We start from the raw sequence: 72,089 nt of genomic DNA, 5'->3' as shown, positions 1-72,089 counted from the left end.
ACAGAAGTGCCCTTCCAATGGATCAGGCCAACAGTGTTACAGTCTTCAAGATTGTCCCCTATCTTGATTGTATTAATCTTTCTCTCTCACTCTTTTTCTTTCTGCTTAGTGGCTCATTGCAATTCAAAGAGAATTTGAAAGAAAAAGAAACTAAGCTTCCAATCAGACTTGGAAACTAAAAAGAATAGACATATTAGAAAATCGATCATTAAGAGGTAGGTTTCACTTGACCAATTTAATTCTTTGGGGAATTTCTAAGATGTGAGTAGCCGGATGTTATTATATGGAGGTCAAGCCCTCTACCAGGAAATCAGAGATCTTTACATTTGAATTCACGATACACAATGCAGTCGCTTTAGGAGACACCTGACTCTTAGCATTTAGCAGATATAGGAAAAGAGAAAGGGGTGTATGTGTTGAATTCTTGAACGCCAGAACCAGATGGTTTAAAATTGGCTTTTGGATTAGCACTAGGCTGATCTTTCCATATCAAGTGTTCTTACTCAGATAGCAATTAGTGGCCCAGATTCTTTTAGTGGATGAATGAGGCCAAAATTATTTTTCCTTTTGCTTCTGCAATCTTAAAGCAATAGGCAGTTGGAAAAACAGGATAAATATTTTCCTGATATACAATAGCAGATTGCACATCTCCTCTTTTGTACCTATGCCTAATAATGTGCTTTTTCTATGTCTTTTCCCTGGGCTTTGATCTGCTGCATGATGGCTGAAGACAGTGTACATTTATTTTCATGGATCTATTGCCTATTTTTCCTTCCTTCCTCCCATCCATTCAAATTCCCCCCCAAATATTAACTTTTGAATTGGGCTAGGTTAAGAAAATACACCTGAATATATTTTCTGAAGCTTTGGGAGTAGATCTCACAAGTCCACATCAAAGTCTTGCTGGATGCTTGGAGATTACGGGATCTGAATAGGAAGAAACAGAATCAGGTTCAATCCCAGTGAGAGAGTTTGGCTTCTAAAATTGAAATGTGAGAGGTGCTCCCCTGCCCCACACCCAGATTGAATTCATGCTTGAGGACCAAGATGTGACCAAGAAGAGATCTGTACCAATTTCATCTATTTTTGGACTAGGAAGTCCTCCAGGAAAGAAGCTCGGCTTTGATCACCTTATGGACTTCGTTCGTCATGTGGCAGATCTTGAAGATCCCTCAGAGGCTTTAATCAGTAAATAAATTACAAATCTTCATGTGTACCTGATATGGTGATATAATATGTTGTTAACCCATAGTAGATTTTACAGGAACCAGGTTTCATGGTCAGTTCTGAGTCTGCTGGAGGTATTACGTGTGACTTGGAGTCCATTAATTATAAATACGTTCATTCCTCACTTTCAGTTTTCACCATTCACTTTTCAGTTACAGCCTTCAACACAACTGATATTCCTCATCAACGAAGGTGATTATATAGAAAATAAACCTTATAAAAATTATCTTACAAAGTTACATGTTATCTTTTGTTCAGAGCTATCATTCCGATAAATGTAAGACTAAGATTAGAAAAAAATGGAGCCTGTCTAACATCTCTTTTGTTCACAAATATTAACAAGCGCCTTTCCCATCACTTTCACTTTTGTTACAATATAATGCTGACTCTGTTTATTTAGAATCAATTTTAGTGGCACTTATTTTCAACTAAACATACAATTTCTGCCTTAGCTCTACTCAGTTTCCCCCCCTGCCATTTACAGAAGAGATAAGAATTATAGGGTGAGACTCAAAGGGGGAATTCTCCCAGTTTGCTCATGCCTATCGGTTGTCAGAGAGCTGGTCACGAAGGAAGCATAAAGCTCTGCCCACCCTCCCAAACTCTGACATTTGGGTTCTTTTACCCTCTGTGCATGCATAAAGCATTTTGTGCATGCGCAGAGAGTGAATTACTGTATTTATATTTTCTTTTATTCTTTTATTCTTTTATTCTTTTATTCTTTTATTCTTTTATTCTTTTATTCTTTTATTCTTTTATTCTTTTATTCTTTTATTCTTTTATTCTTTTATTCTTTTATTCTTTTATTCTTCTATTCTTCTATTCTTCTATTCTTCTATTCTTCTATTCTTCTATTCTTCTATTCTTCTATTCTTCTATTCTTCTATTCTTCTATTCTTCTATTCTTCTATTCTTCTATTCTTCTATTCTTCTATTCTTCTATTTTATTTATTTTATTTTATTTTATTTTATTTTATTTTATTTTATTTTATTTTATTTTATTTTATTTTATTTTATTTTATTTTATTTTATTTTATTTTATTTTATTTTATTTTATTTTATTTTATTTTATTTTATTTTATTTTATTTTATTTTATTTTATTTTATTTTATTTTATTTTATTTTATTTTATTTTATTTTATTTTATTTTATTTTATTTTATTTTATTTTATTTTATTTTATTTTATTTTATTATTTATATTTTATTTTATTTATTTATTTATTTATTTATTTTATTATTTTGCCAAAAAAGTATAGGATTGTAGTTTTTATAAGCATAACATAAGTAGTAAATAATGATAAAAGAAGACAATAGGACAGTAGGACGTGGACGGGAGGCACAATGGTGCACTCTTAGAAAAAGGGAGAGGTCAACTGTAGACAATATGAGGTAAAAGATTTTGGGGTTTGGGGAACAAAGTGTTCCAGGTGTTGATCACTCTTGCTGAAGTTGTATGTTCTGCAATCTAGTTTGGAGCGGTTTATATTAAGTTTGAATCAATTACGTGCTCGTTGAAAGTGAAGTAGTCACTAACAGGAAGGACATTTTAGTATATGATTTTATGAACTACTGTTAGATCAGATCAGAGGTGACATAGTTGTAAATTGTCTAATCACAGTATTTCAAATCTGATGGACTAAGGTGTTTTGTTGTGAAAGGAGGAGCGATAAACTCTTGTGAAGTATTTCTGGACTCTCTCGATTGTATTTATGTCTGATATGCAATGCGGGTTTCATACAAGTGAACTGTATTCTACAATTGGTCCGGCAAAGGTTTTGTAAGCTCTGGTTAGCAGTTCAAGGTGTTTGGCGAAGTAGCTACCTAAGATTTAATTACTATTAAAATAACCCAAATGGCAGTGTTTGGACGTAGCCTAGTACTCCATTCATGACTGGCTCTATGACATCCAATAGGCACGAGCGAACTGGGAGCATTTCACCTCTGATATGACTGTTTATACTACATAAATTGACAGGTCAAAAACAAATATATATATATTTAATATTATAATACTTCCCAAGGTATTAGAATTTGCATAAATATGTTATTATTCTTATAAATATCTCTTGTATGATACCGTGGGTAACTTTAATTGTGTAGCTAATACTTTCCTTAACTTCAATCTCATTAAAAATCCTTTGCATAATCTTTATATGTCAAAATGAAGATTATTTTTTTAAAAATCAGGTTTTCTACAGGAGAATTGTTGCAGCTGTGGATTTGGCAGAATTTTATAACTGATTTTTTAAAAATATAATTATTTAAAAAATAAATTTCACTGTCAATATTTTTGTAAAAAATTTAAAGGCTTCCTTTTTCTGACTCTAGCTCTGACCATTAAAAGAAGAACTGAGCAAGGAAAATGTAGTATTTATTTATTTATTTATTTATTTATTTATTTATTCATTCATTCATTCATTCATTCATTTATTTATTTATCAATCATACAAATATAGTATTGTATTGTAGTATGCTTAACATAATATAAGTATAAACCGCCTTCTACCACACAAATCCCAGCGGCCGATAAGGTCCCACAGAATTGGCCTTCTCCGGGTCCCGTCGACCAAACAATGTCGTTTGGCGGGCCCCAGGGGAAGAGCCTTCTCTGTGGCAGCCCCGGCCCTCTGGAATCAACTCCTCACGGAGATTAGAACGGCCCCCACCCTCCTTGTCTTTCGCAAGTTACTCAAGACCCACATATATCGCCAGGCATGGGGAATTAAGACATCTCCCCCAGGCTTTCTTATATTTTATATTTGGTGTGTATGTGCTGTATGGTTTTTAAATTGTTGGGGGTTTTTAATATAATGTTATTATTAGATTTGTTCCATTGTTATACTGTTTTTATTATTGTTGTGAGCCGCCCCGAGTCTTCGGAGAGGGGCGGCATACAAATCTAATAAATTGAATTGAATTTAAATTGAATAAAGTAGAGATAGAAAAGATAAAAAGGCACTAGGAATGGTAGGCACGAAGGTGCACTTATGCATGCCATTTACATACCTCTTAGAAAAGGGGAGAGGTTTATTGTGGATAATGTTAGGTTGAAGATTTTGGGATTGGGAGAGGAAACAACAGAGTCCAGTAGTGAATTCCAGGCGTTGATTCACGTTCCAGTGTATCATTAATACAATAGTTGATTGTATCTAAAGTAGGTCTTTCAAAGCTATGGAAGATGCTTATAGTTCACTGCAATAAGAACTGCCTAACCTTTCTGTCTTGCACCCCTCCCCCAACCTCTCCCCTGGTTTCCTTAACATTGCCAACACCTCCCGTCATCTCCATTAAATGAGGATTATGACAGCTATACTTCAACACTTACAAAAGGTGCCAGGCAGAGGAAGATTATCCTAAATCATCATTCATCTCAAGCCATATGAAATATTGTAGAGCAGATAATGCATCTTTGGGGATGAACAACTAAGGTTGGCTATTTCTTTGCTCAAACTTGCAGCAACCCGAAATCCATCTGGAACAGAGGGGAAAAAAATAGTGAGGACTATAATTACTTAACCCTTTGTTGCCTGCAATTTTTCCACTTAAAATTCCTCAAGTAATTGTTAGGGAGCAAAGGCTTTAAGAAACTTTAAGCCCAAGCATGGAAAAGTAATATGTTTATGGTTTTTTGGGAAGGCTTTTGTCTTTAACATTTTGAAATAAAATGATGAAATCAAGATGTCCTTTTTCCCACTTACAGAGAGAAGTTTCCAATGTTTGTCTTTCTTTCTTTCTTTCTTTCTTTCTTTATTTATTTATTTATTTCTTCCTTCCTTTCCCTCTCTTTCTCTCTCCCTCTCCCTCTTCCTCCTCCCTTCCACTCTCCCTCCCTTTCTTTTTTCCTTCCTCTTCTTCCTCCCTCCCTCCCCTCTCTCTCACACACAAATTAGATGATTCCACGCCTGTAATGCCTAGCAAATTATTTACGTTTTGCCATTCCTAACAAAACTTCGTGATTAGTTAATTGTGCACCTTAACCCAAATAATTGGCATGCTTATAAAATGGCAAAATTACAGATTGAAGTATAAACTGAGCCTGTAAAAAAAACCCACAAAAAAACAAAAAAGCAAACAGCTGAAGTCTGTCCATGTTGTTTCAGATTGCATTTTGAACAAAATATGGTCCTATTAATTGGCCAAAATGCAACCATTATCATATTTGAATAATTAATTCCAAAAAATGGTATTAATCAGTCTCATGATATATCCAGGAGTAATTTATGCTCACTTTTTAAAGTGTATCTGTTTTTGTTTTTAATGAATAAGCAAGATTCAAGTAGAGTTCAGATGTGCACTGTCCCTATACTCATACATTGAGTCTATAAGATATATCTGTGTGTTCAACAACTCTACTTATTCAAACATCCACTACAGGATGGATAAGATTACAGATTCCTTATTTACAGGAATTTTCAGACATATACTGTATTCAAGGGGGAAGAAGCAACAGTAAGTCTAAATTTTTCTTCCCTCCGCCATAAATATTATCAGTTAAACAGGTAAAAACAAGGTAGGATGAACATTGCCTGTGCCTTTGAGGGCTGTATATGTACATGCATGCAGACACTCGTGCATAGTCTTATACCTGTCAAACTCATTTGCCATGCTCCAAGCAATATTCTTATTTTGCAGCAGCCTTGCTTGAGAATACTTGTTTTTCCCAAGGCAGAGAGAGCTCACCTCCTCAGCAGTGTCCTTGGAAGACACATAACCACCCTGTTAATGGAAATGAGGCAGTCTATGAACATGATCCTTAGGATGAAGTAGGATAGGAAGAGTGATAGAAAAGCCTTATGATTTTCTACATTACGATTGGTCTAAAGGACATTGGAGAAATCTGATCAAGGTTATGTAATTCACTAGGAATGAAAGAACTGGTGGTGTTTAAGCTTGAGAAGATGAGATTGAATTGGGACAGTAAGACAGCTATCTTCAGGTACCTGGAAAGCTGTTCCATGAGAGAAGATGGACATCTGTTCTTCTTTGTGTAGGATAGGGGGGGAAATGGAAATTTGAATATCAGGAAAACAATTAAAACAAAAAGAAATGTTTGAAAAGTTTAATTGATTACTCAGAAAGGCAGAGGTGTTCAACCTCAATCTTTCTTTATTTCCATTTGGAATACAATGACATATTATTTTCAGTCAATTTTAATAAATTGTAAATAAATGCCTGAAAGATTGGGGGGAAAGGTCTTAGTGGCCAACTAATTCCAATTTCCCTGCCTTCAGTAGTCTATGTAAACAGATTTGAGCCATAAGGAAATTGTGCACACAAAAAGATTTACATATATGGAGAAATCTATATTAATTGTGTGGAATACATTTATAATCTATGTCAAGATTTCAATATATATATATTTAAATATATTGAATATCTTGAAACATATATATTTCAGAGAATTAATCTAGATTTCTCCATTTATGTATGTCTTTTTGTGTGCACATTTACTTGTGGCTATAATGTATCAACAATAAAGACCTTCAAATTTCTAGGTCCTGTCATATCTATTTTTGTAAGCTGCCTTGAATCTATGGAGAAGGGCAGCAAATAAATAAATAAATAAATAAATAAATAAATAAATGAATGAATGAATGAATGAATGAATGAATGAATGAATAAATAAATAAATAAATATCTCAAAACATCAAACATCAAAAATGTCATCAAAAAAGCACAACAAAGAATGTTCTTTCTGTGTCAACTCAATTTGCCCAAGGAGTTGCTGATACAGTTCTACTTACTGAATCTGTCATCTGCACCTCTGTAAGTGTCTGGTTCAGTCCTGCAACCCAACAAGACAGACACAGACTTCAGCAGATAATCAGAACTGCATAAAAAAGAATTACTGCCAACTTGCCTTCTATTGAGGACCTGTATTCTGCACGAGCTAAAAACAGAGCCCTGAAAATATTTACTGACCCCTTGCATTCTGGACATAAATTGTTTCAACTCCTATCCTCAATACGATGCTATAGACTACTAGACCCAAGAACAGTTTTTTCCCCAAACACCATCATTCTGCTAAAGAAATAATTCCCTCACCACTGTCAACCTATTTAACTAAGTCAGCACTACTATTAATCTTCTCATCATTTCCATCACCCATTTCCTCCACTTATGACTGTATGACTGTAACTTGTTGCCTGTATCCTTACGATTTATCTTAATATTGTTTCCTGATTGCTTATTTGTACCCTATGACAATCATTAAGTGTTGTAATTCATGATTCTTGACAAATGTTTCTTTTCTTTTATGTACACTGAGGGCATATGCACCAACGACAAATTCCTTGTGTGTCCAATCACACTTGGACAATAAAAAATTCTATTCTATTCTGTTCTGTCCTATCCTAAATTATCTGAATATGCACACACACATATAGATATACATCTCCTGAAATATGTATATTTCAGATGATTAATCTAGATTTCTAAATATATGTGTGCATGGACACATATGGAGAAATTTAGATTATCTGAATACACACACACATTCAGATAATTAATCTATCATCTATCGGTCGGTCTGTCTGTCTGTCTGTCTGTCTGTCTGTCTGTCTATCTATCTATCTATCTATCCACACACACACACACACACTCAAAGAAAGACATGGAGACATATATGTCTCTCACAATTTCTTTATGCCTCATATATACATTTCTCAAAAGAATACAGGGAACACTTAAACAATACAATATAACTCCAAGTAAATCACACTTCGGTGAAATCAAACTGTCCACTTAGGAAGCAACACTGATTGACAATCAATTCCACATGCTGTTGTGCACATTCAACTTTGTACAGAACAAAGTATCCAATGTGAATATTTCATTCATTCATATCTAGAATGTGTTATTTGAGCGTTCCTTTTATTTTTTGAGCAGTATTTGTGTATAGTGTATTATAGAAATTATGGTTACTGTAGGTAAATGAATTCAGAATATCTTTTGATTATTTAGATTTAAGTAGCGGTTCAATATATATCCTCTTTAAGGGGTCAAACATATTCCCCAGAATTCTGCATTGCCCATAATTCTAGCAAATTTCTAACCAAGTCAATATTTTAAAGAGCTTCCCTTCATTATCTTGAAGTCCCCCCCCCCTTTCACTTTTATTGAGAGAATTTTTTCCCTCTTCAGTGGATACAGTTCTGCAAGGCTTGCTAGCATCTAAACAAATTAGCACATAGGCCTCTGATGGAAATACACATTTTAGATCTAGGAAACAAGTGCGTGGAAAAAGCCTGCTGGCTTGAAGGCAATGCTCTTTCAGATGCTCGGGGGACACTCAAGTTCCAGAAACATGTTCAGAACATCTGCTCCATTGAACTACGAGCTGTGGATGAAGGTGTTTGAGATGAAGTTGTAAGGGTCTGGAACAGGAAATGTTGGAAGTGAAAGTGTCTACGCAACACAGTTTAGGAAAAATTCCAAATGGAAACCTAAAGACCAATTGCAAAATTGTGATTTTGTGTCTGATTCCAGCACTTTGGCATGTACAGTACATATCTAAATCATGTACACAACAGAAAAATTCCTATTGATTTCTAAGAACTGTCTTCTTTTCATGATTTATTTTTCTAAGCAATTGCTTCATCTTTTTTATTTCTGCTATGACACTACTAGTGGGTTATTTGTATATCCTGCCATTATTCAACTATTCCCTTCTCTTAAAACGTGCACAAGATCTCATTAACAAATAATAATAAGTAACTGATTTACTCAATCAACTATATTATTTTATTTGGAAGTCTCTTCTGCTTTCTTTTCTTTCCCCCTTTCCCCCCAGCAAATCTATTTTTACACCCAGAGCTTTGGCTGGTTTGGTTTAATAAGAGATGTTTCTATTAAAACCTTCCTCTTGATTATGATTGCATGGTTACGCAGCTATGACCTACAATTCAGGACTGGCGAAAGATGAAGTTTATTATTTCTTCAGGCTGCTGGGAAGTAAAAAATACCTTTCTTTCCATGGTAAAAGAACTCAGCTAGATAGCCTAGAGCTGTGATGGCACACCTATAGGTTGCCATGCCACAGGTAGCACATTGAGGCATATCTGAGGGCACATGAGGCGTTGCCGTATGTCAGTTTCAGCGCACATGTATGCACTAGTCAGCTGACTTTTGGCCTTTCACGGGGCAGTGAAGTCTGTTTTTGCCCTCCCCAGGCTTCAGGAAAGCCTTCTGACTCTATGGAACTCATTACCGGACTCCATAGTGTCATCCCCAAACCCCCAACACTTTACCCTTAGATTATCTATGGTTGACCTATCCAGATTCCTAAGAGGTCAGCAAGGGGCGAGTACTAGAGTGCCTTCCGTCCCCTGTCCTATTGCTCTCCTATATCTCCTATTCCTTTCTTCTATTCCTATATATCTTCTTCTATTCTTTCATTGATATGTTCTATTACTATAACATCTTTCCTATTATCTCTTAAATATGTTTTACTATGAGTATCTCCTCTATAACCTTAATCATGTATTTTACTATGTGTATACCCACTAAAACCTTCATTGTGTATTGGACAAAATAAATAAATAAATAAATAAATAAATAAAAGTAAATAAATAAATAAATAAATAAATAAATAATAAATAAATAAATAAATAAATAAATGGACGGACGGACGGACGAACGAACAAACAAACAAATAAAAACAGGCCCATGTTCAGTGAGGCCTTCAGTAAGCCAGCTTGCATGTTGTTCTGTCCTAATGCCGTCCTCAATAACCAGATGCACACAAATTGTCTAATTAATAAAAGGATTTAATATGTACAAAAGTCCCAGTATTGTAAAAGTATTTTAAGAGTCTTTTCAAAGAGAGAAGCAAATCAAGCAAGTGTTATCAGTTGGCTAAAGTCCCAGAGCGAAGATAACCCAGTAATAATTATTAGCTGTAGCCAGAGTTCTCAGACAAAGTTCTTAGAAATGAACTGGAAGACCAAAACTCATTAGCAAAGCCAAGAATATGTCTTTTTAAAATCCAAATTGAATGCAAGAGTTAAGACAAGATGATTCCTCAATGAACAATGTTGTTTTTCTGCAACAAGGTAAAGCATGCCTCAAATAGTGTGAGGGCATGACCCAATTACCCAGCAACACTACTTATGAGTGACTCTTTTCCTAGCAAACCATTCATGTCTTTTCCATGACCTCTGAACCCTGGCATCCAGAAGTGGCTCCTCCTCTTCCCCTGAGTCACTCAGCCCTGGAAATGCTAATTCATTCCTGACAGGACGTGTTGAAGGCCCTGGCTGTCATTCCACCCTGACCCTCATCACTTTCACTGTCACTGTCAGATGGCAGAAATACAGGCTGCCTGTATTTCTCTCTTATTTTAAATTATTGTATGTCTAATTTTTGTATTTCTAATTAATTTTTGTATGTCTCTTTTTTCATGCATTTTTTTCTTCTCCCTTTTTCTCTTCTTTGTTTTGTTGCAATGTTGTTATTTTTTATTTATATGCACATTTGTAAATATACGGCTTGTTTATTTTGCTTTTAATCAATAAAAATATTAATTTTTTTTTAAAAAAAGTTTTGCCATCACTGTCCTAGAGTGGGTCAAGATGTTTTCCTAGTGATGGCCTGTTATAACGATCTTTTATAATGGAAAATAGGAAAGAAAGGGACAAAATGAATCTTCCTGTTTGCCTGTAATAAATAAAATGAGAGATTACTTTTGACATGCAAAATTCTTACATCAGAAATAATATTTCCTATTATCAGATATCCAATTGCAAACATATTAACTAGGGCAATAAACACAGTTTGTTTGGAGCTCTGTGGATACAATTTTTTTTCATGCCAGCTTTATTTCTGATTATTTCCTGGGCATCTTTCAGTATCCCATTGCCCTTTTCTAGAACATTTTAAAATTATCAGGCTAGCATTCAGACTTCATGCTGCCTAGATGAGAACTCTCTCATTTCAGTACTTAGGTCTTGTTCAGTTTCTGGGATCTGATAAGATGCTTTTACCAACTGAAACAAAAGCAAAATGAATTTTTAAAAAATTATATGATACTTCATACCTACTTGTCTTTGGGTCCTAATTTCAAAACTGACTTGAACTTATTTGAAGGCCATCCAATTCTGTTGGTGTAAATTTAAAAGAAGAGTTTGCTAAATCTAAAATTCCATTGTTTAGTAGACACATTTTACAGCTCCAATTAATTAGCAGGAAAAAAATTGTATACAGTATATGCATTTATTGATATTTACAATATAATGTAATTTCAAAGTTGATGATAATGGCAAAAAGGAGGCAGGGCAGTGATGGGCTACCAAAATATTTACTACCACACTGTGGGTGTGGCTTATGCATTTTGTTTCAACGTCTTTCAGTGCAAATTGGGTGTTCTGGGGTAGAGCTCCAAATTTTGCTACCGGAACTGCGTCCCTGACCATTCCCGTAGGAGCCCATCACTGAGGCAGGGCCAGAAAAAATTATTAACATTTCAAAGCACTGGTTTTAACCTATATTCCTTGGCTCTATATTATGTAGGAGTCATTTGTACAGATAGAATATGCCTGGACAATAGGTACATGCAAGACCCCAACCATAGGATAATTCAGTCAGAATCAAATCTCAAAGCAATCTTTCTCAGTTGTGGTCTTCATGCATTGGAAATGGACCTGGCATTTTTCAATCTGTCTTCAGCAAGGGAGTTAAGATAATTTTGTCTGAACAACATTGAGAGTTTGACTTCTATCAGTTGTTTTTATTACTTTGTTTTTAAACTCTATTGTAAACTGCTTAGAGTCAGGACACTATAATTGTAATGTATAAATAAACAGGATTTTTTTTAAAAAAAAGATTATATTGCAAGAAAACTTCATTTCCTTTTGTAGAAAAATAATAATTTAAAGGTTGGATTGAATTGTATCAACAATCCATTACTTCAAATGAGGTGTATATTTTTCCTTCCATACTAATTTGGTTAGTCTATTACTCCTCTGCCAAAAATACCTTTATTCTTGATGTCTTAGTAGTTTTTCACCCCACTCCTCAACCCACCTCCAAAACATTAAATGTTCCTTGAAATTAAACCTGTTCAATTTGGAAGTATATGTATGATAAGCTTAACTGAAATAGACTTTGGAGACAGCAAGAAAAGAAGTATAAGAGTTCACCCACCCCTTTAATACCATGTGGTTGCATGAGCAATCACACAAATTGATTGCTGTGAAAAAGACCAGGTAATTTATCTTGAACTGAAAAATACATTATAGAGGATGAAAGCTGGGCATGTCACTTAATAAAAAAAACAGTTTGTATTTATTTATTTATTTAGCATATGGCAAATATATGGACTTACACAGTGAAGGGCTACCAACATTTTTACTACCACTCTGAGGGCATGGCTTGTGCTGAATGCCCTGCATTTTCTTTCAACATCTTTCAGTGCAAATTGGGTGCTCTGGAGGGGAGCTCCATTTTTGTTACCCCACTGCGTTCTCCCCCATCCGGGCAGTAGCCCACCCTTGGACTTACAGTAACTCAAAGGCCAGCCATTCAAAGACAGGGTGGTCTATGCTGAAAAAAATCAGACACTGGGCCACTGTAAGCTCTTGATGGACATTCGGACACAATGTGGTGGATATTTTGTCAAGGAGGTGGGGCTGCACTTGGTGTATAAGATGCACCTAAGTTTTCATCATCTTTTTTGTGGGGGTAAAAAGGTGCATCTTATAACTCTGAAAAATACAGTAAGTCCAGTGGCAAGGTTTACATAACGTTATCATAAGAGTAGTAACTCAATAATGTGCTGTTAAAACAATGGTGACAGAGATATTCTTTTGTTCCTTCTTCTGAAAAGGCAGTTGATCCTGATGGTCTCTAGAACAGGAGTGTCAAACTTGAAGTCGTTGTGTGCTGCATCAGAGTTGTGCTTGACATTGGGGATGGTGGTGAGGGTGGCGTGGTCAGGGTATGCATGGCCAGCTTGATGTCACTTGTGTCAGGGGCACCTGTGATGGCCAGAGTGCTCTGCCAATGAACATGGGCTTCCAAGCTCAGTTTTCAACTGTGATTTATTTATTTATTTATTTATTTATTACTTGGATTTGTATGCCGCCCCTCTCCGAAGACTCGGGGCGGCTCACAACACGTGGAACAAATCATAAATAATCTGACAAATTTAAAATATTTAAAGATTTAAAAAAAACCATATGCTAACAGACACACACATAAGCATACCATGTATAAATTAAACAAGCCCAGGGAGAGATGTTTCAGTTCCCCCATGCCTGACGGCAAAGGTGGGTTTTAAGGAGTTTACGGAAGGCAGGAAGGGTAGGGGCAGTTCTAATCTCCGGGGGGAGTTGGTTCCAGAGGATCGGTGCCGCCACAGAGAAGGCTCTTCCCCTGGGGCCCACCAACCGACATTGTTTAGTTGATGGGACCCGGAGAAGGCCCACTCTGTGGGACCTAATCGGTCGCTGGGATTCGTGCGGCAGGAGGCGGTCTCGGAGATATTCTGGTCCAATGCCATGAAGGGCTTTAAAAGTCATAACCAACACTTTGAATTGTGACCGGAAACTGATCGGCAGCCAATGCAGACTGCGGAGTGATGGTGAAACATGGGCATACCTAGGTAAGCCCATGACTGCTCTCGCAGCTGCATTCTGCACGATCTGAAGTTTCCGAACACTTTTCAAAGGTAGCCCCATGTAGAGAGCATTACAGTAGTCGAACCTCAAGGTGATGAGGGCATGAGTGACTGTGAGCAATGAGTCCCGGTCCAGATAGGGCACCAGGCGAACCTGGGCAAACGCCCCCCTCGCCACAGCTGAGAGATGTTTTTCTAATGTGAGCTGTGGATCGAGGAGGACGCCCAAGTTGCGGACCCTCTCTGAGGGGGTCAATAATTCCCCCCCCCCCCCCAGGGTAATGGACGGACAGATGGGATTGTCCTTGGGAGGCAAAACCCACAGCCACTCCGTCTTATCCGGGTTGAGCTTGAGTCTTTGACACCCATCCAGGCCCCAACAGCCTCCAGGCACCGGCACATCACTTCCACCGCTTCGTTGACTGGGCATGGGGTGGAGATGTAAAGCTGGGTATCATCCGCATATTGATGATACCTCACCCCATGTCCTTGGATGATCTCGCCCAGCGGTTTCATGTAGATGTTAAATAGCAGGGGGGAGAGGACCGACCCCTGAGGCACCCCACAAGGGAGAGACCTAGGAGTCGACCTCTGACCCCTACTAACACCGACTGCGACCGGCCAGAGAGGTAGGAGGAGAACCACTGGAGAACAGTGCCTCCCACCCCCAACCCCTCCAGCCGGTGCAGAAGGATACCATGGTCGATGGTATCGAAAGCCGCTGAGAGGTCAAGGAGCACCAGGACAGAGGATAAACCCCTGTCCCGGGCCCGCCAGAGGTCATCCATCAATGCGACCAAAGCGGTTTCCGTGCTGTAACCGGGCCTGAAACCCGACTGCTGGGGACCTAGATAATCGGCTTCTTCCAAGGACCGCTGGAGCTGGAGTGCCACCACCTTCTCAACAACCTTCCCCATAAAGGGAAGGTTGGAAACTGGATGATAGTTATTAAGCACGGCTGGGTCCAGGGAGGGCTTCTTGAGGAGGGGGCGCACGAGCGCTTCTTTATAGAGTGATGGGAAAACTCCCCTCCCCAAGGAAGCGTTGGTAATCTCCTGGGCCCAGCTCCGTGTCACCTCCCTGCTGGCCGAAACCAACCAGGAGGGACACGGATCCAGTGAACAGGTGGCGGAACTCACAGCTCCAATGGCCCTGTCCACTTCATCAGGTGTCACCAGATCAAACTCTTCCCAGACAGGTGGACAAGTACGTGCCCCAGTCACCTCGACTGACTCGTTGTCAGTCGACTCTGTTTTACAATTGGAGTCGAGGTCGGCTCGGATCTGAGCGACTTTATCAGCGAAAAACGTGTTAAAATCCTTGGCACTACTCTGCAAGGGCTCCCCAACTCCCCCCTGGTTAAGAAGGGAGCAGGTCACCCTAAACAGAGCGGCCGGGCGGGATTCCGCTGATGCAATCAAGGCGGCATGGTACGCGCATCTTGCCACCTTGAGCGCCACTTTGTAAGTCTTAATAAAAGCTCTTACAAGTGTTCGATCGGTTTCAGACCTACTCTTCCTCCATCACTTCTCTAGACGTCTCTTTTGGCATTTCAACTCCTGGAGCTCCTCGTTGAACCATGGGGCTCTACGGGGTCTAACGCCATGGAGAGGTCGCAAAGGCGCAATCCGGTCAAGAGCCCCTGCCGCAGCCCTGTTCCAGGCCTCCGTGAGAGACTCCGCCGAACTGTGGACGAGTGCCTCTGGAATAACCCCAAGCTCCGTCTGAAAGCCCTCTGGGTCCATCAGGCGTCTGGGGCGGAACATCTTCATTGGTTCCGCCTCCCTGCGGGGGAGGATTGGAGCCAGGAAGTCAAGCTGTAGTAGAAAATGGTCTGACCATGACAAAGGCAATGCTTCTAAGCCCCTTAGTCTCAGACCATTACTCAGTTGCTCGGAAAGGAATACCATGTCAGGTGCGTGCCCTCCCTCGTGAGTCGGACCCTGTACTACTTGAGTCAGGTCCACGGCTGTCATGGTGGCCATGAACTCCTGTGCCACCCCAGAGGTTTCGCCGAGTGACGGCAGGTTGAAGTCCCCCAGGACAATAAGTCCGGAGAACTCCACCGCCAACCCGGCTACCTCGAGTAGCACAGGCAGGGCTTTTGATACGCAGCTGGGAGGCAGGTACGTGAGAAATAAGCCCACCTGAACCCCTAAGTCCAACTTCATCAAGAGAGACTCGCAACCCGCAATTTCCGGAGCAATGAGTCCACGCAGGCAAAGGCTCTCCCTGGCAACAATAGCCACTCCTCCCCCCCTTCCCTGGGGTCGAGGTTGATGCCATATCTGAAACCCGGCTGGGCAAATTTCAGAGAGAGGAACACCTCCCTCTGGGCCCAGCCAGGTTTCAGTAATACATGCCAGGTCGGCCTCCTCATCCAGGATCAAATCCCGGATGAGGAGAGCTTTATTTACCACCGACCTGGCATTCAGCAGCAGCAACCTGAGCCCAGGGTCAGAGTTACACTCATCACCAGTACCCAAGATTGGGCTCACAGAGCCGGAACAAGGGACCGTTATTAAGCAACGATCCCTCGTTCCCCTGGAACGGCTAACTCTGTGGCCCCCGCCATATCTGCCTCTCCCCAGCAACACAGGGATGGCCTCCTGCAGCCCTCTGACAGCAAAAACAGAGCTCAGGAGGGGGATGCAGCATTCCTAGGTCCCCTTATCAGCTACAATGGCTTCGTGCAGCTCTCTGCCAGTGGCCTCCTTGAGTTCTGTTTTCACTGGCAGAGGCACCAGTGAGTCTTTCACTGTTTCCAGGGTGGCCCCTTGGGCGGGGGTCTAAGCACCCTGTGAACCAGATCTGACCCCCGGGCCCTGAGTTAATCTGGGAAGGATTAAGTCAGTTGGTTCGCTCTTGGTTTTTATTACCCTGCTAGCGTTTTGAGTATATTCAGAGAGAACTATTGTCTCTCCCATCTCTTATATATCGTATCTACTATTCTTCTATTATATTCTTCTTATACTACTCTCATAATATCCTTCTATTCTCTAATTGATATATTCTGTTCCTAAATGTTCATTTCTATTCTTTCTCTAATATATTTTACTCGAGTATAACCTCTATAACCTTCATTGTGTATTATTGTGCATTGGACAAAATAACTAACTAACTAACTAACTAACTAACTAACTAACTAACTAACTAACTAACTAACTAACTAACTAACTGAGAGAAGAAAACCCTACTTCCAGTCTGTTGGAGCAACATACATTGGAAAAAACAATGGTTGCAGTCAGGGGTGGGCTATCGCCCAGACCAGGGGGGACGGGACAGGGGGGACAGATGCAGTGGGATAGTGAAAATGGAGCTCTACCCCAGAGCACCCAACTTGCACAGAAAGATGTTGAAAGAAAATGCAGGGTGTCCTGCATGAGCCACGGCCGCAGTGTGGTAGTAAAAATTTTGGTAGCCCTTCACTGGTTGTAGTTAACCTTCTGTTTTCTTCTCTGACCATCTTGTCTAATCAAAACTACATCTCTATTACACAATGGCTGCTTTTGTTAATTTCAACAGCTTGCTAGCCCTTGGGTTCAGCGTTTGCTTTAGAAATTTTCCAAGATGCTATCAGTTATGATTTCAACATTTGTTTGAACGACTGGAAAAATAACTTCAAGGTAACTTGTCCATGTCTTAGAGAGTAAAAATTGATGATATATGGCAGCCCTTTCTGGTGCATAGAACATATAGCACTATCGTATAATCTGCAATAAACATTGCTTTGCTTGAGTTCATCTTTTCAATTTTCCAGTAGCCAAATATAGTGTCTGAACTCTCATTATTCTTAAACTTTAACATTATGGTTAAAGAACAGAGGTGAAATTTGACTACCTTGGCCTGGCTTGGGAGAGGTGGTAGGGACCATTTGAATCAGTTCACTGTGCTGATAAAAAAATGCCCGTTTGGTCCTGCCCATGCCCACCCGCTTGCCGCTCACCTCTTTCAGCTGACTTGACCGTACTAACTTCAATGCCCAGATGTCTAGAAATGGATAATAGGACTGCAGAGCAATGGTTTCCAGGATGCTCTCAAGCAGTCATATCGATTTTCCTGTGTATAATATGTATGTATGTATGTATGTATGTATGTATGTATGTATGTATATACATCAGGGGTGAAATACTCCTGGTTCGGTTGTGCCACTCTATCCAGCTATCTGCTCTCATCTAGACACACAAAAACTCCGTTGACCCTGAGGTTACGAGAATGATGGGACATGTAGTTTAATAACAAACAGGAAAGCACCAGGTTGGGGAAAGCAATTAGATCAGGGATGAAATTCAAAATTTCAATTATTAATAATACCAATTATTATAAACTATAAGCTATAAATATAAACAATTATACAAAACTATAAGAGGTACACAAATAAGAGTCTTATTGCTCTTATGTAAGATAGTCCAGATTGTGAGATAGTCCAGGTTGGAAATAAATCCAGGTGAACTAATTCTACTTTATTCATAGAATTAGTTCATCTGGGTTTATTTGGCATATATTCTTTTTGTAGGTCATTAGGGCAAAGAAATGACATCAGCTTGACCATGTTCACCCAACCAGTCACATGCCCACCAAGCCATGCCCACCAAGCCATTCCCAAGGTGACAGAACTAGTAGGGATTCTTTTTTTATTTCACTCATTACAGAGTAAGTTAAAACCAAGAGTATGGTTACATTAACAATCCTTTTAAATTCTTTTAAAATGTGTTTGCATTAAGATTCTCATTTATACACTTTGCATAGAAAAAAATGGCGATAAACCACTTTTAGAATCCATTTCACTAAGTAATTAAAGCTAGAAATGAGAATCTAATTAGCAGTTGAGTATGCCTAATCAGTATTTTTCACAGGATTTTTACTTAAATCTTTTGGGGTGCAGCTTTCATTCTGTTGTGACCTGTCTTTAGCTCTTTATACAATAGCATAAAATGTCAAAATAAGAAATGTTTCCACCCTGTGTAATTGCATGATATGCTGTGACTTGTCCAGACTGCAGTTTACCTCAATGCTAGAACAGTGGTAAACAGTCTGGATGGTAGCCCAGCCAGTAAAAATGGTAGTGGTCATGGTTTGATTCAGGTTTTTTGGTTTTTATTATTTTTTCTGTTAAAGTCTCTCTTCTGAATCACACTAATTATGCCCTAACCTGCTCATCAGCTTGTTGGATTTCCACAGAAGGAATTTGGCAAATCTTTGCACCCAGCATCTGAAGAAAGTTTCTCCTTGCAGCAAAAAACATAGGGCAGTTTCACAGTGATGTTACGTTGCCCCCTTCCATCACAGGCCTTTGCTCTGTTTCTGCTGAGCTATTTGAACCTCTCTGTCAACCTGGTGAGATAGTCCAGGTTGGAAATAAACCCAGATGAACTAATTCTACTTTATTCATAGAATCTTGCAAGTCTGAAAGTGTATTTCTTTCCTTGTCACCCTTACAGCCCAAGAAACCAGGGAGGGGCTCTTGAGAAACAGTTGCCATGCCCACAAGCTATGGCTCTTCCCCTTGCCTTTGACAGTTATTCAAACATGCCATTATATTTGTAGCTCTGGGACTTGTATATTTTCTGACAGTGAGAACAATCAACCAATAGAACAGCTTGCCTTCAGAAGTTGTGAGAGTTTCATCACTGGAAGCTTTCAAGAAGAGACTGGACTGTCAGAAATAATATAGGTCTCCTGCTTGGGTGGGGAGAGGTTGGACTAGATGATCTTCAAGGTATCTTCCAACTCTCTTGTGGTGTGTAATCTGTTATAATTCAATATGCAGACTGATGTTGTCTTCAAGAGTTAGTGAGTCTCCTTTTTGGAAATCTTGGAAAAATGAGAAAACTCCATTGGAGAAAGAAATAACAGAGAAAATATTGATGTGTTCAGAAATGGATAGACTATCATTGGAACTGAAGGACAAGGGGGAGATGGAATACTATGCAAGATAGGATGAATTTTATCAGTGGTTAGAAAGAAAAATGGTAAAAAAAAAAGTAGAGAGTAAGAATTGGAAAAGGGGAAATTAAAAGAAAGCTTGGATATAAATAAACAACGATGAGAGATACATATGTAAGATTTTTTTTAAAAAAATCAATGTATATCAAGAAATAACGGTATTTATTATTATGTAAATATTATACAAAGAAATGAACAAACAGGATGGTCACAAAGGGTCCAATATTTTTAATGGTTTGCATGTGTAAATAAAATAAACTTTTATTTATATAAAAATGAGTTAATGAGTCTCCTGAATCTTTCACCTCACTCTTTGGGGGAGGGGAATCTTCAGTTATCTTTGCACCACCCTCTGCTTAATTTCACCTTTTTACAGGATTGTTCAACAAAGCGAAGTGGAAGGCAGCCCCTGTCCCTTGAGTTGGCAGCAAATTGCTTTTAATTTTTTTTAAAAAAATATTATTATTATTATTTGCTTGCCAGGCAACAGGAAAGGAGCTTGTAGGATTTTTCTGCCTCAGGTGCCAAAATAACCTGGCCGCCTTATTCGGGCATCAGGAGAAAAATGATAAAGATGCCCTTTTGCACTGGGCTTTAAGGAGCAAAATAAAGCCTCTCTCAACCCTCCCTCAGCGACTGGGAAAGAGTTTCCAGCGTCAGAACCGGGAGAAAAGGGGAAAGTTTTATTTATTTTAATTTTTATTTTATTTATTTATTTTGTCCAATACACAATGAAGCTTATAGAGATATACTGTAGTAGAGAAGATATATGAGAGAGAGAGAAAAGCCGCTGAACTCTCTCCAGAATCGATGGCGGTCAGCCAGCCTTTTATGCGGTTCCATTTTCAGCTTCTGGACACTTTTTCCCCCTCACAGAAGGTGGCTTCGGCTCCCGTCCGCCTCACGTCTAGGTTTCCACCACCAGCCGCGCCGCCCGCTCCTTCGCTCAGCCCTCGAGGCCAGGCGAGACCCCCCCCCCCCCCCCCCCGCCAATGAGGAGGCTCAGCGGCTGAGGGAGGCGTGAAGAGGCGGCGACGCCAAGAGCGGCAGCTTCAAGCCGGCTACCTCAGTCAAGGGGCGCGCTGGCGCCAAGTCCGACTCCTGCGTCCTGGAGCGCGCGCGCCGTGGGTAAGATGCGCTGCTGGCGGCTGCTGCTCTTCTTCATCTGGGCTTCTCTGCCGGCCGTGCCCGGTGGGCGCCACTACCCTCACAGCGCCATGTTGGACGGCTCGTCCCGCTACCGGCTCTCGTGGGCTCATCAGGGCGACACCATCGCCTTCCGCCTGGAGGTGCGCACGCGGGGCTACGTGGGCTTCGGCTTCTCCTCCACAGGAGCTATGACTCCGGCGGATATGGTGGTGGGCGGCCTCGACCGGGGCAAGCCTTATTTGCAGGTGAGCATGGGGAGGAGTGGGGGAAACGGGACCCTGGGTGGCAGGGACAACCTGCTCTACTCCGGGCGAGATTAATCCGGGAAGGATTAAGTCAGTTAGTTCGCTCAGGGTTTCGCTCTGAGTATATTCAGAGAGAACTATTGTCTCTCCTATATCTTATATATCCTATCTACTATTCTTCTATTATATTCTTCTTATACTACTCTCATAATATCCTTCTATTCTGTAATTGATATATTCTGTTCCTAAATGTTCGCTTCTATTCTTTCTCTAATATATTTTACTCGAGTATAACCTCTATAACCTTCATTGTGTATTATTGTGCATTGGACAAAATAACTAACTAACTAACTAAAATTCATTCATAATGGTTATAATACTTGAATTGGACTCAGAGCAACTAACAACAGAGACATCCTCCCTAGTGTCAAGCAGATTTCCAGTGGACACATTTTAAACGTGCACACGCATACAAATCCAATGACTTTCTTGCATGGTCAATAAAAAGAGAATCCAACTGCTACATTAGTCCAATGTAGAATTAGAAGAGAGAGTCAACTTATTCTCCAAAGCACCTGAGAGTAGAACAAGAAGCAATGGGTGGGAACTAAACCAGGAGAGAAGCAACTTAGAAGTAAGGAGAAAATTCCTGACAGTTAGAACAATTAATCAGTGGAACAGCTTGCCTCCAGAAGTTGTGAATGCTCTAACACTGGAAGTTTTAGAGAAGATGTTGGATAACCATTTGTCTGAAGTAGTGTAGGGTTTCCTGCCTAAGCAGGGGGTTGGACTGGAAGACCTCCAAGGTTGCTTCCAACTCTGTTGTGATGATGATGATGTCTGTCTGTCTGTGTCTCCCACTCCCTCCCACCGTCCTTCCCTCCCATAGAAAGAGTGAAATCCATTTCTAACAATAATAACCGGGTTCTTTTCTCACTTCCTTTTATCAGTGGTTCCTTTCAGATTTCACTAAGTCTAATTGCAAAGTGACCAGCATGCCGCCTACCAAAGCTCACAAGGACAAGGGAATAGCTCCTGTCCATTTCACATATCAACAGGCAACAATTGTGTCCCTTTTATGTTTCCAAGTCAGTAAAGAAAGATGCATTTCAACCTTAGTATCTTGAATTACACACACCGGTTCATATATATTTTATCTTCATGTGCAAGAAGTAACAGATGAATTTAAAGTAGTGTTATTATTGTTATTATTATTTGCCTTTGTGCTTTGTGTTTCCACAACAATTTGGAAAACTCTTCTTTGCCAAGTCTCTTATAGTAGCCCCGGGGTGTGGGCAAATTAATTGAAGAATGTCTGCCTTTTTCATTTAATAGTTAATTAGCATTCAAACTTATAAATGATATAGTAAATACATATGTGGACTGAATGAATACATAATTTAATCTCTTAGAATCATGTAGCTGTGGAGTTGGAATCAACTACAAACGTCGTCTAGTCCAACCTCTGTTTTTAGGTCATAATATAAAGTGCCATGTAATCTCTCAAGTATTTATTTAAATGGCAGAAAAGTAGTAAATATAGGTGCAAATTCAGATCAATTCCATACTCATCAGCTTGTTGCAATGATCTTTGGTAATAGTTCAGTAAGCAGCTAAACTCTACCAAAATGAGAGAACTATACTAACACTAGCTTAATCCTACCTTAAAGACAGGTGCATGATTATGTATTTTGACTGATACTTTTCTCCATGCAGTAATTAAATACATATTTTTGTTCATAGTTTTAAGTGGGAGAACTGATTAGTTGGATATATTTCTAAACAGTGAGATTCTCACAAGAAATCCTAACATAAATTGAGCAAGTAGAACCACCTGGATAAACATTATACTTTGCTCTATAATGACAATTCTAACTTAGACTGACAGCATTAGGATGTGTATTAGTTGGCATTAATGAATCAATTTTTCTATTTTGCATCTGCAAATTTATCTACACTTTGAGTGACATTATTCATTCCTAAAAATATTGAGCAAGTAACAAACCAGTAGGCACTAGCTTCTTTAAATGCTAAAGCATTTAAAAAGATGGCATAGAAACTAAATTCTAGACTTGTGAAAATTAACTTTTAAAGGAAAATATATGCTCTTTCCTTAGAAGTGACATCTGAAAGTCAGATACTGGTACAATGCAGCAGTGAATTTTTGTTCTTCAGTCCATCTATTTCAGTGATTCATTTCTGCAATGAGTGCTTACAATAAGCTTCCAGATGTTTTACAGAATGGGCATTGATTATAACGTCTCTTTATTTAAATATTGAATCACATTTTCTCATTAGTTATATATTTATTTCTAACCTTAAGACATAAGTCAAGCAACTACTTGCAATTGCTATTTTTAATGTCATCAATATGTGTGGTGCTTTCCTTGTTTCAATAGAATAAAAAAGGCAGATCTCTGGCTCAAGATAATTGCTGGTCCTATCAATTCTAAAATAAAATATATCACTGAGATGGCCAATTTATATTTCTGAGATGCAAATTACCTTTTTGAATTAAAAAAAGGTCTTCCATTTACTAATAGACGGAAATGTTTTCCTTCCTGCGTTCATGTTGGTTCTGGAGGAAGAGGCTTTTTATTGCAGCCAGTTAGTATAGAAATATGACGAGAAATAGAATTTGAGAGTGTTTCACCGAGGCAGCCTTCGTCAGTGCCATCTTGGATCATCAGGAGAGCATGAATTCTGGTCCCCTCTTAGACATGAAATCCAGCTGGGTGACTTTGAACCAGTCATTCTCTCTCAGACCAATTCATCTCACAGGGTTTTATAGGGAAAATATAAGGAGAAAGGATTATTAGGTATGTTCCCATCCTGAGTTGTTGATAAAAATAATAAAGATGGGAAATTAATAAAGAAATATATACATAGATATATACATAGATACATTCATACAGATTACTTACAGGAACCGCCTATTGCTTCATGTTTCGCAGCGGCCGGTTAGAGCCCGCAAAGTCGGCATTCTCTGGGCGCCGCCAGCCAAGCAATGTTGCCTGATGGAATCCAGGGGAAGAGCCTTCTCTGTGGTAGCTCCAGCCCTTTGGAATCAACCACCCCCCCTCAGAGATTCACGCCGCCCTACCTTCCTGGTCTTTCATAAGGCTCTAAAAACACATCTTTGCCAGCAGGCCTGGGGCCATGGAGCACTGTCTTCTTGCTCCCGCTGATGGTATGAGTGAAGGATTATGATTGGATTTTAGTTAAATGGTTTAATTGTGTGGGGTTTTAGATTAGGTTTTATATTGGGTTTCTTTGATTTTGTACTTTGTATTGATTTTATTGTATAAGCCACCCTGAGTCTGCTGGAGAAGGGCGGCCTAGAAAACAAGTAAGTAAGTAAGTAAGTAAGTAAGTAAGTAAGTAAGTAAGTAAGTAAGTAAGTAAGTAAGTAAGTAAGTAAGTAAGTAAGTAAGTAAGTAAGTAAGTATATGTATCAGTAATTTTTGGTCATTTGTGACCAGATAATGAGTTGCTACACAAGCAGAATGTAGTTGATGCACACATAGAAACACTAATAGATACATACCAATTACATAAACAAGCCGGAATGTTATTTTAAAAGGAATCTATTTTCTAGGTATCAGCAAAGGTTCTGATTAAAAACAGAAATAATACTTTTTGCGGGGCCTTTTCGTGTTGTCAATATATTCTACCTGACGTTGCTGCTTTAAAATTTGCTAGGATAGAGTAGAACTTAAAGGATTCTTCTGTTGCCTCCTGCAAATAGATCACTCAGGTTGACTGATCTATTTGCAGCAATTACATTGTAAAGACTGAAATACGAAAGGGATCTTTCCTAAAAGGCTGACACATTCTTCAAAGGTATGGCTGAGTGAGAGTGAGCAGAGGATGATATATTAATGATTCTGGACTACAGAGTGGGAACCTAGCATTGCTTGGGAAGTGTAAGATCCATAACAGGAGTCTGTTAAACATGTGATTCATTGATTTGGGAATTGTGTAACAAGGAAAAAAACACACAGCTGAGCAAACAGGAAAATGCTGTGAAAGTTTATAGGACGATGTACTGTATAAGGCCAATCAAGAGCACGTTTTAAGGTCATTATGTGATGCAGACTGGTGAGGTTATTGTGAACATGTTGAAGTATGGAGAATCTAACCCCCGAACAGTGCAGTGATGGAAAGATGCTGGCTGGATAAATACGGGTGCTGCCTCAGAGAAATTGCTCAATCTGTTCAGGCTTGTAGTTATATTATGCATGCAATATTGCCAAAGTAATTTTTTAACAGACTACTTGCCACAAGAATGCTCAAGGCAGCTCTAACCTTTTTTTTTTTTTTTACTATTAAAAAGCCTTTAGGGCTTACTTGCATATTCCTTGAGTTTCCATTCTGCAGCTCAATTCTTAACCTTCTCTTTCGTTGTCAAATCCTCTTTCTTCTGGTCTGGAATTGTGCATCCCTAACTGTAGCTCCCATTTTGCAGAGAGTAATCCTTCTTTATGAATGCGGGTTTTGTGTGATTTATTTAAGAAGGTGGCATTGTAAGGGCCTTCTGTTGAGCTCTAACATAAAAATACATTTGGGGATTATTTTGTGAATAGCTCTTCATTGGTATATGAAAAATGCTATACTCATCACACTCACTAGTTTGCTGCTACCCCAAATAAAGAACATCTGTTTATCAAATACAATGCATGGGAATCATTTTGATGTGTTATTAAGGAGTAATTGAATTTTGAATGGAACTCTTTGCTGTTTTTCAAACATACTCTTGATAAAGAAGTTTTTAGCAAAGAAACAGAAAGATAGAACAAGGAGAAATGTCACAGTGGCACACATTTTAAATGTCACCTGGTGCTTGGTTGCAGATACTGCACGCCTTTGGGAAACTCACTGTATCTTTGGGAATCTTTTCTGGCATGTTAGCGTGAGGTTAAAAAAAAAAGATTCTTAAAAATTCAATGTGTTCCCCAAAGGCATGCAATATCGAAAACCAAGCACCACCTAAGGCATGTTAACACTACTTAGCTATTGGATTTTTTTTTCCTAGTGCAAGGGTCTTTCTAGGAGAAGTCATCATTTGTTATGCTCCCCTGCACATGCTGTTTGAAAAATAGATGAAATATCATGCATACACAGGTCATCCTTAACCTGTGAGAGATCTTGGGCATTTTGGCCCCAAAGGCAGACCCTGTCTTCTGTTTAATTTAAATGTATCCAGCTGGTATCTTTCTAAACGTGATAACATTACTTAATCACTCAATTCTTTCTCTTGTCAATTCAATTCAATAATCTGCATCAGTTCCTTACCTGCTATGTACTGTATATTAGAATTAAAGTGGTACCTCTACTTAAGAATGCCTATACTTAAGAGCTTTTCTAGGTAAGAACCAGGTGTTCAAGATTTTTTTTACCTCTTCTCAAGAACCATTTTCTACTTAAGAACCTGAGCCCTGAAAATGTTCCCAGGAAATTTGAGAGCGGCACAAGGGCCTGATCAGTTTCCTGCCATTCCCCCTTTAATCCCGGGCATCTGAGGCTTTTCTGGGCTGCCAGAGGAGCCTTTCGGTGGTGCTTAAGGAGGCTTTGGCAATCCAAAGCAAACAAAGAGTTTTCCTTTCTCTGGGAGCTTGGAGAGGGTATAAACCTCTGCCAGCACCCAGAGAAAAGAAATGCTCCCTTCGCTCTGGGCAGCGACTGTCCTCCTCCTCTTCTTCTTCCTCCTCCTCCCACCCAAATTCCAAGCTTTTATTTCTTTCCTAACGGGTTTGCACACATTATTTGCTTTTACATTGATTCCTATGGGAAATATTGCTTCTACTAACAAACTTTTCTACTTAATAACCTGGTCACGGAAGGAATTAAGTTCTTAAATAGAGATACCACTGTACATAGAATTTCATATGTGCAATATTGTAATAGTAAAATTGTGGTTCTCCAGTCATTCATGTAGTAGATTTTGGATACAGTGGCAATATTTCTATTCAGATCTCACTCCAGAAATAGCCAAGATATACAGCAGAATTGAAAATGTAAAAGAGTGCAGAGAAGAGAAACCAAGATGATTAGGGGATTGCGGGCTAAAACATATAATGAACAGTTGCAGGAACAGGGCATAGTCTACTGAAGAGAAGGACCAGGGGAGACATGGTAGCAGTATTCCAATATTTGAGGGGCTGCCACAGAGAAGAGGAGGTGAAACTATAGGGTGCATTCCAAAAGTAATGCCATATTTTAAAAAGTAATTTATTAAACAGATTTGCACAAACACTTAAAATTCTTCAAAGTACTGTCCTTGAGCCTCTACACATTTTTTCCAGTGACTCTGCCATGACCGGTATTGCGCCCTGGAAGGCGTCTTCGGGGACCTCTTGCAAGGTCTTCATCACGGCTGATTGGATCTCTTCTGTGGACAAAAAACGGGTTCCTTTTATGGCTGCATTAATCCAAAGGAACAAAAAGAAGTCTGCTGGGGTGATGTCTGGACTATGGGGGGGGGGGCAACGTTGGCACCTGGTGTTTGGCCAGGAACTCGCAGACTCATAGCGTGTTGTGGCAAGGCGCATTGTCAAGATGGAGTTGCCAGATAGCGGATATGTCTTTTCTCATCCTGATGACCCTTTTTCGGAGTCTTTCCAGCACATCCATGTAGGTAGTGTTAACTGTCTGTCCTTGAAGAACAAACTCCTTATTGACCACTCCTTTACTGTCAAAAAAGACAATGAGCATTGTTTGCACTTTTGATTTGCTCATTCTTGCCTTTTTGGGCTTGGGGGACTGGTCGGTGTGCCACTCAGAGCTTTGGCATTTTGTTTCTGGATTGTATTCAAAAACCCAGGTTTCATCACCAGTGATGACGTTGTCCAAATAATCAGGTTCAATTTCTATACGTTGCAAAAGTTCACTTGAAATTTCCAATTCCATTTTTTTCGTGACATGGTCGGCATGCAGAGGTTTACAATAACTGACGCCCTGCCACTTCCACAGCTTGGAGAGCACTGAGACTGGTTTTGCGGCAAAGCTTAGCATCCCCCACACCTACTCCAAGTACTTCAGTCCCACTCCGACCAATAGGAGCGGCGCGGGAAATTCAATTGCATTACTTTTGGAACGCACTCTGTATTTCCCAAAGCACCTGAAGGCCAGACAAGGAATAATGGATGGAAACTGAACAAGGAGAAAGAACTTTGATACTGCTGAAAAAAGCTACTGTATATTCCATTGTGATGCAAAATCACAAAAGAAGAGAATGACACCATGAAGAATCCATATAATCTGTGCAGATTTCCATAGGGAGAAGAAGATCCAATTCTATCTACTTAGTGGAGATATCTGGAGTGAAAAGAAGACACAATTCTGTCTATCTGGTGCAGATATCCGGGGGGAGAAGTGGGTCTGAATTTCGCAGTTATGGTAACCATGAAAGACTGCCAGCAAAGTTTAGTTAAAGCCCTTGAATAACTTTTTGGGGAATTTAGTTGGGGCTACATTGTAAGTTTGGCGGTCATATTAACAGAAGCAATAATGTTGCAGAGGTGGAGAAAGTTAAGTTGGATAGTAGTAGAGTAATTAGGCCACAAGGCAATTCACTACATTCCTTTGAACACAGAAGGAAGCAGAGAGTAAGATTCTATTTTCATACCTTAGCCGAATTCTATTATTATATAATAGCATAATTAACTGGCTGACAATGTCTTTTGTTATCCCTAAAAATAGGAAAAGACTTTTCACTATTTATTTTGTCTGATCATGTCTAAGAGGTTATGGCCCAACTGATTTCCAAACTCTGCCCAGGCAATTGATTTAATTTATATTATTTGCATTAATTTGCATCATTTAGGTAAAATGATGAAAAATGAAACTCTTAAAAAAAATGGCAACAGTGATGTAAACTCAGATTTAATGGCCACATTTTCCTTCTTTAGGTCCATTAAATTATTTTTTGTTGTGTAAGAAAATGTCAGTATTATATAAATTGTTTCGAGTATACACATAGATAATCTTAAAAATTATCTGCTAATCTGTTATTAGAGGCCAGGCTTCTTTTCTATCAAAGTATTTTAATAAAATAATCAAATAAATAATTAACTATTCGTGAATAGTGAATCAATAACAAATAATCTTGGCTCATTAAAACAAAATTCACATAACATTGAAATAAAATAATTAATGGTATTTTAAAAATTAACAATAAAAACGTCCAAAGAATCTTTCAAAATGAAGACATCCAAAGTCAGAAAATGATGCCTACTTTGGAAAATACTTGCTAGAAGTCTAGTTTGTTAATAACTAATGAAACTAATTGGGATTGCTCAGTGAAAAATCAATCTAAGGTAAAATTAAATGGCAAATTCTGAATTGGGGAATTACTAGAAAAAATGTAAAATGAAACTCTGAATATCATCATTTATGCTCCACAGTTTTCTAGCAGTTTTATTGCAAATAACAGAAGCAGAACAAAAATATTTGAAAAACAAATAAATATAAAAAGAGTCTTAATTAGAGAGATTATAGACTGAATGTATGCCAGAAAGGAAACTCTTTACTAACTTCCAGAAAGTTGTTAAGGAAGACATGAGAACTCTTTTTCACTAAACAGATTTCACATTTAAGGGCTGGTACCAAAAGGCCTGTTCCATAGCTTTAAACAAGTTGATTCAGAAGTTGAATAAACAAAGGCCAATTCATAAATAAGAACCAGCCTTTCAAAGATACTGGTCTTAGATGTTTCAGTGCTTTAAATGTCATCACCACAAACGCAAGTAATGTAAAATTGCTTTTCGGTTGAGTTTCACTTCTGGTGATTTACATAGAGACATATAGAGAAAGTTTTCTTGGTTGATTATGAAAAACTAAGCTGATCAGATTGGTATGGAGGGCTATCCAGAAAGATCAGGGCTGTAGGGTTAGTCTAAGACTGTGATGGAGAACCTGTGGCATGCATACCACAAGTGGCATGCAGAGCTCTCTCTGCAGGCAGTCAGCCGGCGCTCCAACTCAGTTCCACCGAGCATGTGCATGCACCTCCTGCCAGCCAGCTGATTTTTGGGTCTCTGCTGCACATGCACAGGGCCTGGGGCACATGTAGGAGGTGTACGTGCAGGGGCGGGGGATAGCGTGGAGGGTCGCACATGCATGTACATGTATAGATGGGCAGGAAGCACAGGGGGTCATGTGTGCATTGCATATAAGTGCAGGGAGACTTATTAGGTCTAAAATGGGGCATGGGGGAGGCATGGCCCTTTGCAGCCTGTTTTTTCTCCCAGGAGGCTGCAGGGAGGTCTAAGCCCAAAATGGGCTGAGGGGTGTCGCATCCCTCCCGGTGGCCCATTTTTGATTCCAGGAGGCTGCATGGAGGCCTATTAGACCCAAAATGAGGCATAGGGGGGAGCACAGGAAGATTGTGTGCACAGGCAGGAGGGCATGGGGAGTCATTCACACGTGCACAGGGGGGGCAAGGTGCAGGGGAGGGTGAGGTGCAGGGGGGAGTTGCTTGTGCATTGTATTAAGAGTGTGGAAGTGCGTGGGAGCTTTTAGCATGCAACAGCAAAAAGGTTATCCATTACTGGTGTAGGAAAAGGTCAATAAAAGCTATTTTGTACTGTTGCCAAGAAAACTACATGATTTCATTAAGTGACTAGCTTAATGAAGTCTTATACTTAGGCAAGAAAAAACAAAAATGCACACATAAACTTGGTGAAACCAGGCATAATAATAATAATAATAATAATAATAATAATAATAATAATAACAATAACAATAACAATAACAATAACAATAACAATAACAATAACAATAACAACAACAGCTACTACTACTACTACAACAACAACAATAACAACAACAGCAGCAACAACAACAGAGTTGGAAGATATCTTGGAGGTCTTCTAGGCCAACTCCCTGCTTAGGCAGGAAACCCTGCACTACTTCAGACAAATGGTTATCCAACATCTTAAAAACTTCCAGTGTGGGAGCTTTCACAACTTCAAGAGGCAAGCTGTTCCACTGATTCATTGTTCTAAATGTCAGCAAATTTCCTGCAACTGTTCTTCATATGTTTTAGCCTCCAGTCCCCTAATCATTTTTGTTGCTCCTCTCTGCACTTTTTCTAGAGTCTCAACATCCTTTTTGCATCGTGGCGACCAAAACTGAATGCAGTATTCCAGGTGTGGCCTTACCACGGCATTATAAAGTGGTATTAATACTTCACATCATCTTGATTCTATCCCTTTGTTGATGCAGTTGATGCAGATAATAGCAGTAACTGAGAGGGATCTTTGCGTCTTAGAAGACAATCAATTAAATATGAGTCAACAATGTGTGGCAGTAGCCAAGCCAATGCAATTCTAAGTTACATTAACAGAGGGATACAATCAAAATCAAGTGAGGAACCAATACCAATATAACTCTGTAAAACCTTAGTAAGACCATACCTAGAAAACTGAATCCAGTTTTGGTTACCATACTATTAAAAAAATACATTGAGACTCTAGAAAGAGTGCAGAGAAGAGCAACCAAGATGATTATGGGACTGGAGGGTAAAGCATATGATGAACAGTGGCAGAAACTGGGCATGGCTAGTCGAGTGAAGAGAAGGACCAGGGGAGACATGATGGCAGTGCTCCAATATTTGAAGGGCTGCTACAGAGAAAAATAACCAGAGAAGATGGGGTTAAGCTATTGTCCAAAGGACCTGAAGGTCAGACAAGAAATAATGGATGGAAACTGAACAAGAAGAAATTCAACCTGGAAATAAGGAGAAATTTTATGACAGTGAGAGCCATCAACCAATGGAACAGCTTGCCTTCATAAGTTGTGGTTATTCATCACTGAGAGCTTTCCAGAAGAGACTGGACTGCCATCTGTCAGAAATGGTGTGGGGGTCTCCTGCTTGGGTGGGGAGTTGGACTTGGACCAACAAGGTCCCTTCCAAATCTGTTAATCTTAAACTATCAATATCAACTAGAGACATCTTAACTTGCATTCTATCTGGCAACAAATTGGAAGTCATTGCAGTAGAGGTAACTTATTTTCCCCATATAAAATTTATAGTTAGCTATAGTTATAGTAAAATTGCTGTATTTTGGGCGAACTGGAATTTTTGAATACTTTATCAGAAGCAGCTGTATGTAGAAAGCACTGTAACAACTGAACAAGATGTAATTAAAGCATATTGTATGTTGTTGTAAACTGCCCAGCGTCAGTTAGATGAGATGGATGATATAGAATTGAATAAAATAAATAGACTAGGTTTCTATTTTCATGGCATAGACGTCGTAGTTGCACTTCAGTTTTCTATTGTAACTGCCACCATCGGAGGCTGTGTGGATCATTCCCAGATTTTCAGTACAACAAATAGGTTTTTGATTAATTTTCCATTCAGTCTCCAACCTACAATTTGGATTTTTCCCTTAATGAACAGAGTCTATTGTTTGATGAATCAGTGTGAAGAAAGAAGTTGGCATACGCAAATTTTCTATCTGATTTGAAATACTTGAATGTAAAACATGAAACTGAATGGAAGATTCCCAATAAATAAAATGAATAATTTTATATTTCTTTAAGTGCATTAAATATGGAATTTATACAGTGAGGTTTAATTTTGAAAAAAAGTTAATAAATGGATTTATATTCATGAAAATGCTTCACTTCTCATCCAAGAAGCTTCTTCAGTTCCTCAAGGGGAGAAAAATCAACAAAGTCCACTTGCCTTTTGAAAAGCATCTTTGGGATAACTATGATCTGGATGATTGAGAATCTTCATAGACCTTTGTTTATATTCATAAAAATACGCTATGGGCTACAAGTTGTGGAAGCTAAAAATAACTACTGATACCAGAGATACTCACCAATTGCTGGAAAACACAAGAAAGAAGCGTTTCAGTTTACACCCTGTAATGAGCTTACAGTAATAGGATCTACTTCACCATTGCAAAAAAGAATGCTTGTTTACAGAGATAGTATGATGCTACATAGATTTCTTTACATTTATAAAGGTTTCTTATTTCCATACCCAACAGCAGTCGCTATATCAGCCCAATAATTAAAATGTTGCTAGCATAAAGGCTTGCATGCAGCATACAATTGCTTTAATCAAGGTTTCAGATAAACTTGGTAAGCCTTTATGCTAGAGAGCCCTAAACAGTATTTTCTTATTACTAACTTCATTGCTAAAAGAAAGTAAATCTACTGTAGGTTGCATGGATGTAGAGGATTTATTCTCTGTATAAAACACCTGTTCAGGCCTATGAAGACAGCTGTCATTTTTTTCCTCAAGGTTTCTTTTGCAGCTGTGCTCTCATTTTTTTAAGGGATAAAATAAAACTTATTTGCATCTTTTTGCTACATCCTTAAGAAATTACTCCCTGCCATTTTGTATAGCAGTAATCAGAAATCATATCAACTGCAAATCCTTTTTAAGAGAACAAGTCCAGGGTCACAGCATGTGAGAAGCAATTCAGCATCAATGGCTTCATCTATAAGAAATTATATACCAGAATTTTTATGCTGTAAAATCATCTTACTGCATATTACTGCAATTTCTAAATGACGTCTATTGAATGAAATATATCTGATTCATTCATTCTATCCAGCAATCCAGAATTGCCTATAGTAGGGTGTGATTGTATGTGAATGTGTGCATATAGGTTGATTTCAGTTACTGCTGCACAACATGTTGACTTTACCATAATAGAGATAGCTGACTTGCAAAATAGACAGCCCAATGTCTTCCAGATGTTTTATCTTCCAGCCTATAAAATGAGAACTGTAATGAATGAGAATTGTTCAAAATATCTGAAATGTAGTGACCCAGGTTGCTGTATCATGGATCCATGTTATTGAGCACCAAAATGGTGGTGACAATAAATATTCTATCCAATATAATATGTAAACTGAGTTTAATTTTGCTTAATTACAGGTAGATTTAAAAATAGATAATGTAACATAAATTGTTTACTTCTCTGGAAAGTGACTAAATTTCAAACAAGACAAACAGTTGTGCTTCTGAAGTTCTACCAGTCAGTAGTGTTATATAGCTGCTGATTACTACAGATAGCATTATGTCACATTATTATTTATAAAAACAAGTTTGCAATACAATTGCTAAAATAAGTTCCTTACCACAAAGGCCCGCTAGAAATTTCATTTTGCCCATAGATTTCCATTCTGTTGATATTTGGGATTGATCACTGGTTGCCGATCAGTTTCCGGTCACAATTCAAAGTGTTGGTTATGACCTATAAAGCCCTTCATGGCACTGGACCAGAATATCTCCGGGACCGCCTTCTGCCGCACGAATCCCAGCGACCAGTTAGGTCCCACAGAGTTGGCCTTCTCCGGGTCCCGTCAACTAAACAATGTCGGTTGGCGGGGCCCAGGGGAAGAGCCTTCTCTGTGGCGGCCCCGACCCTTTGGAACCAACTCCCCCCAGATATCAGAGTTGCCCCCACCCTCCTAGCCTTTCGTAAGCTCCTTAAAACCCACCTCTGTTGTCAGGCATGGGGGAATTGACATGTTCCTTCTCCCTAGGCTTATAAAATTTGTGTATGGTACGCTAGTGTGTATGATTGGTTTTAACTTGTGGGGTTTTTAAAATTAATTTAAATATTGGATTTGTTTTACATTGTATTGCTATTGCTGTGAGCCGCCCCGAGTCTGCGGAGAGGGGCGGCATACAAATCTGATTAAACTTAAACTTAAACTGATCTTGCCTATCTATTCTTGTCTTCCAATTAGCCTAAAAACTTTGGGAATGGAGACATTTACAATACTATTCTTTTATTTATATCAAAAAAATTAAAAAATAGATATATTTTAATTTTACTCAGATTTCCATTAAAAAGAAAACACTCCTTTAAACAGTAGCTTTGCCACCTCCTTAAAACATCTCTAAATTTTATACCTCTATGTGGTCACTCTGCAAACTAGAAACAATTGCATAAAAATTCTTAGAAAACACTTAGAAAGAACATTAAATAATATTATTATCCTAATCTCAATGGAATGTGGGTTTTTTTGGAATGGCAGTCACCAGAGTTGCTGAAATATGGTGAAATGGATGGTCAAAAAAGCAGCTGCACTTTATATCAGAATTCAGAGGTGAAGAGGTTAACGATAGTACATTATTAACGCGGCTTATTCATAATATCATTTTTTGCTATAATGAGGACTAGGATAAACTGTCCTTGAAACAGCAGGGAGACTCTCTAAAACCAGTTTGACAAAATGAGGTGGTATACAATATCATATTCCATTTTAATGTTTCCTCTCTAGAAAGTATATATTAGAATCACAATAAGTGGAATGCTTACTCCCTTATAAATAATTGCATGAGAACTCTAAGAAAATGGATTTTGAGTTACAGAAGAAATATCATATTTCTTGATTTTACCCACCACCCAATAGGGAAAAACAATAAAAAGTACACACAAAAAATAGTCCATATACTGTATTATGTAGCAGCCAGAGAAAATCGCTATGAAGTCATATTTAAAGTGTGTAATGCAGAGATACATTATTTTTACAATTTGTTCTTGAGGATCATATATTTTTCAAATATATGTTTGTTAAGTTCATTAATACCTTTATGGTGGCAAAATAAATACCTTTTTAGGTAAGGGTCTTTTATTATACCACACTTATTAAATGTTGAATTTATGCAATGTTAATTATATTCAATAGGATAGATTAAAAAAATAGATTTTCACTCATTGGTTAATATAAAGTATTTATTTGGAGAATTACAACACATTCTTTATACATCCTTTGTCACAAAAACGAAAAGGTTGTAGGGTTCAGAACATTTAAAAAGAAAAGTAGCAGGATAATGTTTTGATTTCTATCTTCAACAGGATTGCTTCACAAATGCAGACAGAACACTGAAAAAAGATTCTCAGCAGGATTACCATCTGGAGTATGCTATGGAAAATAGTACTCATACCATACTGGCTTTTAGCCGGCAGCTTCACACTTGCGATCCAAATGACAAGAGCCTAACGGTAAAGGGAAATGCTAAACCTAATGATGAACCTAAATTAGAGAAAAGAATGAAGAAGAGAGAGCTTAAATATTAGCTTCTGGTTCTCAGTCTAATCATTATACTGATTATGCCATAACAAACAATCTGTATTGCTGTATGTACTGATTAGGGTAGGTACAAAGTATATCTTCTGACCTGTAATTTAGTGAGAGTTTGGAGGGCACGATGGCTCAGTAGTTAGAGAGTGTGGAGGGCACGATGGCTCAGTAGTTAGAGACACTGAGCTTGCCAGATGAAAAGCTGACAACCCAGGTTTGAAACTCAAGTGCTGCACTGTGAGGTGAGCCTGTTTTTTCCCCAGTTCCTGCCCACCAAAAGCATGCAAATGTGAATAGATAAATAGGTACCACTTTGGTGAAAAGTTAGCAGCATTCCATGTGCTTTGGTGTATCGTTATGCTTGCCACATGGAAATTTCTTCAGGCAATACTGGTTCTTTTGTCTAGGAAATGAAGATGAGCACAGCTCACTGGGGTCAGAAATGACTGGTTGTGCTGATAACAATACTAATTTGGCTACATCTGGAGCTCCTTATCCTCCCCCAACCTTTGCAAGGTGGAAAATATATTAAGCTTGGCTGTATCATATTTTCTTCAGGGTACAAATATATATGTAGTTTCTAGAACCGCTAAGTTTATAGTCAGGGCAGTTCAGATGAGAATACGTTTTATAGAACATATTGGGGTGGCATGCAAAGGAGATGAACTCACTTAAGAATATTTTATATCAGTATCTTAGATTTGTTTAATATAATCCTTTGCACGAGTTATATTCTTATGTTTTACTACTCAATTTTAGCGTATTATACTGCATTTTAACTTATTATTTATTCAAATTCCCTCTATTTTAGCCAATTTTATTTTTATTTTAACCAGTCACAGTTTTATGACGACCGATGTGGTCCTTTTCCTCGCTTTGATATGGTGGACTGACTAATCAAATAAAGTTGATATTGATTGATTGCTTTTACTATTAAGCTGGGCTGTGATCATAAAAATAGATTTCTCTTTACGTGATTCAGAAGCAGCTTTCCCTTTTTCCAGGAAAGCACGGTACGAGTTATATGGGCCTATCATGACAAAGACTTTAAACATGGAGGTCAAAATTACCATGGTTCTAATCGTGGAACAAAGAGTCTTCGTTTATTGAATCCCGAGAAGAATGCTGTAATCCCTCCCTCCTTGCCATATTTTGACTTGGCAAACCAAAACGTAAGTTACTTGGGTTAAGTATCGGTATAAGACAATAGTGGGTTCTAAAGTCCGTTGCCTCTGGTTGGCTAGCTAGCTATTTATTTATTTATCTATCTATCTATCTATCTATCTATCTATCTATCTATCTATCTATCTTATTTATTTATTCATTCATTTGTCCAATACACAAATACATAGGAGGAAAATAAACATGAAGTAATATATATAAGGATAAAAGTGAAAATAGAAGAGAAGATATATGAAAGGAAGAAAATATATATGATATATGAGATAAAGGAAAGACAATTGGACAGGGGATGAAAGGCACACTAGTGCACTTATGTATGCCCCTTACTGGCCTCTTAGGAACCTGGAGAGGTCAATCGTGGATAGTCTAAGGGAGAAATGTTGGGGGTTAGGGGTTGACACTATTGAGTCCGGTAATGAGTTCCACGCTTCGACAACTCGATTGTTAAAGTCATATTTTTTACAGTCAAGTTTGGAGCAGTTCGTATTAAGTTTGAATCTGTTGAGTGCTCTTGTGTTTTTGCGGTTGAAGCTGAAGTAGTCATTGACCGGTAGGACGTTGCAGCATATGATCTTGTGGGCAATACTCAAATCGTGTTTTAGGCACTGTAGTTCTAGGCTTTCTAGACCCAGGATTGTTAGTCTATTTTCGTAGGATATTCTGTTTCGAGTAGAGAAGTAGTGAGTGCTAGTGAGCACTCACATACGCGATGCTTCTATGCATGCACAAAAACATCCTGGGCAGGTGGGCAGAGTTGCCATCGCTACTGGTTTGCAGAACAGGGCCAAACTAGGAGGAACCATCACTGATGTTAGAGGGACAGAACTGTATGCTGAATTGTCTGGGCAAAAGCAAACTTCGTATTATATTAGTCTTTTCTTTCCATTTTATTAAGACAGGTGGCTATACCAGATCAAGACACGACATATTGGTGTCAAATGTTTAAGATACCTGTCCTGCATGAAAAGCATCATGTGATAAAGGTATGTGATCTAGCTAGTGATGCATACAGAACTTTCTGTCCGTAATTCCATTTTTCTCATGATGTGATGAACACATAGTTTTGGAAAAGTATACTTTAAGAGCTGGAGCAGTGATGGCGAACCTTTTTTCGGCTTGGGCACGCATAATAGCATTTATTTATTTATTAGATTTGTATGCCGCCCCTCTCCACATCCATAATGCAATGCCCTATGCATGTGCACAACCCCAAATGCTGCTTCCACCCCATGCATGTGCACAGGCTTCACTGAAGCCTCCAGATTTCCAATAGGCCTGTTGGGTAGTTTTTCATTCTTTCCACGGTTCAGGAGCCTTCCCTGAACCGTGGGGAAGGCAAAAAATGGTCCAATGGGCCAACTGGAAGTTCAGAAATGAAAGGAAGTGGAGCTACCCTAATATTTATCTTCAGATAGTTGCAACCAGGCCTCACATACCTCCGCCATTTCTTCTGCAGCCAGGAAGGCTTTCCCGAAGGCTGATTACAAAGCTCTAGATCGATCCAAAGCTCCATTCCTTCTTTCCTATCATTATCCCATTTAAACCTTGACATCAGGAATAATACCACATTTCCAATTCTTGTATATGATTATTTTTGCCACACCCAACCCCATTTCTGGGGTTGAGGGGTTGGGATCAGCATTACCAAATTATTTCACAGATGGATTAATGCATTAATATATTAGTCCATAAATAAATTAGAATAGAATATAATTCTTTATTGGCCAAGTGTGATTAGATACACAAGGAATTTGTCTTTGGTGCATATTAAAAAAAAAGATACATTTGGCAAGAATCAGGAGGTACAACACTTAATGATTTTCATAGGGTACAAATAAGTAATCAGGAAGCAATCAATATTAATATAAATCGTAAAGATATAAGCAACAAGTTACAGTCATAAGTGGGAGGAGTTTGGTGATAGGAATGATGAGTAGAATATAATAGTAATGCAGCCTTAGTGTCAGGCCGAAATCCTCATGTGGAGTTAGAGAGTTCAGCCTGTCACAGCATAAGGGGGGATGGGAGAGGTAGTGACTAGTCAGAGGGGAAAGTTACCAGACACAACCAAAGATTCCTTTCTCCAAGCCAAGGTCACCGTTTGTTCTGCCTCAACTGAAGAGAAGATGAAGTTGATAAGCCCCTGTACACAGACTGGCTCTTGTGATGAACTTGTGGGTGGGGGGATGTAAGATGAACCTTAACCTAGGTGGGATTCTGGGAACTATTCAGAATCAGAATGACGATGGTATAGTCAACATGGTTCTGTTAATAAATCAAGCTCTGATTGAGAGAATTGGACTGGGACTTGGGTTATTTCTCTGATGCTATGTGGAACGCTGACATTAAATTTTGATTCTTCATGTGGAGTTATAGAGTTCAGCCTGACATTTAGTGAATAGTTTGACAGTGGGGAGGGAATTATTTGTTTAGTAAGCTAAAGGTGTTCAGGAAAAAACTGTTCTTGTGTCTAGTTGTCTTGGTGTGCAGTGCTTTATAGCTTTGTTTTGAGGGTAGGAGTTGAATCAATTTATGTCCAGGATGCGAAGGGTCAGTAAATATTTTCAAGGCCCTCTTTTTTGACTCGGGCAGTATACATGTCCTCAATGGAAGGCAGGTTGGCAGTAATTGGTTTTTTCTGCAGTTCTGATTATCTTCTGAAGTCTGTGTCTGTCTTGTTGGGTTTCATAACTGAACCGTACAATTATAGAGGTGCAGATGACAGACTCAATAATTCCTCTGCAGAACTGTATCAGCAGCTCCTTGGGCATTTTAAGCTTCCTGAGTTGGTACAGTAAGAACATTCTTTGTTGTAGCTTTTTTGATTGTTTGTTGTTAAGTGACCATTTTAGGTTTTGAAATATGATAGAACCTAGAAATTTGAAGGTCTCTATTGTTGATATTGTGTTGTCTAGAATTGTAAGAGGTGGTAGAATATGAGGGTTTCTCCTAAAGTCTACCACCATTTCTACGGTTTTCAGTGTGTTCAGTTCCAGATTGTTCCAGTCGCACCACGAGGCTAGTTGTTCAACCTCCCATCTGTATGTGGTTTCATTGTTCTCTGGAATGAGACCAATCAGTGTTGTATCATCTACAAACTTCAATAGTTTAACAGATGGATTGTTTGAGATGCAGTCATTGGTATATAGATAGAAAAGAAGTGGTGAGAGCACACAGCCTTGGAGGTGGGCGACTGTGCTAATTGTATAGGTATCTGATGTGATTTTGCCTAGCTTCACCTGCTGCTTCCTATATGTTAGGAAACTTGTGTTCCCCTTACAAATGTGTTCAGGTACTGCTAGCTGATTTAGTTTAGTTAAAACGAGAATGTCCGGTATGATGGTATTGAATGCTGAACTAAGTCTACAAAGAGGATCCTTGCGTAGGTCTTTGGAGATTCAAGATGTTGTAGGATATAGTTTGCAGGGGAATCTAACAGTGGATCCGTGATGGTTTTCAAGTGGGACATCACTAACCCTTCAAAGCTTTTCATAACTACAGATGTTACAGCAACTGGTCTATAGTCATTCAGTTCCTTGATGGAGGGCTTCTTTGGCACTGAGATGATACTGGAGCATTTGAAGCAAGAAGGGACATGGCATATCTCTAGTGATTTGTTGAAGATTTGGGTGAAGATGGGGGCCAATTGGTCAGCACAGGCTTTTAATCAAGAAGTCATTTTGTCTGGGCCTGGTGCTTTTCCTGGCTTCTATCTATGAAATATATCTTGCACTTCCTTTTCTGTGAACACCAGGGATTTTGAACACAATGAGGTGGGGTCAGTTGTAGAAGATTTGGCTGTTGTTGGTGTGTATGGAATGGAAGTTGTGGAGATAGGTGGCTATAGTTTTCTTTCAAACCTGCAGTAGAATACATTCAGATAATCTGCCAGCTGCTAATTTCATTCAGCTTGGGAAGGAGATTTGCCCTAACTGGTGACGTTATTAAGAGTTTCCCACATGTTTGCTGTTTCATTTGTTGAGAACTGATTCCTTAGCTTTTCAGAGTAGCTTCTTTTTGCTGCTCTGATCTCCCTTGTTAATACATTTCTGGCCTGATTGTACCACCTGTGATTCTCACCTTTTCTATAGGCTTCCTCTTTGGAACAACATAACTGCCTAGGTTTAGCTGTGAACCAAGGTTTATGTATATTTGCAAGTTCCTGGTAGGTACACATACGTCTTCACAGAACCTGACACATGATGTTACAGTATCTGTGAGTTCATCCAGGTCTACAGGTATTTTGAAGGTTTCTTCAAAAATATTCCAGTTTGTGCAGTCAAAGCAAGCCTGTAACTTTAACATCGCCTCTTCAGTCCAAGTCCTCACTGATTTAATTGTTGGTTTTATGGCTTTAAATCTTTGTCTGTGAGCAGGTATAAGGTGAATCATGCAAAGATCAGAGTGGCCCACAACTGGTCATGGTAAGAACCGATAAGCATATTTTAATGTTGTGTAGCAGTGGTCTAAAGTATTCTTGCCTCTGGTGGGACAATTGACATGCTGAAAATATTTTGGAAGCTCTTTACTTAAATTACCTTTGTTAAGGTACCTTTGTTAATTTAATCCCTTAAATTAATCCTATAAAACTTCAGTGGAAGCAAGACAACAAGCTGACTTGGTCACAACAGTCTTTAATTTATTGTTTGTTTATTTGTTTATTGTTTGTTTATAATAATTATCTATTTTATTTATTATTAAGCTAGAGAGAATTAATATTTGATGTAAATACAGTAATATGACCTATATTTTTTGGCATCGGGTGCTTGATTCCTATCTCTTTAAGATATAAACTGAAATTATGTCATAAAAAAAGAACTATGCTTTAATGTAATTTGGGTAATAACAGAGTTGGAAGGAACCTTGTGGGCATATAGTCCAACCCCCTGCTGAAGCAGGAGACCCTATAAATGGCAGTTCAGTCTCTTCTTGAAAGCTTCCAGTGATGAAACTCTCACAACTTCTGAAGATGAGCTGTTCCCATTGTCAGTTATTCTGAAATTAGAATCAGATGATTTTTAAACAGTAAATTTTAAAAGCGTTATGCTATTATTCCTTATTTCAGCAACAATGGTTTAAGGAGTAGAAGATCAATAAAACATTAACAGCCTACAAAAAAGAGGAGAGACACATGAAATTCAAGCAGATTTAATATATCTTTCAAAATTATTTTAATTATATGCTTTCGTTTTGAATGAACAGCCCCAAGATAACATGTTGCAAAGTACATAAAAAATTATTTGTAGATTATGAATTTTACAAATTTAGATCTGAGCTTCATGTAGCCTTCACATAGTAGCCAATGTGCAAGGAAATTTGATTTGTGGCTAAGCATGGTTTTGCATCATATTGCTTTGTTTACATAACTGATGCCACAGGCAAAATTCCTTGCATATTATTTTTGCTGACACATAGTATTAAACCCCTAGGTGTTCTAAAAGACAAGAAAGTACAAGCCCATATATATTACACACTCAACTCAAACTTTTCTAAAAAGCTGTCTTTGATTCCATTTCATTTGATGATTAGAGAGCCTATTGTTCTTCTCTAAAGTAATTCATAATTGCAATATAATGATTCACTTTCCAATCCCTTTCTTGGATCTCTATTTAAATAAACATATGGAAGGTGTAATTGCATGATGCTTATAGATATAGACAAAGGGAGTTCATTAAGATGGAAAGGATACATAGGAATCAACTGAATACCTTTATGAACAATTTTTTAAAGCTTTGATTATTGTTTGGGATGTGCTAACTCTTGAAAAAATTACAGTATTGTTTCTTTGGCACATAAAGCATTTGTGTTGAAAGGTTTTTAATTTCCTTGCTCCCTCAAGCATAAAGATTTTTAGTTCCCTAATCAAGCTTTAAGAATAAAGAGATAACCATAATTTAAAGTTAAGAAGAGATACCCATAGTTAAAGATTAAGAAGCTCTCCCTGATGTGTGTGTGTGGTGTGTGTGTGTACACATCTGCATAAATATGCAAATGTTCATTTCTACACTGCCCACACTCCTTTCTCCAAGCCCTCCTTCCCAGTGTTACACATACTTCTTGATTCCCCATGTGTACATACACACATGAACAGACATACAACAGGCGGAGAATGCACACATCACTCAGCGATGCAAGACACTCTTTGGTACAAAAAATTAAATACAGAAATGTAAACTGCAACCTTAAGCCACTGGTGGAAAAGCATTAGAAAGAAATCTGGACTGTGTTCTACATGCTTTATCTTATTCTTCTTTTAGTTTCTGCTTTTGTATAACTTTGCGTAACTACCTTATTTATACTGCTGCTTGTGAGAATGAATCTCTAACAATTTCTTCTAAATGTACAATGATGCCAACCTTAGTGTTGAATTGAAGAAGAGGAGCAAAACAGAAAAAAACCCTCACCACTGCCCCTATTTTTAATGCTTTTGGGTGAATCATAATGCAAACAATGGCTATTTAGAATTCTCCCTGTGAGAAGATTAGTGGACAGTCAATCATGTAATATATATTGTGCACTTGATATGGATCAATTTCCTCTAATGTAAATGCAGCTGGAATAGGGGGCCCTTTCCATGTTACCATAGCTTTGTGGGAACTGGAACCATTATTTTTTATGGATGACTCTTTTGCAGCTGGGGTAACCCTTTCAATGACATAAATACTGAGATGGAAAGGCACCAATTACACAAGATTTCCCTTGTATATCAGGAAACTCCCATATTTCCATTTATAATCTATATAACTGATCAGTGTTTTAACCATTTAAACTTCTGAGGTGGCCAATTATTAAACAGCCTCTATACTTTTGGCAGAAATGTGTTTGCTTTTTCTGATGGAAATGAAATGAAATAATTATGTTGGTTGACTCCATGGATTTTAATAAGAATTTCAATGCTTGCATTATATTTGTGATTTGCTGTTTTAGTGGTTTTGCTTTACATTGTGCACATATATTACATGCATATATTTCTTATATATTTCAAAATGCAGGTTATCAATCAGCAATACAGTATAAAACAGATACTGTGCTGTTCAGTTGTCAGTTTTTCAACAAACATTATAATTGGATATATAATTGTATTTCACAGTAGGTAAACCAGTGCTTTTTAGAAAAATGAATCCTCAGAGTTCTCAGCCAGCTACCTGAGGATTATGGAAGATGCAATCTAACAATTTTCAAGGATAACAGATTAGCAAACAATGATTTAAGGAACCAGCTTCTCTTATTCAGAAAACCTCTTATAGGATATATTCAAGTTTTGTTGCAAAATCAAAACCAGAAACATACACATGACTGATTCAGCTGGATTCAATAACTTCTTTATAAACATGATAACAGATGAATTTACAATGCCATTAGTAGTTTATTTTTTCAAGTAAACACAAGAAGGAGTTAGCTTCATTTCAGCAGAGCGGTACAGAGAGGACAGTGCAGGCTGAGCCATGCCCAGTCTTAAGCCACGCCCAGTTTAAGCTTAAGTTTCAATTTTGATTCTCTTCACAGACTCAGAAGTGTTTAACTCCCATTGGCTGACTTAGTTGCTATACCTATTCATTGGCTCTCCCAGTTCTTGAATATCTTAACACTCCTCCAAATACCTCATCATAGTGCACATTTTTCAACAGTGAAAAACCTTGTGTCACTAACCTCGCTTTATATTGCACCTCATTATTGGGCAGTATTTTCTTCTTGTATACCCACTTGCATCCTATAGCTTTGCTAGCCTCTGGCAAAGTCGTATATGTGAACACTTTTATGTTCTCCCATGGATTACATTTCCTTGTCCATGGCTTCTTTCCACTTTACTTGTTTAACTTTAGATAATACCAGTACTTCCTTATAGTTTTTGGCTCATACCATATATTACACACTTTAACTTTGCTAGCAGAATACCTGCCAGGTGGAATCCCTTTGTTTCCTCAGTCTGACCAGCATGAGACTGACTGCTCCGATGTGCCAATCCTTTCTTGCTTCGTATCTTGTTCAGCTTTTTCAGTTTCTCCTCCCTGAAGGCTGACACTATCACTAAGTGAGTTACCATTATTTAATGAGTTACCAACAGTAAGTGAATCACTGTTACTAAGTGAATTATTCCCAAAATTTGCATCTATTCTGTTCCAATTTTGCTCTGCAAAACTTGCAGACCTGGAAATCACCATTCTTTTGCTCTCATCGCTAAAGCGACAACTTTTTGAGCTTGGCTCATAGCCCATAAACCTGAGCTTTCTAGCCTTTCCTTGTCCCTTTCTTCTAACTGCCTTTGGAATGTGTAGCCGTGCAGTACTTCCAAAAACTCTTAAATGTGCCAGAGATGGCTTGCTCCCAAATAACACTGCATACAGAGTATCATTAATGGAAGAACTCCACAGTCTATTAATTAAATAACTAGCAGTCAGTATGGCTTTACCCCAATATTAGAATAGAATAGAATAGAATTTTTATTGGCCAAGTGTGATTGGACACAAAAGGAATTTGTATTGGTGCATATGCTCTCAGCGTATATAAAATAAAGTATACATTACTTGCTCAGACAGAATCATCCAGCATTGAATCCTTCATGGTTTATAAGACTTCGTTTTGCATCTTGGCAACACCATTCTCTGTTGTTGTGTATGGATTTGTGCATCTGTGTTTTATTCCCAACTGTCCCAACCATTGTTGAAAACTTGTTGACATAAATTCTGAACCTCTGTCAGTCTGCAATTGACATATTCGTTGTTTATAACTTCTTGCTATGAAAATTGACCGATTCTTAAAGTTCTAAAGCACCTCTGTTTTACCTTTTAGTAAATAGCAGAGCCCAAACGTGCTGTAATCATCTATAATATCCAGTGCATATTATGCTCCTTTCAGACTGGTTTGCATTGGCCCAACCAAATCTGCATGTACCAGCTCTAGAGCTCTTGTTGTCTGCCTTGTGCTACTCTTGCTCACTGGGAATGCCTTGGACTTTGATGCTTTGTATACTGCACAGTCCAAATATGTCTTATATCCCTTTAAATTTAACCCTTCTGCAAACTATTGCATTGTTTGCAAAACTTTGAAGCTGGCATGGCCAAGCCTTTTGTGAAAGAGGTGAACACATAAATCATGCTCTGCAACTTTTCTAAATGTCTGCACACATTGAACTTTTTGTCCCTACAACACATAAAGATTATCTTCTTTTATGCCCTGTGCACAATCCCATTTCTCTTTATAAGACACCTCTCATTTACAAATGTGGTCTCAAATCCTTGCTTGTCTAAACTAGAGACATTCAGCAAATTATGCTCCATTTCAGGTACACATAAAACATCATTAAACCTTGATTCTAGATATGGAATTTACAGGCTGCCTCTTCCAATGACTTTAGCCTTCTGGTCATTTGCCAAAGCTACTGTATCTCGAGCCATTGGAACCATTCTGAAAAAACAATTTATAATTGTTAATGATGGTTTAACTTGTCCTACTCTCTATTAACTATATGTCTCTGCTATTGCAATAATAAACTTTTGCAACAGAAATCTGTCCATCTTGCAAATAATTTTTCTTTTCTTGCAAATAATTTCTTCTTTGCAAACCGCTTTTTATTTGCAAACAGTCCTTCTAAGATGTGACCTTTCACCACAAATAAAGCCATGCCTCTTTGCTGGGCTGTAATCTGATCCCTTCTGCTGCTTTTTTCTTCTCTGCAGACCTTCAGTCTGTTCCTAGGGTCTCTACAGGTATCCAGCCTATGGAAATTTCCATTCTTCTCTCTCTGCTCCTTGGGCCCCCACCTCAGGAATTTCTCCTTGTGGCTCTTTCTAAAATGGTATTTAGGGTTTTATGCTTTTAGGGCTTCCAAATGTGAGCCCTGCTCTGGTTTGCATTCAGACACTGCAGGAAAATTGTCCCAGGTTTCATCAAGGCTGTTTAACACTAATAAACTATTTTGTGACACAGGAATATTCATTCCTGTTCTAACTCCATAAACAGAGTTTGCATTTGCAATCAATGTCATTCCACAGATTCACCTAATTGCAAACAGGCTTTGTATAATTTCCTTGATAACTGAACAATATTGCATGCTGACACACTAATATGTACAGCTCTTAATTTCAGCCAGTCCTCATTTGCAGTTTTTAAATCGACTACATTGATAAACTGTTCATCTTCAAGTAAAGGAAAATGTGATTAAATGGGCCCAGGACTTTAGTTATACTATTAATCTCTAACAGATACGGAGTAGAAATAAAAGACTGACACTAGCCACAGCCTATAAAGAAAATTGGTATAAGATGTATTTTAGGTGGTGCATAATCCGCAGAACTAGCAAAAATAGATAAAAAGTGTTTACTCATATGTTGGAAATGCAAGAAAGAATTTGGATCATATTATCACATGTGGTGGGGCTGTGAGACCATTAAAAGATATTGGGAGAAAATCCAGACTTGGCTAGAGGAAATGAGAATTTTGGAAAAAACAACAACCCACAATTGTATTTAATTTTACATATAACAACAGCAGCAAGAATAGTTCTCGCACAATACTGGAAAAATGAAAATATGCCCACTGAGGAAGATATAATTGAAAAAATAACAGCATGTGCAGAAATGCATAATTTAACTAAAGAACTGAAAAATACAGATGAGCTAGAATATTGTAACTGTTGGGATAGATTCTATGATTGGATGGGGAAAAAAAGGAAAAAGCAAAGACAGGGAGTCAATAAATGTTAGAAAATTGGAAAATAAACATCAGAGGATCGGTCCCCCCCCAAAAAAAGGGAAACTGAAAGAGATACCTGAATAAGTTCATTTTGAATTGATGTATATTATATAAATATAAGTTATGTAATAGAAAATAAGCACTATTAGAGTTGTATTACAGGCACATCTCATAATGTCCAACATTTTTACATGTCTTTTGTGTTTTGTTTTGTGTGTTATAAATAAAGCTTATTTTTAATAACAATAAAGAAAGATAAACTGTTCATCTTCTAAATTTAAGATGATATAAGCCATTACTTTGTCCTGTTTTCTTTGCTCTGCAGCTGCTAAAACTCTCTGTAGTTCAGTAATGATGAAATCCAAACAGCTCCTTAGCCTTCAAGAAACATGCCATGTTTGTCACCCAAATTATATAGTTCTTCTGCCCCAAAAGAGGTACAGAGTACTACTTAATTTCAACAGTAGCCATTCTGCAATCTTTCTCTCTGCCTGTTTTCTCTTTCTAAGCACAGGCAGTCACTTCAGCGTAAATTACAATGCAGTCTTCAGTGCTCTGGGCCCATAACCTTTTAAAGTTTTGTTGCAAAATCAAAACCAGAAGCACACACAGATGACCGATTCAGCTGAATTCAAAAACTTCTTTATAAACATAATAACGGATGAATTTACAAAACCATTAGCAGATTATTTCTTCAAGTAAACACAAGCAGGAGTTAGTTTCATTTCAGCAGAGCAGTACAGCAGAGCAAGAGAGGAAAGTGCAGAGTTGGGCTGAGCCACGGTCAGCCTTAAGCTTAAATTTTAATTTTGATTATCTGTACAGACTCAGAAGTGTTTAACTCCCATTGGCTGACTTAGTTGTTATGCCTATTCATTGGCTGACCTTGTTACCATTGGCTCTCCCAGTTCATGAATATTCTTGACATCTTACAAAATGGCATTATTTTGTATTAATGACTCTTTGAATGGCCTATTACTGCTCCTAACTCTTCCAACTTATATAAAAATATGGCTTTCAGCAATCATGAGCTGCCTCGGCTTAATGTTCCTATGTCACAATCATATTATTGTGCAATTTTGTTCTGGAACACATTATTTAGCTAATTGGAGTATTGAAGAGACACTAAATATTGCCTGGTGCTATAAGAATTATAAATGTGCACATACTTGAAACTCAAGGAGAAAACAGTGAGAAACATTTATTCCATTCCAAGGATTGAACCACTTTCCAGAATTTCTGGGCTCTGGATTTTCAGACTTAAAATAGGAATATACTAATCTTAGAGTACACAGGTCCTCCTTTTATGCTTCCTAAATTTACTCTTGATAATTTTCTTTTCAAATATGAATTAATTAATTGCCTTGCTCAATCACTTACATCCTCCTGCTTTTTCTTCACATGTATATTCATTGCTAGAATTGAACTTAACTGTGGTATAACATAATTTAACTTCTTTAACTCATGGCTAATACAGTCCATCGAAGTCATTATCAACAGTGCCTCTTATATACTAAGTTGTCTGGAAATCAGTGTGAGCACACCAGTAAAAACCGTTAGACTTACCTTCTTAAAATTGATTTTTCTGTCAACTATCCTAGCTCATGCGTGGTAAAGTGCTATAAATATCAGGAATGTAAGTGGTTTCTCATCGAAAAACAAATCAATTAATCAAAGTCTTAATTACTTCTGAAAACATTCTTATTGAGAAGGCAAATACAGGCTCAAAAACATTTCAGCGAGATATCATACACAGTTTGTGTTTTAGTTCAAATGAAACACAACTCACAAAAGAGAGGAGGATCCTAGCTACATAAATTAAGAAAATATTTGCAAAAACTTCTGAAATACACACGTCAATGGTTTTTCATTGACGGTTTTTATTGAGATTATAAAAGGGTAGTGGTATAAAAAAATAGCAGTTTGATTTTTCAGTCGCAGAAATGCAAGATCTGGCAAGATCAGTTGTCAATGTTTTATTCTGTATATCTATCTGAGAAAGTGGGGAGGGGTTGGCCTACTTGGGGATAGAAAATCTAGTAATTTATTTGTAAATCTAAAAGCAGGCCTAATGTAGCTGGGAAGGCCAAAAGTGGGATTTTAATATGGGGTTTGATTTTTACCATTATTCAACTGAATATGCATGAACTATAAAAGTATGTCACCCACCTAGTTGTTAGAGACTAAGTGCGTAGAAACTACAGGTGAATGTTCTACAGGTAGTCCTTGACTTATGATTGGATACTTAATGACCATGTGCATTTATGATGGCTATGGCCAGTATGACATCTCCCTGCCTGTTGTAAACAGTCACACAATTTCCCTCCTGTCCAGATTTATTTAGTTCACTTAAAATCCACTGCCAAAAAGGTCATAAAATCACTTCTGGTTATGTGGGTGCCTCTACTTACAACTGTAACGACTTTATGACTGTATTTCCAGTCTCAGTGGCACTTATAAATCGAGGACTACCTATCGTCTATGGTGACCTATCCTATTAAAAAAGTAAAAAAATGCATTTGAGGAGCAAACAATATTCATTACCATCTGAAGGACCTATTGTACATATTACAAATAGCTCAAGAGGTAGTAGCTCAAGAGAGAAAAGGCTAGAGACTGCTAGGTTGCTGTCTGCTTAAATCACAAAGTACTGTATTTGTATGTATCAACCACACATAATCTGCATCAGTTAGTGCATCTCTTTGGAAGCAAGTTGTCCAATTCAGTATGGTGAGATTGGGCTAATATCACTCAATTGGCCACTCCTTTTGTGAATCTGATGCTTCTCAGTGGAATTCTCCTCCACATGTTTAGATGGATTGGACTGCGAGAGAAAATGATTAGCGCAAAACTACCCAGCCAGCGAGCTTTCATGACTTAAGGTAGGACTAGCTCTCATGGTCTCCTGGTTTCTAGCCACTAGATCAAACTTTCCTAGGGAATTATGAATTATGAATACTTTCAACATTGCTTTCTAAATGCAGATAATTTGTCCCTAATTTGGATATGTTATTGAAAACAGAGAAGCAATTCATAAATGTAATATGGGGAATGTCCAACTTTGATGACCTTAAGTCTCTTTTTTCATATGACCTATTCTACATGTGACACAAACTCAAAATGCATGTAAGGTAAATGTAATGAAAAGTGCATCTGAGATATTCAATTGTAACCCAAATATGAATTAGGTAAAAAGCAAGAGTTGCTTTACTTGGTATTGTTTGATAGTAACAGTAGACACATAGCTAACCAAAATTTGTGCCCTCCATTTCATTCTATGCTGCTACTGAATTGCCTTTAAATCTATGAAGACAGAACAGATAGATGTTTGTATGTTATTTAGAGTTTTCCTATGAAATAGTTCTTTAATTTTAAAAAAACAACTGGATAAGAATGGCTATAAATAACGTTCCCTTATAATTTATAAGAGTGATTATTAAAGTGACCTACAAGATTTTATAGCAGTATATGCTGGAAAATTTCTATTTTTCTCTGTTTCTTTCTCCATTTTTGCAAATCATTTAAAAAACTCTGTATATTTGAATGCAATATAAGTTAGGAAGTTTGGTTTTCATTACTTGTCCCAAGTGTCCCAGGTAGTTCAATAATTCATATATATTTATTATCTAGAATAATTATTCTAGCAATCAATATTGTCTAACTTATAAAACCTACAAAATGATCTCAAAGAAAGACATTAATAAGATATTTGCATTGGGGGAGGAAGGAGATTTTCCTTTTAATAAAAATATGAGCAGACAAATAATTATTAGAATCTTGATGTGCAAGAACCGGGAATGAAAGCATATGCATAGCCAACTTTAATAATGAGTCATCACTTTGAAGATAGTTTTAAAAAAATGTGGGGAAAAGCGTAACAAGTGTTAGTGTCCTAAAGAGGCAGGTGGCTGTTGCACAAGTTTGGACAAGTGTCCCATTTATTTCACGCAGAGATCAGTGTAACGTTCCCATAACCTTTACACTGATTCCTTTCTTATTTTGTTTACATGTTCTCAGTTCTTTTGGATTCTCACCCTTTAGAAATTCTATTGCACATCATGTGTGGGTGGATTTGTTTATATTTCTTCCACCATAGCATTCAGTAACAAAAGTGCTATGCATTTTATGGCAGCTTGACTCCAGCTTTCATCTAAGTTTGTTCTTTTTATTCTCATTCCCATCCCTCCCTCCCTCTCATATACAATTTATTTTATACAAGAGAGCATGAAAGATTAGAAAATAATACCATGCTAAGATGCAATTAGAAATTAAATACTCTGCATTAAACACTGATTGCAGTGTTGTTTTGTCTACATAGCAAGCAAAATTTAAACTTTAATAGTTCAGACAGATCAAACTGAAAGATCCGAGAGGCCTTAGTCTAAATCCTTTCCCAGTCCCCAGAACTAAGTGACATTACAGAGATCTTGCTATCAGTTCTAAAAACTGCATAATTTGACATCATCATATCTTACCTGTATTTCAAATCCCACTTTCATGCAATGCAAGTTACGATCTTAGATTTATGATTGTATTCAATGCTTGGATGGACTACCAGTTGTGGCTCTTCCCCTCTAAAAATGGAATATGTGGAAGTTATAAACACATGGAAAGTATTAGATCAGGTTTGGTTGACTTAAATATATATAGAGTCCCCTGGATTTCCTGCCTAGGCAGGGGGTTGGACTTGATGACCTGCAAAGTCCCTTTCAACTCTAATAATAGATAGATAGATAGATAGATAGATAGATAGATAGATAGATAGATAGATAGATTTCAAAGAGATATCATCAATCAATCTTAAAGGAAATCAATCCTGATGTTTGGAAAGACAGATACTGTAGCTGAAGCAGAAATACTTTGGCCACTTTGTTAGATTGCATGGGAATGAAGAGTTGAGACGTAGAACAGTTTAGCACCTTTATTTGAAATCACTACAACTGAAAAACGGACTGACGGCAAGCTGCAGGGAAACCGCTTTTAAGGGCTTCCCTGAAACCTGTCAGCCAGAGACAGCAGTTTATTTATGCCACTGCTACATTGGCCAATCAGCATCAGCTATGCAAATTTACTCAGTACAGCAGTACATAACACACTTAATAGGAAAGGGCTGGTGAGAAAAATCCCTGATGTTGGGAAAGATTGAAGGCTCAAGGAGAAAGGGACAGCAGAGGATGAGATACTTAGTGTCATCAACTCAATGAACATGAATTAGGGCAAACACTGACAATGTACTATAGGGAGGGCTGGCATGCTACAGTGCCTGATGTTACAAAGAGTTTGACAGGACTTAGTGACTGAACAACAAGGATGTTTGTGCAGTTTGCACTTCGGCTTCTTATTTTATTTTATTTTATTTATTTTATTTATTTATTTATTTATTTTGTCCAATACACAATGAGGGTTTTAGTGGGTATATATATATATATACCCACTAAAACCCTCATTGTGTATTGGACTCATAGTAAAATACATGATGAAGGTTATAAAGGAGATACTCATAGTAAAATATATCTAAGAAAGAATAGAAAAGAAGATATAGGAATAGAACGTATCAATGAAAGAATAGAAGAGATATAGGAATAGAAGAAAGGTGTAGGAGATATAGGAGAGCAATAGGACAGGGGACGGAAGGCACTCTAGTACACTTGTACTCGCCCCTTACTGACCTCTTAGGAATCTGGATAGGTCAACCCTAGATAATCTAAGGGTAAAGTGTTGGTGGTTTGGGGATGACACTATGAAGTCCAGTAATGAGTTCCACGCTTCATAACACTATTTAAGCATTTTTAAAAAGTATAATTGAAAATAATATATAAATGACTTAACAATTTAATTAGAAACTGACATGCTTCAAATGCTTCTAATAATTCCCTTATTATATTGACAGATTGAACCACTCATTCAGAAGGGTCATGAGGGTATAGTGCACCACATTCTTCTCTATCAGTGTAGTAGCAGTCTTAACGACAGTGTTCTCGATTATGGCCATGAGTGCTATCACCCAAATATGCCAGATTCATTTCTCACCTGTCAAACAGTCACTTTTGCTTGGGCTATTGGAGGAGAGGTAAGATTAATTCTTATTTAAATGTCTTTATCAAATAATGTAAAGATTCCTTCAATTCATGCTGGGGACTGCACAATTTCAGTTTGGAAGGGGATTGATACATGTTTTGGCAGGATTTTGCCATGCCTTTGAGATTCTACTTTGGCCCAAAGCTCTGAATTTCTGAAGTGGTTTCCACAGTCAAGTGCTTGCTAGAGGCACCCTGTTTATTTTTCTAAAGTTAAGCCAAATTTGGCACAAGGTTGAATACATTCTCTACAATAAATGCTTTCAACATTTTTTTTAATTAGCTGGGTGATTATAAAACTATTATATACTTATTTTACTTAATTGGGGAGCAAACTTGATGTTTTAAAAGATAAACAAAATCAAAATCATACCGTAAATGTATTATACATAATGTAATTGACTATTATTTTTAAATGAATATTTGCACTTTTTGCTTTACTGCATCAATGTAATAATCAGTTGGGCTGGATTTGGTAATATACAGGTAGTCCTCAACTTACAGCCATTTGTTTAGTGACTGAGATTACACCAATGTTTAAAAAAGCAACTTACACTTTCACACTTACAATCATTGTAGCCTATCTATCTATCATATGATCAAAATTTGGATATTTGGCAACTGACATGTATTAATGATGGTTGCAATGTCCCAGAGTCCTGTGATTGCCTTTGTGACTTTCCAACAAGCAAAGTCAATGGGGAAGTCAGATTTACTTAACAGATGTGTTACTAATTTAACAACGGCAGTGATTCATTTAACAACAGTGTCAAGAAAGTTTGCAAAATGAGGCAAAACTCACTTAGCAACTGATTCGCTTAGCAACAGAAATGGCTGGCTCAGTTGTGGTCTTAAGAACTACATTTAGTAGGTGGTTGAAACTGAATAATGTTTAAAAAATTGGCAGATTCTTGGTTTTTCTTGGCCCTGTATTTGCTCTTTAAGTCTTTTTCCTTGATACTGGAAACTGTTTCTTAATTTTAATCTTTGCTAGCAACAAGTATGCATTTTTAAGTGGAATAGTAATAGTATTTTATTGACTTTTCAGTTTTCTTTCTGTTTATTCACTTGTTTTGTATTCTTCTTCACTCTTTTTCTTTTCTTTAAGTGTTTGTTTTTATTACTGTATAAAACCATTAAACAACGGTTTTAATAAATTATTTTAAAGAATAGCAATGCACGAACACCAATTGTTTTCTGTTGAGTTATGGAAAAGCATGCCCATATAATACAGAAATCTTAACACATAAATAAATCTACTAAACTGGAGCTAAATATGTGTTCTGGGTAAAAAACCAAAAAGCACATACTGTATAGGCTTGCTGCTAACATGCTTGCTGTGATATGAGCCAATTCTAGGAGATTTGTTTTCTTTATAAAATTATTTGTTTTCTTTATAAAAGTGTAAATATATAGTTAAAATGAGATTTAAATGTTTATACCATTGAATATGTTTACTTACGTTGATATGTTTCCAATCTCAGGGTTTTATCTACCCTCCTCATGTTGGCTTATCCATTGGAACAGCATTAGACCCTCAATATGTGCTAATGGAAATCCATTATGATAACCCTTCATATTGGGAAGGTATGTTCCCTCACCTGTTAAAATATGTTTAAAGTGTATTTCCTTATAAAAACATCTGGAAAAGCCCCAACAGAGGCATAAAACTGAGCATAAATGTTGCTGCATAAATGTAAAAAAAGTGTTATTTCGCTGCTTCCTTGAGATTTTGCTTAATTGGCATTTTTAATTTTTTTTAAAAAAATCTGTTTGATCCCTCTTAACTCTTAATTCTTCCTTCTCTATATTATTTCTATGGTCCAAGTTGGTAACTAGATTTCAAAAATAAATTCAACCAATAGGATATTTTATGCTGCGTTATAATGGGCAATTGCTCTTTTCTTTCTAGGGATGATCGATAATTCTGGACTAAGGCTATTTTATACTGCAAATCTGAGGAAATATGATGCTGGAGTTATTGAAGCAGGGCTTTGGGTCAGCCTGTTCCATAACATCCCACCAGGCATGCCTGAATTCAAGTCGGAGGGCCACTGCACAGTGGAGTGCCTAGAAGAAGTATGTTTTCTGACTAGTGTAAATGTGCCTTTTATTTGAAAATAAACAGTTTCAGTGTCTTTGTTTGTAAGAAATGATGATATTTCAATGGTCCTGGATCAACAATTGAAATCTGTTCAGAAAAGGATTTAGGATAGTGATGGTACCATCAATTGAAAATGCCAATCTCTTTTGGAAAATAACAAATAAGAACAGGAAAATTATGTTTGAGTATGCCATTTAATTTCTTTGATTTGTTAGTAAAGATGGATAAATGTTCAGAAATATATTAGAAAAAATTTCTGCATTATTTTTCCTGTTTTTACCCCCGCCCTCAAAATTAACTGTATACTGTACCTTTTCCTGTGCATATATTTTTGCCTGTTAATCCATTGTTAATCTATGAATCAGAGACAATTAATTCCATGGAGGAAAAGTTAGATCTGCTTATTCAAAGATGCCTTTATTATACTGTCTATATTGTCACAGAACCATTATAAATAGCTTCAAAAATCTTTTTTAAGCCTAACACAAATGATGAATAGCATTTTTTATATTTGTAAGATGCAGTAGGCATTGTTATGATATTTTTATTGTTTACATGAAAGCATTTCATTGTTTACTTAGATAAGCTTTCTTTGGTTTAAGGAAGGGGAAGATTTACTGCTGAATTTCTCTAAAAAGGGCATATTACACTCAAATGTATGTGTGAGTGTATACTGTACCTGTGACCTTTTGCTTAAAAGTGCTTGCTAGTTCATTTTGTGTTGTGGGGGAACTTTCATCTAAGAAATTTGAAAACAATGAGAAGACAATATCATTTTGAAAAACGAAAACCAAAGGGACTCATTTCTCAAGTGATTAGAGATGATAGGAGTTAGAGTCCAATACCCTCTTACCCACATGTGTTTTAAATGAAGAGCAGGTGGGAGAAAATGAAACATCATAGACTATGGAATTTATTTATCATGTAGACCTTATAAGCAGATGTAAGACATGGTTTGTTTATTTCCCCTAACCCTAAAATCTGATTTTGTGGTATTTACACAGATTAAGAACGTTTTAGGAAAGCACCAGAGAATTAAAATTATTGTGTCTGATGCTACATTATAGGAAAGTGCTTCAAATGCCATGTGAATATTACTCAATAAATCTACACATACCTTATTCTCTAGATAATAATAATAATAATAATAATAATAATAATAATAATAATAATAACAATAACAGCAACAGCAGCAACAACAGCAGCAGCAACAACAACAACAAGAACAACAGAGTTAGAAGGTACCTTGGAGGTCTTCTAGTCCAACCCCTTGCTTAGGCAGGAAACCCTACACCTGTTCAGACAAATGGTTATCCAACATCTTCTTTAAAACTTCCAGTGTTGGAGCATTCATAACTTCTGGAAGCAAGCTGTTTTTTTACAGATTAATTGTTCTATCAGTCAGGAAATTTCTCCTTAGTTCTAGGTCGATTCCTTCCTTAATTAGTTTCCACTAGTTGCTTCTTGTTCTACCCTTAGGTGCTTTGGAGAATAGGTTGACTCTCTCTTCTTTGTGGCAACCCCTGAGATATTGGAACACTGCTATCATGTTTCCCTTTTCCTTCTTTTCATTAAACTTGACATACTCTGTTTCTGCATTCCTTCTTCATATGTTTTAGCCTCCAATCTCCTAATCATCTTTGTTGTTCTCTGTACTTTTTCTAGAGTTTCAACATCCTTTTTACATAGTTAAGATATAGAATTTTATATGATTTGAAAAATTTGTTTCATATTTGAAATTTCCATACATTTGTTATTCTGTAAAATGTAGTAGCCAGAACTGTATCGAATCTATTCCTTCAAAACATACCTTAACATTCTACAGTATCTGTAAATATGAAGAGCCAAGTGGAGACTTTGTAAACATATAGACTAAATTTTAGTATCAACACTTTGGATTGTATCTTTGTATCTTTGGCAGAATGCAAGAATGCCCATGTAGCATATCCCTGCAATTTATTAAACTAGCTGCATCTTTGACCAGTGACTGAAATATTTATGGAATGTTGTTGTTGTTGTTGTTGTTGTTGTTGTTGTTATTATTATTATTATTATTATTATTATTATTATTATTATTATTATTAGTTGAAAAATGTTTTGCTGAATTTGTGACTTACAGATTTGAGGATTAGAAAGAGTAATTTATAGAAAGAAGAAAATTGTATGTAACTTTGGAGACAGGGTGAAATATAAATGCATTTATAACCACTACCAAAAAGGTTGGAAGTTGTTTCTTTATAATCTTCCTTCCTTCCTTCCTTCCTTCCTTCCTTCCTTCCTTCCTTCCTTCCTTCCTTCCTTCCTTCTAGTTTTTCTTATTCACTGTCCTTTCTTATTTTCTTAGCTTCTTTGCTAATATCTGTATTGTTTTTATCTTCTTAAAGGTTTCTTCACTAAAATTATATATATATATATATATATATATATATATATATATATATATATATATATATATATATATATATATATGCCACATATTTTTTGCTGAATTTGAAAATTAATGTATATACATATACATATACATACATACATACATACATACATACATACATACATACATACATGTCAAATATTTTTTTAGCTGGAATTTTAAAATTAAGGGAGACTAGGATGGTCCCATTTCGGCCTTGTTCTGGCCTCATCAGCTAGCCACACCCTTCCTTACTGGGATTCGATCCGGTGGACTCTATATATAAAACAGCTGCTGCTTTTTCTAATATTACACTGCTATTTTTTTGTTGTAGCATGATCCTGGGAATGGGGTGGGGAGAGAAATGTTAGGCTGATTTCAAACAAATTACTTTTGTACCCCTCTGTTCTCTTCTGAAGCAGCTTTTGGCTTCAAATGCTGACCAGTCATAGTCCATGTGTTCTGCTAATATTGAATGTGTTCTGTCGTTGGTCTTTTCCAGGCTCTTGATGCTGAGAAGCCAACTGGGATCCATGTCTTTGCTGTTCTTCTTCATGCACATCTTGCTGGCAGAGCATTGAGGATGCGCCATTTCCGCAAAGGCAGTGAACTACAACTGCTGGCTTATGATGATGAATTTGACTTTAACTTCCAGGAATTTCAGTACTTGAAAGAAGAAAGGACCATCTTGCCTGTACGATGTTTGTTTCCTGTTTTTTCCCTAGCTTTATTGTTATTTTTCTGTTTCTTCAGGCCAAATTGTCATTATTTTAGATTATTTTGGGGTTCAAAGTTTCAAATACCCATATTCATTCTTGTGTGACATATATATATATTTACCCTTTCTGAGAGAAAAAAGAACTGAAGAAGGATCAGAACTAAAGGACAAGTGGACAACTTCTTTCATCTATTATGAATATGATCTAGCAGGAAATTAAAAGTTCATATGCTTATATGTACTTCATTTCCCCCGACAATGTTTTTAATCTAATTTTTTTAAAGGATATATTTCTCTTTGGGGTATTTTCTGTTTTCATTACTGCTAACAGTTTTTATTTGCTTGGTAAGTAAAATGTGAAGAAGAGACAGAAATCTCCTCCTCACATCAATCTGTACTTTATAATCCAAATCTTACAATCTTGCAACCATGCTATTGATATGAACCAAGAATATTAATTATTGCTTCAAAAACCATTAATCCCAAAAAATTATTTAGAAGCAAGATTTTTTTTAAAAAAAATACTTGTATTTAGTGATGATAGAATTTTATTTCTGAAATTAAAGATATTGAATCAGCCCAAAATTTATGTTGCAAAGGGAGGCATTTTTAAAATGAGTTTTGCCCCAATTTGCAACCTTTCTTGCCATGGTTCTTAAGTTAATCTCTGCCGTTGTTAAGTTAGCAACAAGGGTGTTAAATGAAATTGGCTCTTCCATAGACTTTACTTGTCAGAAGTCACAAAAGGTGATCATGCGACCTCTGCAACCATCAAAAGATATTACCAAGCAGCCAAATTTTGAACATGTGACCATAGATACATTGCAATGGTCATTAAGTGTGAAAAATGGTCATTTTTCAGTGTCATTGTAACGTTGAATGGTTACTAAACAGAAAGTTGTAAATCAAGGACTATCTATATTCTAGAAAGTATAATAGGAGGCAGTCTGTCAAGGGTGCTTTAATTTGTATTTGATGCCCTAAATAACTTTCTAAGGCAGGGGTGTTAAACTCATGGCCCACAGGCCAGATACATCATGCACTGGCCACGTCAATATCCACATCCACTCCCAATTTAACAAAGGGGAGGGGAGTTTTAATACATGGCATGATGACTCCATGATGACACAAGTTTGATATCTGTGTTCTAAGGGATAAAACTTGCACTGTAATGTCATGATGCAAACTCCAAACCCCCCCCCAATCACCTTTTTGCCCTCCCCAGCCTCCAGGAGCACTTTGCAGACCTCCCAAACCCTCTGCATGTCCTATTTTTGCAAAAAATAAAGTGGGTATTTTGGAGATCAAAAATAGCTGTATTCGGCACCAACATTTCCACTCTCTTTTTTGGAGAGGGGAGTGTGTCTCATACTCTGAAAAATATGGTATAGGAAATAGTTTGACCATGTATGTATGCTTAAATTACAATGACACAAATGTGTAAGAGTGTATTTCTTGATATTGCATTTCAGGGAGATAATTTAGTCACTGAATGTCACTACAGCACCCTTAATCGATCGGATATGACTTGGGTAAGACATTTTATGACCTGGCTTGATGTGGAATGAAAATAGAGTAAAATTAACATGGTTTAAAGTACAGTAAATGTTGGATATTGTTAACATGTAAGCATTATTATTAAGAAATAAGATTGATTTTTATGTAAATTTAGAACTGTTTCATTTCATCCAGGTCAACAGTAGCATGGCAAATCCCTCAACTACTGGAGACTTTAGGAGTAGCCCCTTCAAATAATTGAGAAAGATGCCTACAATGCCAAATTAATTGGGAAAATTTTCATGAAACAAAATCAAATAAATGAGCCACTAAACCAGTACTTCTCAATCTTTACAACTTTAAGATGTGTGGATTTCAACTTCCAAAATTCCCTAGCCAGCATGCACTAGAAACATAACACTAGACTCAAATTGGATTGCAATTTTACTGGAAGTTAATATTCTTTTCAATAAGTGAAAGATGAACATTGTGATTTTTGGATTTTTTTAATCATTATTCACCATGCTCAAAATTTGAGTTTGCTTCCACATTAAGGGTTCTAAATTTTAAGGCAGGGATTATTAATTGGACTTTTATTTATTAATTGGACTTTTATGCCTCCCCTCTCCAAGGACTTGGGACAGAAGGATTCCATGCTGTCTTACACAATCTCAGTTTAAAAGGAATGTTAAAACAAAAGCTTTATTTCCATTCAAATAATGCACATATAAACTTTAAGAAAGCAAAACAAGATTTCTGTACAGATAATACCTGCTTGTTTCTCTGTAAGGTGCTTCCCATCTCTCATAATTCCTTTTACATTAAAAAATGTCACCAACTGAATCTGAGAATTACAACTGTGCAAGCTAAGCAAAACTTATTTCAAATGTTGGTAAAAGTATTATACTATATAGTTTTTCATGCAGGCAGAAACTAAATCTTCAGAGTATCAGGAAGTTACTGACTATATTAAAATTAGCTTCTTTTAATCACATATAATTTCATATTATTCTTAATTGTGTTTTATTTTTGTGTAACTGTCCAATGCTGATGCTGTTCTTTCCTTGGCTGCCATTTTAGATGTATGACATTTGATCATAGTGATAATAGCTGCACTCACAGTTGAATGCAGATAATTGTAAGAGGCAGCATAAGGTAGTTTTAGGCCTGAGTTCATAAGCAGTTTCTGAAATCTGCATTGGTGATTTGTTTTTCTGTTCCTAGGGTGGTTTTAGCACCAGAAATGAAATGTGCCTATCCTATCTTTTATATTATCCAAAAATAAACCTTACTCGATGTGAAAGTATTCCTGACTTAATGGAGCAACTCCAGTTCATTGGTGTTAAACAAATTTACAGACCAGTGAGGTAAGTAAGCACGAATCCCAGTGGCTGGTTAGGTCCCAAAGAGTTGGTCTTCTCCGGGTCCCGTCGAATAAACAATGTCGTCTGGCGGGACCCAGGGGAAGAGCCTTCTCTGTGGCGGCTCCGACCCTCTGGAATCAACTCCCCCCAGAGATTAGGACTGCCCCCAACCTCCTTGCCTTTCGTAAACTCCTTAAAACCCACCTCTGTAGTCAGGCTTGGGGGAACTGAGACATCCCCCCCTTGCCTATGTAATTTTGTGCATGATATAACTGTGTGTACGTATTCTATCTATTGGGTTTTTTTTTCTTTTTAGACTTTGTAATGTAAAACTGTTATTTTAGATTTAAATTATTAGATTTGTTACCATGTATTGTTTTTATCACTGTTGTGAGCTGCCCCGAGTTTACAGTGAGGGGCGGCATACAAATCAAAAAATAAATAAATAAATAAACAAACAAACAAACAAACAAAGAAAGAAACAAACAAATAAACAAATAAATAAATAAACAAATAAATAAAATAAAATAATAGTAGTAGTAATAATAATAATAATAATAATAATAATAATAATACAGAACTTATACTTGTACTCACTGTCATTTGAATAAATGCTGAAAATTGTTCTTGATATTACTTTCTAAGAAGGATTATACCACAAATGTATTGTATTTATTAAAAGATAATAGTCTATCTTTAAGAAAGCTAATTGGTGGCTTTTCATAATAAAATTTTGGGGGGGACATAACATTTAGCAGTAGCATTTAGACTTATATACCACTCCATTGTGCTTTTACAACCCTCTCTAAGCTGTTTACAGAATCAGTATATTGCCCCCAACAATCTGGGTCCTCATTTTACCCACCTTGGAAGGATGGAATCCTCTGGTCATGGCCCTCAATCACAGTTTGTGCATCTGTGCCATAAGCCAGGGGTGAGGAAGACAAACCGTAGGGACTGGGCATCTCATTAATCAAGTAGCTTCCTGAAGGGTTAGGAACAGACCTCATTCTGATTCTGATGAATGGGCTATAAAAAGACGTTCACTTTGGAACAGGCTCAGAATGGAAACAATATGCATAATAGGCTGGTATGTTTGTTGAATGGCTCTGGTCTATTCTGAATCAAGCCAGAGGACGTATATCCATCAGGATTTATCTATATAATACATGTTGGCTAGATTACATGATGAAAGTTTCTAGTAGCTGCAGCAGTATGAAGCTCAGCAGTCCTTCTTTAACTATTTAAAGTTTTGATGTTTTTATGTCTCAGAATAAAATATAATGTTGACTCTTACAGCTGTTTTTATATTACTCTTCCCAAGAGCTTGGTATTACAAACTGATCAGCACAGAGTCTTTCAGAGAGCTGCATCCTCAGAGAATAATACTTGCAAACTTTTTCTGCCGTTTTATAATCTCTCCTGACAGCTAAAGGAAAAAAAACACATGTTCTGATTTAGAGCCTACAATTAATCTTTCTAATCCCTGCAAGTAGACAGGGTAATAAGTGAATCGCTCTCCAAAAGGAACATTTATACCATTGTTAACAAAAATGCACATTTGACCCATGAAAAGACAAATGGTCTAGGGAGTTCAAAAAAAGGAAATGTTGCTTTTAAGATAAATTTTAAAAATTAGTAATAGTTTAAGCTTGCACTCCTCCAAAGTTCATGAGTTGCAGTTAAAGTAAAGCTTAATGCTTTGATTTTATTTTATGATATGTTTGTATATTTATTTTATTAAGTAATTTACTCAGCAAAAAAAAAAAGTACAATCTATCCACAGGTAATTGAGGTCTATATAAATGTACTTTTTAAATGATAATGATGATGATTAATAATAATCATAATAATAATCATAATAATAATCATAATAATAATCATAATAATAATAATATAAAATAAATAAATAAATAATAAGCCTGAAAAAGTGGTCAAAAATGAGCAAGCAAAACTACTGTGGGACCTCCGACTTCAGACTGACCGAATTCTGAAGCATAACACACCAGACATCCTGATTGTGGAGAAAAAGAAAGAATGGATCATCGACATCACAATCCCAGGAGACAGCAGAATTGAGGAGAAGCAGCTAGAGAAATTAGTGAAATACGAAGATCTAAAAATTGAGGTGCAACGACTCTGGCATAAGCCAGTGAAAGTGGTCCCAGTGGTACTTGGCATGCTGGGCGCAGTACCAAAGGATCTCAGCGGACATTTGAAAACCATTGGAATTGACAAAATCTCCATCTGTCAATTGCAAAAGGCCACTTTACTGGGATTGGCAAACATAATTCGCCACTACATCACACAGTCCTAGGTGCTTGGGAAGCACTTGACTGGTGATGAAATACGAAATCCAGCATAGTGATCTCGTTTGCTGTGTTGTATTGACATAATAATAATAATAATAATAATAATAATAATAATAATAATAATAATAATAATAATAATAATAATAATGTGTTAACTTGATAAATTCTATCTAGATTTTTTTCCAAATATTTGTTTTACTGTGCAAGGTTTTTATCACTCTTTTTGCTTATTGGGTACTATTTCCTGTTTAGCTTTTTTGCTCTTTTCTTTTCTTTCCTTCCCTTTTCTTTTCCTCTCTCTGTCTTCCTGCAATATCATACAACGTGATAGTACCGTGGTCCATTGACTTTCGCGGAGGATACGTTCCAAGACCGCCCGCGAAAGTCAAATTTCCATGAAGTAGAGACGCTCCCTCCCTCCCTTCCTTCCTCCCCCTCCCTCCTCCATTCCTGGTTTTACTTATCCCCAGAACCCACAGGGGCAACAGGGCGGCAAGCTGGGGGCTTTGCTGCGTGGTGGTGGGTGGCAGTAAGGCTCAGCTTCAAGTGGAGCATACTAACACTCCGAGAATTAAAGGGGAGGGATTGGGAGGCTGGGGCGGAAGCAGAGCTTTTATTTAAAGAAGCAGGACGGCTGGGGTGGGGGGATGAGGAGAGTTAAATCACACAGTATTGTACATTGGGCCATGGATTTTTTAATTAATATTTTTTGAAAACTCGTGGTATAGCCTTTCCATGACTGTCGGACCCGTGAAAGTCAAGGGACCACTGTATACATTATGATATGAGATTTCTGAGTAGATATGTACAGTATAGGACTATTTTTGGTAAAGGATTTGCATAACTCCTACTGCTAATAGATTATTTTTGGAAGGGGAAGAAATAGTAGGTTAATTATGCTTCAACTTAAAAATATTTATTTACTTAGATAAATGAAAATGAATGTTCTTCATAATCTGAATAAATCTGGGGCTATGCCCAATACGCATATTATAGCTTGTGTATACTTTTCCCTTCTTGATTCTCCTGTATATTTAGCAAACCTATTTCTAAGGGATTCATTCTCCAATCCACTAGGAAGAGAAACTTAAAAGGGGGAAGATTGCAGTCACCTCTTGAACAGTATAAATATCTCAGTATCAGTTTGAAACGTATTTTTCTTTTTATATGTAGAACCTGGCCATTCATCATCAAAAGTCCAAAACAATACAAAAATCTGTCTTTCGTGGATGCAATGAACAAATTCAAATGGTCCAGAGAACAAGGTCACGCCTATAATGACTATGTTCTTAAGTTACCATTAAATGTAAGGTGTACCAAGACAGAAAATGCAGAGTGGACTGTAAGTTGATTTCTCTGTTTTCCTTTGTGATTGTAAGATCATTTGCATGGATTGTAGGACATGTATATTCTAAAAAAGCCCTGTTAAAAAGATGAATTAACAGTTTTATTTAAACCATTCAAAATAAAGGCTGTACCATAGTAACAATTGTGCATATTTTAAAGACAGAATAATGTAGATGAAACTGTAATGTTGTTTGAAAACTCATGTGTGGGAAATTAAGTAGATCATAATAAGATATGTGAACCTAAAAAAAATGTATCAAAGATCAAGATAATTCTGTTTGACATGCAAAACTGAGTCAATGATTTATGTTATATTTAATTAATGGAACGATAGAGCTCATAGATGAATGCTATATTTTGATAGACTGTTTGCCACAGATGATGAAACAGACAGAGAAATGCAAATAGTGGTAAAAATGTAACGGGCAATATGTGGCTTATAATCTGCAGTATGAATGTCTGTTAAAACAGAAGCAAAAATATCTATGGATAATTCTGCCCATTTCTGCCGATTTTGTTATATAGAAATGAAAGCAGGGAGAGTGGCATCTCGAAGCTTTTGTCTCTTTAAGCACCAGCAGTGAAGGAAAGCTCAGCACTGCCTGAGGCAATTACTATTAGGATTTTTTTCCTTGAAGTCCCACTGAAATCGATTTCCTTGTAATTTAAAGGTGCTCTCTCTTGTCCAGTCTTCTGGACAGTTTCTGCTCTGTTGGTCTTCTGAAAACCAGTCCTTCAGATAGTTGAAGACAGGCGTCATCTCTCTCCAAAGCCTTAATGCCTTAATACCTTCAGCTGTTACTTTCAAGTAAAGGAATAGGGCTTCACTTGCCTTCCTATGCTTGCCTTGCAGTAGATTTTATCTTTGCTGCAATTGTTTAATTTGTTTGTTTGTTTGCTTTGTCAAATACATATTGGTGGTATATAAAGATATAATAATGTTTATATACATGATGCTAGTAAGAGTGAAACTTTAGGACAGGGGACAGAAGGCACGTCGGTGCACTTATGCACACCCCTTACTGACCTCTTAGGAATCGGGAGAGGCCAACAGTGGATAGCCTAAGGGTATAGTTTTGGTGGTTAGGTGATGATACTACAGAGTCAGGTAGTGAGTTCCATGCATCAACTACTCGGTTACTAAAGTTGTACTTCCTGCAGTTGAGTTTGGTGTGGTTTACTTTAAGTGTGTATCTGTTGTGTGCTTGTGTGTTGTTGTGATTGAAGCTGAAGTAGTCGTTGACAGGAAGGATGTTGTAGCAGATGATTTTATGGGCCATGCTTAGGTCGTGTTTAAGGCGATGTAGTCCTAAGCTTTCTATACCTAGGATTGTAAGTCTAGTTGCATAGAGTATTCTGTTGCAAGTAGAGGAGTGGAGGGCTCTTCTAGTAAAGTAACTCTGGATATTTTCTAGAGTATGTCCAAAAAGCAGTGGGGGTTCCAGACAGAAGAGATGAGATTTTAATTTGATAGCATTAATCATATTGAAAAATTTTAACAATGATGAAACATTGCTATGTATTCTTTTGTTTTTATATTATTTGATTGTTGATATTTATAGGGATAATGCCTACCTGAAAAATGTAGCATAAATGTATTTGAACAGAGTGAAACTAAATTCAAACTAGTCATGTGTCAAAATAAGTAGATAATTCATTTCATTTATATTTCAGATTCATGGAATGATGGCTTTACCACCTGAAATTGAAAGACCTTATACCACAGAGCCAATTATATGTAGCTCATCTTCCTGGTTAAATGCCAATTTATTTTTAACTGTGTTGATTGTAGTGCATATCTCAGCCATTGCTTCAAGGAATCACGAATCTTTTGTACAATTGTAGATTATTTTCACTTATCTGTGCCATGCAAGTCCTCAAATGTTTGCACTGTTACTCTTGTAGATTTATTTTTTTTACATAGTAATAAACTAATTTTTTAAAAAATACTGTGTTCATTTCATTTGAAACAAAACATTACAAAAATATAGCCTTTTATGTATATAAGGTCCACTGGTTTGCCATATCCAGCTAAACTAGTCAATATATAGTTTCATTTGTTTTATTCTGGCATATCACTTTATGATTCTAAAAGCTGCTCTGTATTTAGATATCAAGGAAATAAACTAAACTTTGTCTATGTAACCTTATTAATCATGAAGTCTGTTCTTATTTTGCCTCTGCTTTTGAGACCTACAAGTTACAAAATGACATAAGGTTGTATTATGTCAGGCCAATAGAAGTCAAAAATAGTTCTGGAAATTGATCTTTACAAAGTTCCTGTGCTCTAGATGCCTGAAATACACACATTTGAAAGGCCTTTGTTCACCGTCTGAACTGAGGCTCCTATGTCTCTCTGAAATCTCTGTTCCTTAGATTAGTCATGTACCCTGTTTTTTTCCACAATAAGACATCCCCTGATAATAAGCCCAATCGGGCTTTTGAGTGCATGGCAATAAGGTCAAGCACTTATTTCAGGGTTCAAAAAACTATAAGACAGGATCTTATTTTTGGGGAAACACAATAGTATGACTTCATAATTGTTATTTAGGAAAACGTATTAGGTTCTGTATAGGTTAAGTGGCTAAGCTTAATATTTTAAGCACTTTATGGCTTTTAAAGCTGGTACTCTTGTAAATAATGAACTATGACATAGTATAAATAAAACTAATTGTTGTGTCACTCCAAAGGAGTTACATCAGGGAGAGCATACAGTGGTACCTCTACTTACAAACTTAATTCGTTCCGTGACCAAGTTCTTAAGTAGAAAGTTTGTAAGGAGAAGCAATTTTTCCCGTAGAATCAATGTAAAAGCAATGTAAAAGTAAAATAATGTGTGCGATTGGGGAAACCACTGGGACGGTGGAGAGGACCTGTTTCCTCTCAGGAGATTTCTAGAGAAGCCCCATGGAGGCTTCTCCCTGCCTTTTCTGGCCCTGTTTCCTCCCAGGAGATTCCTAGAGAAGCCCCACGGAGGCTTCTCCCCACCTTTTCTGGCCCTGTTTCCTCCTAGGAAATTCCTAGAGAGGCCCCACAGATGCTTCTCCCCGCCTTTTCCGGCCCTGTTTCCTCCCAGGACATTCCTAGAGAGGCCTCACCGAGGCTTCTCCCTGCTTTTCTGGTTACAGTTTCTGAGGCTCGGGTTTGTAAGTGAAAATGGTTCTTGAGAAGAGGCGAAAAAATCTTGAACACCCGGTTCTTATCTAGAAAAGTTTGTAAGTAGAGGTATTCTTAGGTAGAGGTACCACTGTATTTCATTCCTGTATTGTTAATAATAGAGGAAGAACAGAAAGGCTGTACTAAAGTAGCAGTTTTCCCCTTTGTTTTCCTACACTGCATCCAGCAGAGGAAGGAATTGCAACAATCTGACTTTGTACCAGGGGTAAGTTCCACTTATCTTCGCCACTGGTTTGCATTGCAATGTTTTGCGCATGCTCGCTTGGCTCATGTGCATGCAGGCGTCTCCTCATGCGAATTCACGACCCTGCATGTTCAGAAGGTGGTTTCAGCCCAAAGCACAGTTGAGGAGCTGCTCAGCTATGCTTCAGGTGAAGAAATAAAGGTCAGTATTTGTTCTGCAGGGCTCTCTGATAGAAGCCTCCCGAAAATTCAAGGATACAAATTTCAGACACACACACATGTTTGAAAATTCAAAACAATGTTCTTTATCACAAAAGTCAAAATAAACTAAGCACTCTTTTTTGTATTGCAAAGAGCACTCTTCCCAAAACAACCAGATAGTCTGTATAATTTTCCTTAAGCAGTCATTAAGTACTTAGCCAGCAGCTGTAGAGTAACTTCACACCCCTTCTTCTTCCAACGAAACACACTGTTCTGCTTTGGTTTCAAAGGTGTGAAAAAGCAACAAAGTCCAGCACACAAGATTCCTGATGAAACTGCAACAGATATTCTTCCACAATGGCCAAACCTGGCTGCTGCTATTTATAGCAGCAGCCCTAATTACTGGAGCCCCACCCAAACACAGGTGGCCTCCCTTATTTCTTGTAATATGTTCTTACTTGGTGTCTTCTACGCATAATTCTGCGCTTGCGTGGGTCCAACATGTTATCATCTGAAGCTATAGAAGATAAGGAAGATTGACTGCCTTGGCTATGTGCCAAGCCCTCCTCTGCCGAGTCACTCCCACCTTCTTCGTCCGAGGAAACTAAACTCTCAACTGATTCTGTCGGCAATAACACAGGCCTGTGACATGTTGAATTTTCCCCTGCATCCACATCCCTATTCCCTGGGGCAGGAGCTGGGCCAGAGCCAACCACAACAGTATTAATCCAGGGGCGGGGCGGGGAAGGATTTTTTCACAGCAGAGGATGAGGAGAAGCCATAAAAAAAAATCACTGAAAATTCTAAAAAAAAGAAGAAGATGGAAACACATATGGACCGGCACAGACAGAACCAGATCTGTGATGCCATCTTCACATCACCAGCGGGTCGCTAACAGTTCAGGCAATCTGGTCCGAACCAGGAGGAACCCGCCCCCTGCTTTGTACATGATAAAAATATCTCATAGAGATGTGGACTTTGAGTCTTAACCTGCAATCCAATACACAAAGTTGCCTTCACAACAATGGGGGGGGGGGCTATTAGATTTTAAATTATTAATTTCATCCAAGATACTGTACATTGTTCATTATGTGTTGTGAGCTGCCCTAATCCTTGGAGAGGGGCGGCATAGAAGTCCAATAAATAAATATCATATAGAAGGTCAAAATCTACTGTTTTCTAATGTAAGACAGAAAGCAAGTAGCCCTTGACTTATGACCGGTTGTTTTAACTACCGTTCAAAGTTACAACAGCCTCAGAAAAGGTCGTTTATGGCCTGTAAAGTACTTTTGGCCATCCTAAAGCATCACTTTGCCCCTCCTCCTTACATGTTGCATCTATGAGGTGCTGCAAAGTCCCTGAGTGGAACAATGTCTTCAGAGGGACTTAGAGCAACCCAGCCAAGGGGGGTCACTCACGAACGCCAATCCTAGAAAGAAGAAGACTTGGACACATTTTCTCTCTGCGTGATGTGACACAGTATTGAGCTGTGCACCCCTTTTTATTTGGGAGCATATGCATATGGGGATAATTACACGTACATGTCAAGTGATATACAAACATCCAATAACATAACTTCAAACATGACATATCTTTGAGTCCTTCCTTTCCCAGATATCACAAACCAATTTCCTTGAATAATTTCCTTTGAGCAAATGTTTCTCACACCTAATTTCTCTGAAGCCTTCTGCCTTATCACAACCAATCTCCTGTTTTCCCGTGGTCAAAGTCTTTTATCACAGTTTCATCCTGTTTTGCTTCAGGCAATGTAAATTCCCCCCTTTGATCATATAACATCCTGTTTGGAGTGATGTATACTTGTTTATCAGTGAGATGTTTATTGAACCCTTTTACGGTCAGTTGTCTTCCTGTTGCAAATTTCACCAGAAATACAGACTTAAGCAAGTTAATTCCGTCCTATCCTGGCTGTAATATAATCAGGGTAAGCAGAGCATTTTATGCTAGAGGTCCAGATAGATATAATATGATATATTCCTATTCTAACATGCATGCTACACTGCAACATATCTGGATGCTTGTTTGCACTTATGACCAAGTGCCAAGTGTCCCACAATCATGTGATTGCCATTTGCAATCTTCCCTGGTGGTTTTCTCCCAGAAAGTCAATGGAAATTTTCAACCTGCCATCATCCGTCAAGAGGATTTTCATTTCTATGGGCTGGCTGAAAGAGCTGTCTGCCACACAGAGCTGAGATTCTCTCTCAACAGGGCCTGTTTTTTCTGAGATCAACTCCTTCGGATTTCCTATAGCAGTGATGGCGAACCTTTTTTTCCTCAGCTGCTGAAAGAGCATGTGTGTGCACTATTTTGCATGTGTGAGTGCCCACATCCATAATTTAATGCCTGGGGAGGACAAATACAGCTTTCCCCACCCACCAGAGGCCCTCCAGAGGCTGGAAATGGCCTATTTCCCAACTCCCGGTGGGCCCAGTAGACTTGTGGTTTGCCTTCCCCAGGCTTCTATGGAGCCGGGGAAGGGTAAAAACGCCCTCCCCATCGCCCTGGAGGCTCTCTGGAAGCCAAAAACACTCTCCCAGAGCCTCTGTGAGAGCCAAAA

The 72,089-nt window shown here is 37.6% G+C and overlaps 1 protein-coding gene across 1 annotated transcript; it reads left to right on the top strand.

Moving 5' to 3' along the window:
• The first annotated feature begins 20,826 nt into the window (after positions 1-20,826).
• Positions 20,827-68,100, top strand: MOXD1 (monooxygenase DBH like 1). The gene is made up of 12 exons (XM_070733532.1): positions 20,827-21,184; positions 36,022-36,168; positions 37,252-37,419; positions 38,329-38,412; positions 54,012-54,191; positions 55,683-55,785; positions 56,111-56,277; positions 59,215-59,406; positions 60,903-60,962; positions 62,152-62,294; positions 65,777-65,945; positions 67,625-68,100. The coding sequence occupies exons 1-12, from the start codon at positions 20,924-20,926 to the stop codon at positions 67,793-67,795; spliced, it is 1,845 nt and encodes a 614-aa protein (XP_070589633.1). The 5' UTR covers positions 20,827-20,923; the 3' UTR covers positions 67,796-68,100.
• Positions 68,101-72,089: the final 3,989 nt, after the last annotated feature.

The sequence above is a fragment of the Erythrolamprus reginae genome, chromosome 1 (genome assembly GCF_031021105.1).
Source record: "Erythrolamprus reginae isolate rEryReg1 chromosome 1, rEryReg1.hap1, whole genome shotgun sequence".
NCBI classification, from domain to species: Eukaryota; Metazoa; Chordata; class Lepidosauria; order Squamata; family Dipsadidae; genus Erythrolamprus; species Erythrolamprus reginae.
This window is presented reverse-complemented; position numbering and strand designations above follow the sequence as displayed.

What these genes read in the sequence shown, in the direction of transcription:
- MOXD1 (XM_070733532.1), top strand. Translation starts at nt 20,924, where the DNA reads ATGCGCTGCTGGCGGCTGCTGCTCTTCTTCATCTGGGCTTCTCTGCCG. An exon ending in AAAAGCATCATGTGATAAAG is followed by an intron (nt 38,413 to 54,011) that starts GTATGTGATCTA and finishes TTATATTGACAG; the next exon opens with ATTGAACCACTCATTCAGAA. An exon ending in TAACCCTTCATATTGGGAAG is followed by an intron (nt 55,786 to 56,110) that starts GTATGTTCCCTC and finishes TTTTCTTTCTAG; the next exon opens with GGATGATCGATAATTCTGGA.